Source organism: Eurosta solidaginis, chromosome X (genome assembly GCF_040869045.1).
Source record: "Eurosta solidaginis isolate ZX-2024a chromosome X, ASM4086904v1, whole genome shotgun sequence".
Taxonomy (NCBI): Eukaryota; Metazoa; Arthropoda; class Insecta; order Diptera; family Tephritidae; genus Eurosta; species Eurosta solidaginis.
In genome coordinates this window covers 83,300,770-83,372,858 of record NC_090324.1, presented here as the reverse complement: position 1 = coordinate 83,372,858, position 72,089 = coordinate 83,300,770, and the positions used below count along the sequence as shown (strand labels likewise).

Genomic DNA, 72,089 nt, shown 5'->3' with positions numbered 1-72,089 from the left:
TTTTAAAAGAAAGTAATTTAGAAGTTTTGCAAGCTGTAATTTGGCAGTCGTTGAAGATATCATGATGAAATTTGGCGGGAACGTTACTCCTATTACTATATGTATGCTTAATAAAAATTAGCAAAATCGGAGACCGACCACGCCTACTTTAAAAAAAAAATTTTTAAAGTCAAATTAAAAAAAAAAAAGGTAATGTCTTTACAGTATATAAGTAAATTATGTCAACATTCAACTCAAGTAATGATATGGTGCAACAAAATACAAAAATAAAAGAAAAATTCAAAATGGTAGTGACTCCGCCCTTTTTCATTTAATTGGTCTAGGACACTTTTAATGCCATAAGTCGAACAAAAATTTACCAATCCTTGTGAAATTTGATAGGAGCTTAGACTCTAGGACGATAACTGTTTTCTGTGAAAAAGGGCGAAATCGGTTGAAGCCACGCCCAGTTTTTATACACAGTCGGCCGTCTGTCCTTCCGCTCGGCCGTTAACACGATAACTTGAACAAAAATCGATATATCTTTACTAAACTCAGTTCACGTAATTATCTGAACTCACTTTGTATTGGTATATAAAATGGCCGAAATCCGACTATGACCATGCCCACTTTTTCAATATCGAAAATTACGAAAAATGAAAAAATGCCATAACACTATACCAAATACGAAAAAAGGGATGAAACATGGTAATTGGATAAGTTTATTGACGCAAAATATAACTTTAGAAAAAACTTTGTAAAATGGGTGTGACACCTACCATATTAAGTAGAAGAAAATGAAAAAGTTCTGCAGGGCGGAATCAAAAGCCCTTGGGATCTTGGCAGGAATACTGTTCGTGCTATTACATATAAAAATAAATTAGCGGTACCCGACAGATGATGCTCTGGGTCACCCTGGTCCACATTATAGAGTCACCCCTGGTCCACCTTTATGTTGATATCTCGAAAAGGCGTCCACCTATAGAACTAAGGCCCACTCCCTTTTAAAATACTCATTATCACCTTTTGTTTGATACCCATATTGTACAAACGCATTCTAGAGTCACCCCAGGTCCACCTTTATGGCGATATCTCGAAAAGGCATCCACCCATAGAACTAAGGCCACTCCCTTTTAGAATACTCATTCACACCTTTCGTTTGACACCTATATTGTACAAACGCATTCTAGAGTCACCCCAGGTCCACCTTTATGGCGATATCTCGAAAAGGCGTCCACCTATAGAACTAAGGCCCACGCCCTTTTAAAAAAAACTCATTAACACCTTTCATTTGATACCCATATCGTACAAACAAATTCTAGAGTCTTCCTGGTCCAACTTTATGGCGATATCTCGAAAAGGCGTCCACCTATAGAACTAATGCCCACGCCCTTTTAAAATATTCATTAACACCTTTCATTTGATACCCATATCGTACAAACAAATTCTAGAGTCTTCCTGGTCAACCATTATGGCGATATCTCGAAAAGGTGTCCACCTATAGAACTAATGCCCACGCCCTTTTAAAATACTCATTAACACCTTACATTTGATACCCATAACGTACAAACCAATTCTAGTCACCCCTGGTCCACCTTTATGGCGATATCTCGAAATGGCGTCCACCTATAGAACTAAGGCCCACTTCCTTTTAAAATACTCATTAACACCTTTCATTTGATACCCATATCGTACAAACAAATTCTAGAGTCAGCCTTGGTCCACCTTTATGGCGATATCCCTAAATGGCGTCCACCTATATAACTATGGCCCACTCCCTCTTAAAATACTCTTTAATACCTTCCATTTGATACATATGTCATACAAACACATTCCAGGGTTACCCTAGGTTCATTTTCCTACATGGTGATTTTCCCTTATTTTGTCTCCATAGCTCTCAGCTGAGTATGTAATGTTCGGTTACACCCGAACTTAGCCTTCCTTACTTGTCTCTAAAAATTTTGTAAGTCTGGGGTTTTTTGGCAAATACTAATTCTTATGGACAATAATTATGAACTGTAGATGGGGTAGTATTGTAACAATACGCAAAATATTTAAGATATTTATCCAATCGTTTTTGTCAATGGATATGTAGAAACGTACATATTCATTGAATGTTCTATGACTACGTTCAACTGTGCCTAAAGTTTGATAGTGGCAAGGTGTTGACGTTTTATGGTTTATTTTTAGTAGCTTGCATAATTCCTCAAATAAATTATTTTTATGTTCGCTTCCCATGTCTGTTATAATTGTCTTCATGGAACCATAAACTATGATAAAATTTTCGAATATCGCGTTGGCTATTATTGTTGCGTGTTTGCTGGGTATTGTTATTGCAACTAAATACGTAGTCAAGTCACATACTATAGTAACTGCATATTTATTTCCATTTTCCGACCTGGGAAGAGGCCAATCGTATCTATTTGTACTGTGTCGAACGCTTTTGTGGGCGTTTCGGTTATAATCATAGGTTCTTTTAAGTTTTTTATTATTTTATTTTTATTACAGTGAACGCATTTTTTGATTTATTTTCTGATATCGTTTTTCATTCCCTTCCAGTAATATTTTTGTTTTATTTTATTTGTCATGAGATCTATTCCTGGGTGGCCACCAAAAACAGGATCGTCATGAAATTTGTGAAGAATTTCTTTAATTTTTCCATTGTTTGTCACATGCATAACTTCTGGGGTTAATGCTATAATTAGATTTTTGAGAACTTTGGTACCAATTTATTTGAATGTGTACCCGAGTATAATTATTCTTAAACAATTTGTCTCCTAAGGACAACTGTATTTTTCTAATTCCTAAATTGTCGGCTTCTTTCATAAGCCTGGCAAAGAATTGATCTAAGTCAATCTCCGCCTCAACAATTAGATTTTTTATATTATTTTCGCTACAAACTTTCTTTCCTTTTTATAAGCTTTTATTTAGTTTCACTTTTGTTGTCTGTAATGGAATCTTGCAAGTTAAATTTGATACACTTCCCGGTGTCCGATTGAGCTGAAATTTTGCACACATGTATAACTCCGATGACAATGCAATATTACTTTGTTAGAATTCGATAAATTAATCGATAACACAGTTATCGGTAAAGATTTGTATTTACTTTGGAATAACAGCCTAAGTCCCATACAAACCCGCCGGTACCTATCCGTGGATTGTGATATTTGGACGTGGTGAATCACGAGTGTCACGCGTGGTGAATCTCAACGCTTGCGAAAAGCGGAGACACAACCCTCTGTTGTATTTCTGTGTATAACCAACATAGCTGAATTTTTAAGGCTGTTTAACTCTGTAATCTTTTCTGTAATTTATTTTGCTTTTGGAAAAATTACCTATTTGAAAAAAGCTGGCTGAAAAATATTGGCATAACAGCTTAAGTTAAATCAAGAATGGAAAAACTTGGAAAATTTTAGCAATTTCGCGTGTCCGTTGAACGAAATATTGACAATATATTGATCATCGCTAGGAAATTAGCGACATTCCTTCAACTTAGCAGCACTTTAGCAATACTACTGTTATTATTTGGCCGCTCAAACACACCCATATTAATTGTGCATTAAATTTAAAATATACAACTCAAAAATGACTCCGGTTGTTATGTCCGCAGCATTTATTTGGTGCAAATACAACATAATAATTTACACGGCCAAAGCCATAATAATTTGCACGGGTCATCAATTCTTTCTCTGATTCAAAAGCTGAACTACCAGCGCTACCGCCATCAGCTCAGTGTCATCATTGCCAGTAGCGCCAATAACACCAAACTCGTGCCTGACACACAAAAGTCGTTTCACTCAATAGCGCAAGTGAAATTTACTACGCACTCACTACTAAGTAGCGTCAAAAATTCGATTGGAGTCATTTCGTCAATGAGCTATCATTGAGCTGGCACCGCATTGGTGCTGGCGCCATGCAATTTACATCACTAAAATTGCACGAATGTCCAGTCTCATGACTTTGTTAATCCAGATGGTGAAAACGAAGACTCAAAGGAACCTTACAAACAACAGCCGTCATTTTCAAAGTGTAAAAATTCTGTGATACAACGAACGCTAACGCCGTTAGGCTGTTATCGGTAAGTGTTGCATACTTTTCTGCGCACTTGATTTTGTTTTACAGATTTTTGGCGATGGAATTTTAGCTAAGCGAAAGTAGGAATTTTATTTTAAAACGGATTTAACCCACAGATGAGAGATCTGCAATAAGTAGTTGTAAACTGATCGCGGCATAGGCAAAGTTAAGTTATTTAACACTGTTTGACACAATTTTATATGTGCTCTCTGTCAAAAATGCTCCAACTAACTTAGTCACATTTTATTTCGATTATGAATATGCCCCAATATATTCGGATTATGATATAATAAAATTAAAGAAAAAAATAAAATTAAAGAAAAAAAACTTTTTTAAAAATGAGCTTTTATTATTGGTTAATAAAATCAACTAAAAAGTAAGTTGATGCATTAGAGAAATGGATAGAATGAGAAACGTTACAAATAACTAAGTAAAGATTACTTAACTAATTTAAAATAATTCCTATTTAAATTAAATTTAAGAAAAAGGCTTTTCAAAGAACAAGCTTCTATAACTTGTTAATAAAACGAACTAAAAAGTAAAAAATAAAATTAAAGAAAAAAAAACTTTTTTAAAAATAAGCTTTTATTATTGGTTAATAAAATTAACTAAAAAGTAAACAATAAATTGACCCTAAAGAAATATAACACTTTATAAGTTCATTGTAAGCTTTAACGATAATTAGGCTTTTTCGTCTGCGACAAAAAAATTCTATATTGTACATAATTATATATTTTTAACATTAAAACTTTACACCTAAATTATTAAACCTTACAGTTTATATCACAGTCCTAATTGTTCTAATAAAAGCGTGTTACATTGCGATAGCAAGAAAAGGAGATCCTAAATGTTCTTAATTATACCATCAAAATTCAACACGTTTTTTATTAGAACAATTAGAACTGTGATATAAACTGTAAGGTTTAATAATTTAGGTGTACAGTTTTAATGTTAAATAAAATTAAAGAAAAAAAAACTTTTTTAAAAATAAGCTTTTATTATTGGTTAATAAAATTAACTAAAAAGTAAACAATAAATTGACTCTAAAGAAATATAACACTTTATAAGTTCATTGTAAGCTTTAACGATAATTAGGCTTTTTCGTCTGCGACAAAAGAATTCTATATTGTACATAATTATATATTTTTAACATTAAAACTGTACACCTAAATTATCAAACCTTACATTTTATATCACAGTTCTAATTGTTCTAATAAAAAACGTGTTGAATTTTGATGGTATAATTAAGAACATTTAGGATCTCCTTTTCTTGCTATCGCAATGTAACACGCTTTTATTAGAACAATTAGGACTGTGATATAAACTGTAAGGTTTAATAATTTAGGTGTAAAGTTTTAATGTTAAAAATATATAATTATGTACAATATAGAATTTTTTTGTCGCAGACGAAAAAGCCTAATTATCGTTAAAGCTTACAATGAACTTATAAAGTGTTATATTTCTTTAGAGTCAATTTATTGTTTACTTTTTAGTTAATTTTATTAACCAATAATAAAAGCTTATTTTTAAAAAAGTTTTTTTTTCTTTAATTTTATTTGAAACGTAATTTCGCAGGATCGAAAACGAGCTGGACTAGTCTCTTTACTTCACATTTTTTTTGCGCTTCAAATATTATTGGGTTCTCTATGTGACTTTTTATACTCAGTTGAGCAGAGCTCACAGAGTATATTAAGTTTGATTGGATAACGGTTGGTTGTACATATATAAAGGAATCGAGATAGATATAGACTTCCATATATCAAAATAATCAGGATCGAAAAAAAATTTGATTGAGCCATGTCCGTCCGTCCGTCCGTCCGTCCGTTAACACGATAACTTGAGTAAATTTTGAGGTATCTTGATGAAATTTGGTATGTAGGTTCCTGAGCACACATCTCAGATCGCTATTTAAAATGAACGATATCGGACATAACCACGCCCACTTTTTCGATATCGAAAATTTCGAAAAACCGAAAAAGTGCGATAATTCATTACAAAAGACCGATAAAGCGACGAAACTTGGTAGATGAGTTGAACTTATGATGCAAAATAGAAAATTAGTAAAATTTTGGACAATGGGCGTGGCACCGCCCACTTTTAAAAGAAGGTAATTTAAAATTTTGCAAGCTGTAATTTGGCAGTCGTTGAAGATATCATGATGAAATTTGGCAGGAACGTTACTCTTATTACTATATGTACGCTTAATAAAAAATTAGCAAAATCGGAGAAGGACCACGCCCACTTTTAAAAAATTTTTTTTTTTAAAGTAAAATTTTAACAAAAAATTTAATATCTTTACAGTATATAAGTAAATTATGTCAAGATTCAACTCCAGTAATGATATGGTGCAACAAAATACAAAAATAAAAGAAAATTTAAAAATGGGCGTGGCTCCGCCCTTTTTCATTTAATTTGGCTAGGATACTTTTAACGCCATAAGTCGAACAAAAATTAACCAATCCTTTTGAAATTTGGTAGGGGCATAGATTTTATGGCGTTAACTGTTTTCTGTGAAAATGGGCGAAATCGGTTTATCCCACGCCCAGTTTTTATACACAGTCTTCCGTCTGTCCTTCCGCATGGCCGTTAACACGATAACTTGAGCAAAAATCGATATATCTTTACTAAACTCAGTTCACGTACTTATCTGAACTCACTTTATCTTAGTATGAAAAATTAACGAAATCCGACAATGACCACGCCCACTTTTTCGATATCGAAAATTACGAAAATTGAAAAAAATGCCATAATTCTATACCAAATACGAAAAAAGGGATGAAACATGGTAAATTAATTGGATTGTTTTATTGACGCGAAATATAACTTTAGAAAAAACTTTATAAAATTGTTGTGACACCTACCATATTAAGTAGAAGAAAATGAAAAGTTCTGCAGGGCGAAATAAAAAACCCTTAAAATCTTGGCAGGTATTACATATATAAATAAATTAGCGGTATCCAACAGATGATGTTCTGGGTCACCCTGGTCCACATTTTGGTCGATATCTGGAAAACGCCTTCACATATACAACTACCACCACTCCCTTTTAAAACTCTCATTAATACCTTTAATTTGATACCCATATCGTACAAACTCATTCTAGAGTCACCCCTGGTTCACCTTTATGGCGATATTTCGAAAAGGCGAACACCTATAGAACGAAGGCCCACTCCCTTTTAAAAATAATCATTAACACCTTTCATTTGATACCCATATCGTACAAACAAAGTCTAGAGTCACCCCTGGTCCAGAAAGGCCCACTCCCTCTTAAAATACTCATTAACTCTTTTCGTTTGATACCCATATTGCACAAACGAATTCTAGAGTCACCCCTGGCCCACCTTTATGGCGATATCTCGAAATGGCGTCCACCTATGGAACTAAGGATTACTCCCTTTTAAAATACTCATTAACACCTTTCATTTGATACCTATATCGTACAAACGCATTCTAGAGTCACACCTGTTCCATCTTTATGGCGATATCTTGAAAAGGCGTCCACCTATAGAACTAAGGCCCACTCCCTCTTAAAATACCTTTCCTTTGATACCCATATCGTACAAACGCATTCTAGAGTCACACCCGGTCCACCTTTATGGCGATATCTCGAAAAGGGGTCCACCTATAGAACTAAGCCCCACGCGCTTTTAAAATAATCATTAACACCTTTCTTTTGATACCCATATCATACAAATAAATTCTAAAGTCACCCCTGGCCCACCTTTATGACGATATCTCGAAAAGGCGAACACCTATAGAACGAAGGCCCACTCCCTTTTAAAAATACTCATTAATACCTTTCATTTGATACCCATATCGTACAAACGCATTCTAGAGTCACACCTGTTCCATCTTTATGGCGATATCTTGAAAAGGCGTCCACCTATAGAACTAAGGCCCACTCCCTCTTAAAATACCTTTCCTTTGATACTCATATCGTACAAACGCATTCTAGAGTCACACCCGGTCCACCTTTATGGCGATATCTCGAAACGGCGTCCACCTATAGAACTAAGGCCCACTCCCTTTTAAAATGATCATTAACACCTTTCATTTGATACCCATATCGTACAAACGCATTCTAGAGTCACCCCTGGTCCATCTTTACGGCGATATCTCGAAAAGTCGTCCATCTATAGAAATTAGGTCCACGCCCTTTTAAAATACTCATTAATACCTTTCATTTGATACCCATATCGTACAAACGCATTCTAGAGTCAACCCTGATCCACCTTTATGGCTATATCCCTAAATGGCGTCCACCTATAGAACTATGGCCCACTCCCTCATAAAATACTCTTAAATGCCTTTCATTTGATACACATGTCATACAAACACATTCCAGGGTTTCCCTCGGTTCATTTTCCTATATGGTTATTTTCCCTTATGTTGTCACCATAGCTCTCAACTGAGTATGTAATGTTCGGTTACACCCGAACTTAACCTTCCTTACTGGTTATTTCTTCATTTTTACTACTGGAATCTTTATTGTTATAATTTTTCTTAGTTTCCAATCTAGTGGTAACTTTTAATATTTTACACGCTTCTACCGATATTTGTTTTAGGTCTTTAATATCTATGCGTGATAATGCGTCGGCTACATAGTTTTCTTTGCCTGCGATATACCCCACCTCGAAATCATATCCGTCCAGATCTAATCTGATTCGAGTTAACTTTGATGATGGATTTTTCATCGAAAATAGGAATTTTAAGGGTCTGTGGTCTGTTTTGACCAACAACTTTCTACCGTAAATGTGTGGTCTAAAGTATGTTATGGCCCAAGGAATAGCCGCTAATTCTTTCCCAATTGTTGCTTTATTAATTTCTCCTTTAGTAAATGATCTTGATGTATAGGCAATTGGCAATTGTTTTTTTATTTTATTTATTTATTTAAAATTATAGTCGACTCAAAAACAGAGCGGTCGACTGCTAAAAATTTAAAATATAATATATATATAGTTTTTGTAAGATTAATATAATTGTCCCCAGTGGCGTGTCATCGTGAGGAGCTCAGAAGGGTGCTTGCGCGAGGTGCTCAGAAAGGAGCTTGGTGCCCACAAGGGGGCTGACGCGACGTGCTCATAAAGGAGCCCGATGAAATAATAATTCCAGGTTTTTTTAATAAATTAGCTTGTATCTCTTAGTTTACATAGGCGAGTATAGCATTACGTATAGTGGCAAAAGTACATTCAAGACTAGGCGCGTTCTATTCTAAGCCAGCACGAAAAGAACACTCCCTTATTCATCGAATTACATTCAAAGCAATAACACTAACTCGCTTATTTTATCCAAACCTCGCGAAGTCGGCTAATCAATAACCGAGTTGAGAGGTAGTGTTGAAAATAGAAAAAATTGCTCCACTGTGAATGAAGTCTAAAATACACCAAGGAAATTTTTTGACATATAGAACTATCGCAGCCAACTTCACTCAAAAAGCGCAAAACAAAACAAAAGAAAATAAATCTTTTGTTAGGCGTTTTAACTTTTTGTAAAAAAGAATTACATTTCATTGCATATATATTTTATGCTGCATACGCAGCCTGGCTATCTGCCAACGCCACAACAGCCGGGCTATCCACAACAACCTGGTCCACCTGGTTATCCTCCACAACCTCAGCAGCCAGGTTGTCCTCTACAACAACCAGGTGCACCAGGTGGTTACATGGGTCAAATCATGCCACCAACACAACTTGGACAGGCGCCAATGCCCAGACAGCGACCCATGCCGGGTCAACCCCCAATACCCAGACGTCCTGGTTATAAGGTATGCTAATACAACTAATATATTTCAAATATTGCTATGATTATTTTTCTATTATTTTCTTTAGCAACCACCTGCATCTGGTACTGGTATATATCAACAGCCGCAACAGTACGGTGAAGCCCAACGCCATTTAGATCCCGATCAGATGCCAAATCCGATATGCGTTATCATTGAAAATCAAAATAGCGCTGGTTGTGCTTTTACTACTAATCAACAGGGTTTATTACCACCACTGGTGACCACAAAATATGTGTTAGAAGATCAGGGTAACTCCTCGCCACGTTACGTTAGGTATTGATATTCGAAATTAATGTTTTGTTTGGCAATTACATTGATCTTTCTCGTTTGCAGGTCCTCTTTGTATTGCATACTTGCAACAGCTGATTTATTAGAAACAACAGCTTTGTCCTTTACACTTACCATCTCACCAATGGCAAGCACCGTTGAGGGTGACATGAGCCACTCATGTCCAACATCAATGCCTCGCAATCAATTGTGGACGCTGTACGGACTACATTGGCTCCACGCAGTATGGACAAGCATATTGTTGATTGCAGTGGTAAAACCACAATTTCAAATGATGGTGCAAACATTATGAAACTATTGGATATCCAGCCGTAAAACTCTAGTCGACATCGCCAAATCTCAAGATGCTGAGGTAAGTTATGCCATATGCTGAGGAAGGCGTGCATGCACGTATTATCATTAAAGCTATACATAAAGCATTACAATTATGTATGACCAAAATATGACATGGAACAAAAACGTGCTTTAAAAAATGCGCTGCCACAGCAATGTCCCCCAAACTTATTCATCAACAAAAAGATTTTTTTCTAAAATGGTTGTGGACGCTATTGTTGTTGTTGTTGTAGCAGTTCTTCGCCCCATCCAATAGGTGCGACCAATGACAAATTGTCATCAATGTCCTCTAACGGGAGTCCAAGGAAATTTCAACTGGGGTGGACCACAATGAGAGGGGTGTTGGGGACGTTGGCTCCACATTACAATTAAAGAGATGGTGTCATGTGGGGACACATTGCAAGCGGGGCATACATTTTGTATGTCGGGGTTGATTCTGGATAGGTAAGAGTTTAACCTGTTACAGTATCCAGATCGAAGTTGAGCTAGAGTGACGCAAGTTTTGGGTACTTTTCCCCGTCCCCCCTCTCAACATTTGGGACGTCCATGTTGTAAATAAGGTCGCGGATGATTTAGTCGGTTATAATGCCAAGTTTCGCGAGGTGAAAAAACTTGATAGATCAGGGAGGTAGCCGTTTATTCTGTTGCAAAGTTCATCGATCTGTGGGCATGGCCTGTGGCCATTACTGTGCAGTTATCGGCGCAGGAAACGATAGTAACTCCTTCTGGTGGCGAATGTAGCTTTGATATGTAGAAGTTAAACAAAAGTGGGGATAGGACCCCACCCTGTAGCACCCCTTTTTTAATTATTCTTGGTTTAGATGTTTCGTTTCTAAATTGCACCTATGGCTGCCGACCATCCAGATAATTTGCGGTCCACCTTTTGAGACATGGGGGAAGGGTAGACCCTTCCAGGTATTGCAGTAGCGTGCCATGGTTGACCGTATAAAAAGCTCTTGATACGTCTAGCGCAACGATTACTGTTCTATGGTGGGGGTTGTGATTTAAACCGCAATTTATCTGGGTGCTAATGGCATTTAGCGCGGTGGTGGTGCTATAGAGTTTTCCGAAGCAATGCTGATGACAGACTAGCTAGCAGATAGCACTTTATCGCTAAAGGCAATGAAACCTTTGACATTGTGCCTAAACGTATTCGATAGGGACTTTACGGTGGACCAAAGTTTACCTACACCGGCAGAGAAGTTACAACCGCTTAGGTGCTCCTCCCATTTCTCCCGCTTGTGTTCATCCACAAGCATTCGGATGCGTTGGTTTATATCCCTTATTTGGGGGTCGCCGGTATCGAGCTATCTCATAAGGTCACGTTCTGTCGCTAAGTTTGCGGCATCCGCCGGGAAATGAGGCCGAATTTCGGGAATGAAGCGAACCGAGGCGGATTCAATGACCTTGCGGAAAGCACCCTCCCCTTGGCGGGCATCAGTCGCGATAGTGAGGGCAGCAAAGCGGTTGTCTGTAAAGGATTTATATTCTTCCCACTTTCCTTTTTTGAAGTTTATGAAAGTACGTTTTTCAGTGACGATGAAGTCGGTGGTACGCTCAAGCGAAATAAGTATGGGCAGGTGGTCGGACGCCAATGTTACCATCGGCTGCCAGTTGACGCAATTTACGAGTTCTGCGCTCACGATTGAAATATCCGGCAAACTGTGACAGCTTCGTACCATACGTGTGGGGGCGTCTCCGTTTATTGTGCAGAACGTCGCTTCTTTTATTTTATCCGCCAATATCTCACCCCTACTGTCCACCCGCAAGTTTGAATGCCATAGATCGTGATGGGCATTGAAATCACCTAAGATAATGCGATTGTTTCCAATGAGTACGGCGCTAATATTAGGGCGGTATCCACTGGGGCAACAGGTGGCAGGAGGGATGTAGATGTTGATGATTTCTAGGTTTGCATCGCCAGACCGGAATAAGACGTTTTTTTAATTTTCTGATACCATGTTTACACGACAATATCGACCGACGTATTAGAAAACGTTTTGAGTTAGGACCAATACAAAAAACATTTCGGGATGGTTTGAAAATTTGTGTATTAATGAGTTTATTCGAATTCAGGTGGTCATGTAAACATTTTCATTACTTCCACTACTTCAACAGTGTGCTACAGTCCAATTTAGATTACTTTAACTTACATATCTGTATATTTTACTTGCGAAACAAACTTATGTTTAATTATTAGAGTAATATCGATTAAGTTTTATGGACTTTATGGAATTAGTTGGACTGAATACCTTTTTCTTAAGCTTAGTTTTACTTTCAAAAAAGATGAATCGAATTTTTAATACTTGCGATAAACATGTGAAGAGAAAAATAGCAGTGTCAATTTTCATCAAATTTCGTCAATTATATACTTCTTTTTTTATTTCCGATATTTGAAGAAAAGCTTCTATGAACTTTGCAAACCCATCTCAAAAACGTTTTCAAAAATTTGAGAAAATTTTACCTAAATTTGAACTTTTTATTTGGGGTTCTTAGAACTTTTTTGAGTATACAGTCTTGTCAATTTTAGTAAACAAAGTACAAGTTTTATTTTTATTTTGCATTGATTTTTGAGTTTTTTTTTTACCGAAAAGTCTTTCAGATTTTCTTTCATAAAAAAACTGTTCCACAATTTGTATAGAAGAAAATCTCAAACACCCTTCAAAAAACCCCAAAAATCACGAGAATTTTTAGAGACCTATAGCATGCATGTCCTTTGTTATACTAAAATTGATTTTGCTACAAAATTGTATACTCCAAAAATGCATAGAACCATAAATAAGAAGTTCAAAATTTCGGTAAATTTTTGCGTTTTTCGAAAACGCTTTCGATATTGTTTGCTTCAGTTAAAAAAAAATCATGGAAGTTTTTTCGTGTAGTATCGGATATAAAAAAAATATTTAATTGACGAAATTTGTTAAGAATTGAGACTGCTATTTTTCTGTTCGCAGATGTAAGTTCATTATTAAAACGTTTGATGTTTATTAATCTTAAAAACGTGTGCATAAAACAGTGCCTTTCATTTTAAATTGCTTTATATGTTAGGAAATTGAAGTACAAATTAATTTTAATTTCTACTAGAAGTATGATATGTTTAAACGGTTGTTTTTTATGAAATTAAAAATATAAAAATAAATGTAAGGCGCGATAACCTCCGAAGAGATCTAAGGCCGAGCTTCTCTTCCAATTTGCGTCGTGCTCCTCTTGATTTTTCCCTACAAATTGGCCGGACGGGACCTACATGTTTTATGCCGACTCCGAACGGCATCTGCAAGGCAGATGAGTTTTCACTGAGAGCTTTTCATGGCAGAAATACAATCGGAGCGCTTGCCAGACACTGCCGAGGGGCGACCCCGCTTAGAAAAATTTTCTTCTAATTGAAAAATCTTATTTCTAAAATTTTGATGTTGCTTTGCCCGGGAGTTGAACCCAGGGCATACGGTGTGATAGGCGGAGCACGCTACCATCACACCACGGTGGCCGCCGGTGAAATTGGTGGTTTTAAAAAAATTTTAAAAAGATAGGATCTATAAATTGCCTTATATTTTATGAAATTGAAGAACGAATTAATTTAAAAAATTACTAAATGTATGAAATGTTTATGCTGTTATGTTATGTTGTTAAAAACGCATTTTATTTAGCATTTAGTATTTTTAATAATAGCGCATAAGTATATAGATGAACCGTTTCTTTGCATAGTGTCACAAGTACATTTTTCTATGTATCGAATTATTTAGATTGATTATAAACAACCGGTAGAGTTAGGTTACTCTATGTAGATTTCTGTCTGGGTTATAAACATGTTCTATTTTACGATTATTTTATTATCAACTGGACTCATGTCAGTGTTATTATTTACAAAAAAACTAAAAAAGAAATTTCATATTTTTATCAATGATTTAGTTAAATTTATTCGAATACGGTTTTAAGAATGCTTGCTTGAATGGAAATAACTGCAGCTTACCAAAATTGCAATAAGTTCAATGATTTCGAAAATGTACTTGTGCCAATTTCAATAAACGGTTCAAATATTGTATCCACATTAGAGATATACGCTGCCGATAAACTCCGCCGCAGTGGTGGACAGTCGAACTAGTATGAAAACTGAAGCTACGCAGTCATCCATAATGAGCTCTTATATCATAAGGCCGGAAAACAGCAGTTAACATCTTTCAACTTAAATCGGTCGACTTTCATTCTAAAATATCCTTTCGATTTAACGAAGACTATAGAAATCAATGTTGTGAACACAACCGTCTGCAAACTTTGGTCTATATTTTAAAATTTTATCATGGGTCCGTGTAAAATTTTAATTATGTAGATGCGTCGAGGATTATACGATTTTCAACCATTCCGCAATGACATCCACTTAAACGAGGGCGGCATCCTTGGCCGAATAGCCACTCCCTAGCGTTTCAAGGTGCTTCTCTGGTGTAGCTCGGAAGCATAGCTGGACAAAAGCATCCGTTGGAAAGTCTTCGGAGCTACACCAAGAGCTTCTAGGACAGTGACGTCGACAAAGGTATGAGTTCGAAGTCGCAGTCGCTTTTAAAAACAGCCGAAAAAACTGGAGGCGCCCTGTGCCACGAGTCATGAGTATTAATAGCAACCGTAAGTCGCCTTTGTGCGCGACCGCCAAGGAGCCACAAACTACGCCGAAATATACAGACAAAAGTGTGACCATTTTATGTATCTCTATTTCTTTTCAGCAGACGCAGTAATTCCAAAGACCGGGGTTAGGTTCGAAGCCTCTCTGGAGTAAGTGAACGATGGACAATCCCTCCGCAAGGAGCTACTCCTGAAAATGTTTGAACGATCTGCGATATTTTGAGGCAAACCCCCGGATCTTTCCGAAATGGCCAAACCGTTGATTTCCTTAAATACATAAAAAACAAAACCTTTCCTAAATATTATTTTTTTGAATAGAAAGATCAAGCTTTTTAAAGTAAAACTACCGGAGTACGCCGCCGCCGCCGATAAAAGGATCGGCGTAAACCCCTAATCCACATATACTTACGTAGTTGCTAACTAATTCTAATTTCTTATTTAAATAATTATATGGGACTGCATTTATTACAGTTTATATAATGTTATTTAATTTTATTTTCTGCTTATCATATTTGATTTATAACTCATTAGTTTAACAAGAGTTGACAAATTGTTATATTATTAAAAAAAAAAAATAATGTTTTATAAAATCATAATACCATACAATCACTGGAGTCAACATCCATGCCACGTATAGGGGCTTTCTTAATGGCAGTACCAACGTCACCATCATCATCGGTATCGTCGCTTGTGCTGCCACTGACATCGCCACCAGGTACAGCTTTATCACTTATAATCAGTCTTCCTTCCATCTTCTTGGGGTAAATCAGAATTTAAATCTGCTAGTATGTCAGCAATGCTGCAAGGAGACTCAGAATCTTCATCATCGTTCTCATCCTTCTTATTCAACTATTTTCTATTTTCACATTGCATTTGCTTCCGTATTTTCTTGAGACGTCGATGTGTTACTTTAACATCGCCTGGTACAAATTTAATTAATTCTTCAGCAGTGAAACGTTTGCAAAGTTTTTTCAACAAATAACCAATTTGTATTTGACGAAAGCGTTTGGTGTCTTTGGCCATAGATGACATTGATTTGATCTTAAATTTTAAAATATATATGATAGCAAAATGTATATATTTATTTTTTTCATGCTAACCACTTACGACATTAAATTATGTGATGCTGTATCAAATAGTTGAAAAGGTTTTGCCTCCTGTCAAGTGCTTCATCAATACCGGATTCATCTCCTTCATCCTCAGTAGTGAATAGGGTGTCTGTAATTTGTTCGTTCATGTCACACAAGTCGTCAAAAGAAATGCAAATGTTATGCAAAACGCATACGCTGACTACTATGTTAGTCATCATCTTAAGGTCAGTTTGCTCTGTAAACATTAAAAGCCTCCGAAATCTGCCTTTCAACAAACCAAATGCGTTTTCAACTACCATTCGTGTAGATGAAAGCATTTCGTTGAACTTTCTTTGCGCATCATTTAAATTTCCATAGTCTTTGAATGGTGATACTATCCACTTAATGCCAATGTGTGTGCAATCGATTGCCCCAATTACACCCGGAATACGTTTCTTTTCACGAAATTTTTCTAGATTTTCATGCAAATAAGCCCCTTCTTGTGGCCACTTTATGTGTTCATCGGCTATGAACACCAAAAAAGTAGCAACTCGCTGCACTACTGACCACGCTGCCGACTGAGACACCCCAAACAAATTACCTAGTTGTCTGAAGGTCACTGTGTTGCCCACGTACCAAATATACATATATACAGACTTTTTGGCGGTAACTGGTGGCCTTCCACCGCTAGATGGATCAGGGGCATAATTGGAATATCTCACTAAAAAGGAAAAATAATTTAAGTGATTTAGTATTTACAAACGTATATGAATAATTTATTGGATATTACTAATAAGGTATTCCACAGTTTCACGTTTCAGTCTCATGTACATCTTAAAATCTTTCTGATTCATCGCATCAAGATTCGCTTCGAAATTTTCGCACTTTACATGATCTTCGTTTTCGGTGTCAGAGTCCTCAGAGGAGCTGGAACTTGCGAGAACAGCATCCAAGATTTCGTTGACAACTTCTTCCTGCCTACGGGCACGCAATTCACTCAGGTCATCCAAGAGAAGAAATTCAATATGAAAGATTACTACACCTTATTTCTTTCTAGTGTCTTTAATTAATTAGTAATTTACCAAATAGTTTTTCGGAGCACTCATTTTGCTTTTCTTTTATCAGTATTTTACTTATTTATTGCCAGTAAGTTTTCAAAAACGTTGTATTGCAAATTCCACGAGTTTTACTATGGAAATATAAAAAAAGGCGCTAAGATAGGTGTTCAAAACACAACAAATATTAATAATTTACAAAAATGTTTTAATTTTCGTGCTTAAACAAAGAAAACGTCAATAATAAACAAACAGATGATTTTGACAGCTGAAATGTTACCAGTGTTGTTAAATACATGCAGGGAAATTTTAACCGAGTTTGGCGTTCTTTTGGTACTCGCTTAGAATAGAACGCGGCTACTGATACAGCTATACAAGTCATTGTAGTGCGAGCACCAGATAAGCAGAGGATTATTTTTAGCATAGTTTCGACGACAAAGGGGTAAATAAAAAGTTACGTAGTGTCTGGAAACCCCAGGAGGAACTGCAAAAAACAATCGGCTGAGAAGGCCAGTAGAATCAATTTCTCCAATAATGAGCTTATGGATGAACAATACCCCCAGTAATATTCTCCGGTTTTCCAGAGTGGGTAAGCTAATAAGAAGAAGTATATTTATGGTGGAAGGTGGAGACTTGAGTTCCAGTTAAGGCCACGTAATGCGAATATCAAAAATTGCTTTTGAACAGACGCTTTATATGATTTTGAGAACAGGGGACCAAACGCATGAGCAATACTCGAGTATTGGACGGACCAGCGATGTGTAAAGAATCTTAGTGAGATACGGATCATCGAACTCTTTAGCCCGTCTTTTAACGAACCCAAGTACTCCCATGCATGTTGAAGCTCAGTTTCGGATCAAAGAGGACACCTAGATCATTTACACTAGATATACTCTCCAAAGGGGTACCATATATTATATACGGTTTCAAAACTGGTTTCACTCGGTGAAATGTCATATGCTTACATTAGAGCAATTTAAAGATAGTAAATTTGTTGTGCACCAACAATGGAACGAATCTAAATCGGCTTGAAGATGATCCAAGGAACTCAAATCGGTAGGAAAGTAAGTGTAGCAAAGTTTTACATCATCCGCATACATTATAATATGGGAATGTAATATTATCTGTGTGAAGCGGTAAAGATGGGTTTGATGGTGAATGAGGACAAAACGAAGTACCAGCTGTCATCCAGCAAATAGTCAGCGAAAACGCGCCTTGGCAATCACGCTACTGTTGGCAGCCATAATTTCGAAATAGTAAAAGACTACGTTTATTTGGGAACCAGCATCAACACTAGCAACAACATCAGCACTGAAATCCAGCGAAGGATCAATCTTGCCAATAAATGCTACTTGGGACTAGGTAGGCAATTGAAAAGTAAAGCCCCTCTCGGCGAACGAAAATCATACTCTACAAGTCAGTTATCGTACCCTTCCTGCTATATCGGGCAGAAGCATGGACCATGACAACAGCAGATAAAGCGGCTTTGGGAGTGTTCGAGAGAAAAGTTCTTCGAAAGATTTATGGACCTCTACGCGTTGGCGATGGCGAGTACCGAAGAATATTTAATGATAAGCTGTACGAGCTATGCGCAGACATCAACATAGTCCAGCGAATTAAAACGCAGCGACTGCGCTGGCTAGGCCATGTTATGCGAATGAAAGATGATGCTCCGGCCAAGAAAGTGTTTCTATCGGAACCCGCCTATGGAAGCAGAGGTAGAGGGCGGCCCCCACTCCGTTGGAAGGACCAGGTGGAAAACGATTTAAACTCCCTTGGTGTGACCAATTGGCGCCGGTTGGCGGAGCGAAGGAGCGACTGGCGCGCCTTGTTGGATGGCCATAACCGTTTAGATGGTTAAGCGCCAATTAAGTAAGTAAGTAAGTAATATTATCCGTGGCAAGTCGTTTATGAATAGTGTAAAGAGCAAAGGCCCTAGATAACTTCCCAGAGGTACCCCGGAGGAAACTCCAAACGACTTCGAGAGATTACACTTGAAAAGAACTTTTTGGGTCCGGTTAGAAAGATAGCTTTTCAGCCACATTAATAGGTCAAACGGAAAGCCCAGTAAATCAAGCTTATGAATAAGTAACTCATAGTTGATGGTATCGAATGCTTTGCTGAAATCAGTATAGATGACACCCGTTTGCTTGTTCGCTACAAATCCTCCATAACTAAAGAGGTAAGTACTAGCAAGTTTGTAGTGGTTGACCTTTCACGAATGAAGCCGTGTTGGCATGATTATAAAAGGGAAGAGCACTGATATTGAAGTTGACTGGTAACAATCTGTTCAAAAACTTTAGGAATAGCCGAAAGTTTAGTTTGACATACTACCTTTTTATACTCAATTGAGCAGAGCTCACAGAGTATATTAACTTTGATTGGATAACGGTTGGTTGTACAGGTATAAAGGAGTCGAGATAGATATAGACCAACACATATCAAAATCATCAGTATCGAAAAAAAATTTGATTGAGCCATGTCCGTCCGTCCGTCCGTCCGTTAACACGATAACTTGAGTAACTTTTAAGGTAGCTTGATGAAATTTGGTATGTAGGTTCCTGGGTACTCATCTCAGATCGCTATTTAAAATGAACAATATCGGGCTATAACCACGCCCAATTTTTCGATATCGAATATTTCGAAAAACCGAAAAAGTGCGATAATTCCTTACCAAAGATCGATAAAGCGATGAAACTTGGTAGCTGGGTTGAACTTATGACGCAGAATAGGAAATTAGTAAAATTTTGGACAAGGGGAGTGGCACCGCCCACTTTTAAAAGAAGGTAATTTAAAAATTTTGCAAGCTGTAATTTGGCATTCGTTGAAGACATCATAATGAAATTTGACAGGAATGTTACTATAATATTACTATATGCATGCTTAATGAAAATTAGCAAAATCGGAGAACGACCACGCCCACTTTAAAAAAAAATTTTTTTTAAGTCAAATTTTAACAAAAAATTTAATATATTTACAGTATATAAGTAACTTATGTCAACATTCAACTCCAGTAATGATATGGTGCAACAAAATACAAAAATAAAAGAAAATTTAAAAGTGGGCGTGGCTCCGCCCTTTTTCATTTCATTTGTCTAGGATACTTTTAATGCCATAAGTCGAACAAAAATTTACCAATCCTTGTGAAATTTGGTAGGGGCTTGGATTCTAGGACGATAACTGTTTTCTGGGAAAAAGGGCGAAATCGGTTGAAGCCACGCCCAGTTTTTATACACAGTCGACCGTCTGTCCTTCCGCTCGGCCGTTAACATGATAACTTGAGCAAAAATCGATATATCTTTACTAAACTCAGTTCCCGTACTTATCTGAACTCACTTTGTATTGGTATAAAAAATGGCTGATATTCGACTGTGACCACGCCCACTTTTTCGGTATCTAAAATTACGAAAAATAAAAAAAAATATGACATAATTTTATACGAAATACGAAAAAAGGAATGAAACTGGATGAAATTGGCTTATTGACGTAAAATATAACTTTAGAAAAAAACTTTGTAAAATGGTTGTGCCACCTACCATATTAAGTAGAAGAAAATGAAAAATTTCTGCAGGGCGAAATCACGGCACGAATACTATTCGTGGTATTATATATATAAATAAATTAGAGATACCCGACCGATGATGTTCTGGGACACCCTGGTACACATTTTGGTCGATATCTCGAAAACGCCTTCACATATACAACTACCACAACTCCCTTTTAAAACCCTTTATTCCTTTAATTTGATACCCATATCATACAAACACATTCTAAAGTAACCCCTGCTCCACGTATTGAACTAAGGCTCACTCCCTTTTAAAATAGTCATTTACACCTTTCGTTTGATACCCATATTGTACAAATGCATTCTAGAGTCACCCCTGGTCCACCTTTATGGCGATATCTCGAAAAGGCTTCCACCTATAAAACTAAGGCCCACTCCTTTCTAAAATACTCATTAACACCTTTCATTTGATACCCATATCGTACAAACAAATTCTAGAGTCACCCCTGGTCGACCTTTATGGCGATATCTTGAAAAGGCGTCCACCTATAGAACTAAGGCCCACTCCCTTTTAAAATAATCATTAACACCTTTCATTTGATAGTCATATCGTACAAAAAAATTCTAGAGTCAGCCCTGGTCCACCTTTATGGCGATATCCCTAAATGGCGTCCACCTATAGAACTATGGCCCGCTCCCTCTTAAAATACTCTTTAATACCTTCCATTTGATACACATGCCATATAAACATATTCCAGGGTTACCCTAGGTTCATCTTAAGGTCAGTTTGCTCTGTAAACATTAAAAGCCTCCGAAATCTGCCTTTCAACAAACCAAATGCGTTTTCAACTACCATTCGTGTAGATGAAAGTATTTCGTTGAACTTCCTTTGCGCATCATTTAAATTTCCATAGTCTTTGAACGGTGATACTATCCACTTGTTCGAAGGATACGCGGAATCTCCTATGATGAAATGCGAATTGGGAAACATTTCCTCATAATTACTTTCTGCGTCTTCAAAGAGTTTGGATTGTCTTAGTACCCTATAATCGTGAAGCGATCCTGGTTCACCACAGGTAATATCAATAAATTTTTTGTTACAATCGACTACGGCTTGAACTGCTATGTTGTATGCTTTCTTCGTATTAAAGTACATTTCCTTACAATTCTTTGGTCCCTTAATGCCAATGTGTGTGCAATCGATTGCCCCAATTACACCCGGAATACGTTTCTTTTCACGAAATTTTTCTGCATTTTCATGCAAATAAGCCCCTTGTGGCCACTTTATGTGTTCATCGGCTATGGATACCAAAAAAGTCGCAACTCGCTGCACTACTGATCACGCTGCGGACTGAGCCACCCCAAACAAATTACCTAGTTGTCTGAAGGTCACTGTGTTGCTCACGTACCAAACATACATATATACAGACTTTTTGGCCGAAACTGGTGGCCTTCCACCGCTAGATGGATCAGGGGCATAATTGGAATATCTCACTAAAAGGAAAAATAATTTAAGTGATTTAGTATTTACAAACGTATATGAATAATTTATTGGATATTACTAATAAGGTATTCCACAGTTCCACGTTTCAGTCTCATGTGCATCTTAAAATCTTTCTGATTCATCGCATCAAGATTCGCTTCGAAATTTTCGCACTTTACATGATCTTCGTTTTCGGTGTCAGAGTCCTCAGAACAGCTGGAACATGCGAGAACAGCATCCAAGATTTCGTTGACAACTTCTTCCTGCCCATGGGCACGCAATTCACTCTGGTCATCCAAGAGAAGAAATTCAATCTGAAAGATTACTACACCTTATTTCTTCCTAATTTCTTTAATTAATTAGTAATTTACCAAATAGTTTTCCGGAGCACTCACTTTGCTTTTCTTTTATCAGTTTTTACTTATTTATTGCCAGTAAGTTTTCAAAAACGTTGTATTGCAAATTCCACGAGTTTTACAATGGAAATATAAAACAAGGCGCGAAGATAGGTGTTCAAAACAAAACAAATATTAATAATTTACAAAAACGTTTTAATATTTGTGCTTAAACAAAGAAAACGTCAATAATAAACAACAGATGATTTTGACAGCTGAAATGTTACCAGTGTTGTTAAATACATGCAGGGAAATTTTACCGAGTTTGGCGTCCTTTTCGTACTCGCTTAGAATAGAACAAGGCTACTGATACAGCTATACAAGTCATTGTAGTGCGAGCACCAGATAAGCAGAGGATAATTTTTAGCAAAATTTCGACGACAAAGGGGTAAATAAAAAGGAACGTAGTGTCTGGAAACCCTAGGAGGAACTGCAAAAAACAATCGGCTGAGAAGGCCAGCAGAATCAATTTCTCCAATAATGAGCTTATGGATGAACAATACCCCCAGTAATATTCTCCGGTTTCCCAGAGTGGGTAAGCTAATAAGAAGAAGTATATTTCTGTATGGTGGAAGGTGGAGACTTGAGTTCCAGTTAATGCCACGTAATGCGAATATCAAAAATTGCTTTTGAACAGACTCAAGACGCTTTATATGATTTTGAGAAACAGGGGACCAAACGCATGAGCAATACTCGAGTATTGGACAGACGAGCGATGTGTAAAGAATCTTAGTGAGATACGGATCATCGAAATCTTTAGCCCATCTTTCAACGAACCCAAGTACTCCCATTGCTTTGTTGGCAATAGATGAAATATGCATGTTGAAGCTCAGTTTCGAATCAAAAAGAACACCTAGATCATTATACTAGATATACGCTAAACTAGTTTCACTCGGTGAAATGTCATATGCTTACATTAGAGCAATTTAAAGATAGTAAAATTGTTGTGCACCAATAATGGAACGAATCTAAATCGACTTGAAGATGATCCAAGGAAGTCAAATCGGTAGGACAGTAAGTGTAGCAAAGTTTTACATCATCCGCATACATTAAATTATGGGAATGTAATATTATCTGTGTGAAGCGGTAAAGATGGGTTTGATGGTGACTGAGGACAAAACGAAGTACCTGCTGTCATCCAGCAAAGAGTCAGCGCATACGCGCCTTGGCAACCACGCTACTGTTAGCAGCCATAATTTCGAAATAGTAAAAGACTACGTTTATTTGGGAACCAGCATCAACACTAGCAACAACATCAGCACTGAAATCCAGCGAAGAATCAATCTTGCCAATAAATGCTACTTTGGACTAGGTAGGTAATTGAAAAGTAAAGTCGCCTCTCGGCGAACGAAAATAATACTCTACAAGTCACTTATCGTACCCGTCCTGCTATATGGGGCAGAAGCATGGACCATGACAACAGCAGATGAAGCGGCTTTGGGAGTGTTCGAGAGAAAAGTTCTTCGAAAGACGTTGGCGATGGCGAGTACCGAAGAAGATTTAATGATGAGCTGTACGAGCTATGCGCAGACATCAACATAATCCAGCGAATAAAAACACAGCGACTGCGTTGGCTAGGCCATGTTATGCGAATGAAAGATGATGCTCCGGCCAAGAAAGTGTTTCTATCGGAACCCGCCTATGGAAGCAGAGGTAGATGGCGGCCCCCAATCCGTTGGAAGGACCAGGTGGAAAACGATTTAAACTCCCTTGGTGTGATCAATTGGCGCCGGTTGGCGGTGCGAAGGAGCGACTGGCGCGCCTTGTTGGACGGCCATAACCGTTTAGACGGTTAAGCGCCAATTAAGTAAGTAAGTAATATTATCTGTGGCAAGTCGTTTATTAATAGGGTAAAGAGCAAAGGCCCTAGATAACTTCCCTGAGGTACCCCGGAGGAAACTCCAAACGATTCCGAGAGATTACACTTGAAAAGAACTTTTTGGGTCCGGTTAGAAAGATAGCTTTTCAGCCACATTAATAGGTCAAACGGAAAGCCCAGTAAATCAAGCTTATGAATAAGTAACTCATAGTTGATGGTATCGAATGCTTTGCTGAAATCAGTATAGATGACACCCGTTTGCTTGTTCGCTACAAATCCTTCCATAACTAAAGAGGTAAGTACTAGCAAGTTTGTAGTGGTTGACCATTCACGAATGAAGCCGTGTTGGCATGGATATAAAAGGGAAGAGCACTGATATTGAAGTTGAATGGTAACAATCTGTTCAAAAACTTTAGGAATAGCCGAAAGTTTAGTTCTCAACTTTTGACATACTACCTGTCAGGAACACACCTATCATCGGTTCAGGAACACACATACAATCGATTCACAATACACATTCCTATATATACATATTACTGCACAACCACTTTTATTGTACACACTTGAATATACATATTATTAAAGATTGTTCTAGACACGAACTATAATAAAACACGTGCCTTCTCAATCGTTCTATTTTATTTAACAAAAGTAATTTGTACCAAAGTTAAGGTACATTACATGGTGCCGAAACCCGAATTAAAGCGAAAAAATGCCAGAATCAGCAACTAATAGTGTAAACCCGGACCACAATATTAGACCACCAAAAAGTTCTGTCATCAACAATTACCAAAATGTGGAAAACGAGTGGAAATTGTGGCTTCAACAATTCGAGTGGTACGCGAACGCGACAGAACTGGATACTACGAAACCAGAAGTGCAAGTCGCAGTATTCATGTCGTCGGTAGGAAATAACGCAGCAGTAATTTACAACACTTTCAATTTAACAGAAAGTGATAAAAAAAAAGCGTCAGCACAAGCAAAAGGCGATTTATGTCACTCTGCAGAGCAAGTTAAGATGCAGGTAACAACAATGAAGCAAGCGGCCACAATTGACGCCGTTACGTGGAACAAAAAGCAAAATAAAAGAGACATCAAAGAAACTAACAAAAAAGATGAACCCTTTCACTGCAATAGGTGTGATACCACGCACGGTCGCCGTAACTGTTCGGCCTTTAAAAAGGTTTGCCAAAAATGCAAAAGAAAGGGCCACCTTACCAAATGTTGCAAAAGCAAAACGGTCAACGAACTGGTCCAAGACCGAGAAAGCAACGATTACAGTTTTTTAGTGTCTACGGTAGGTGCGGATTTAGACAATGTGGACGTCGAAGACTGGTATGAAAAAGCTACGCTGGCTAAAAACGTAATGGTAAAGTTTAAGCTTGACACAGATAGCCAGCGCAACGTTTTAAACTACGAAATAATAAAGAAAATAGACGTTCACATCAGTCCATCGCCAACAAAGCAATTAACATCGTTTTCGGGTGAAGTGGTCATAGACACGCTTATTAAAAAACAAGAGGTACCCATAAAATACTTAGTTGTCAAAGCGGATGTTACAGCAGTGCTTGGTAAGTCAACATGTGAGAAATTGAAATTAGTGAAGTGTATTGAAACTTTAACTGTTGATGAAAACTTGTTTGAAGGAATTGGTTGCCTTAATCAATACAAATACGACAAAGATTTAATAGAAAATCCGAAACTAGGCATATGTCCTGCGCGAAAAATTCCGCATACTATTAGACAGCAGGTTAAAGATGAGCTTGATAGTATGGTAGCGCAAAAAATAATTAAACCCATAACCAAGACGACACCGGCTGTGTCACCCATGGTCGTAGTAAAAAAAAAAATAATAAAATTAGACTCTACTTAGATCCATCGGAGATAAATAAAAATCTCAAAATACGTTTTTATCCACGTACTACGTTAGAAGAAATTACAGCCCGCATCCACGGCTCTAAGTGGTTCACGTTACTCGATTGTAAAAAAGGCTTTTGGCAACTGCAAGTAACAGCCCATACTTCAGAATATCTGACATTCAGTACCCCATTCGGAAGATACTCTTGCTTAAGAATGCTATTTGGCTTAGCATCGGCTCCGGAAGTTTTCCAACAAGTAATGAGTTCATTGATAGCGGACGTAAAGAACGCGGAGGTGTCTATGGATGATGTTCTCTTGCATGCCACCAGCAAACTAGAACTAGAGAGGATCACTCAAGAGGTACTTGACAAATTCAGAAAAGCAGGTCTTAAGCTTAATAAAGAAAAATGCGTTTTTAATACACAAAAAGTAAAGTTTCTGGGACATATAGTCTCCGCTGAAGGGGTAAAACCTGATCCCGAAAAAATAGAAATTATAACGAAAATTAAGCAACCGGAAAAAGTGAAAGAGTTGCAAAGATTCTTGGGTATGGTAACATACGTGTCGAAATTTATAAAAAATTTGGCAGATATCACCCAACCACTAAGACAATTATTGCGAAAAGATGTTGAGTGGGTATGGGATACGCAACACAATGAAGCATTCAATAAATTAAAAAATCTGTTGAAGAATCCACCAGTACTAAGGTATTATGACACGAAAGCGCCAATTTTGCTGTCAGTAGATGCCAGTAGTTATGCATGTGGCGGAGTACTAATACAAAAACAGAAGCCGATCGCTTACTGTGCGAAATCGTTCACAAAAACTGAACAGGGCTATAGCCAATTAGAAAAAGAAGCAAACGCCATTCTAGTTGCATGTACATTTGGGGTTGCAAAGATTTAACGATTGAATCTGACCATAAGCCTCTTGAGACAATATTTAAAAAGCCAATTACAAATGCACCACCGAAATTGCAAAGAATCATGTATCAAATCCTGCCTTATAATCCAAAAGTCACTTATAAAAAAGGTACGGAATTGTATGTAGCAGATTTACTGAGTAGAGACTGCGAAAATTTAGATAGTGAAGATTTAAATACAGAAAATTTACAAATATATGCTATTGTAACATTCACGAAAACGCGAAAAGACGAACTTAAAGCAGAGACCTCAAAAAGTAAAGAACTTAATGATTTAAAGTCAACCATATTAAAAGGATGGCCAGAGACCATCAATAAAGCGCCGGTAAATCTCAAAAAATATTGGTACTACAGAGAGGCTCTCAGCGTTTACGAGGATATAATTTTTAAAGATCACAGAGTATTGGTTCCAAATTCAATGGTGCCATTAGTAATGAAACATTGCCATCTTAGTCATAAAGGACTACAAGGGACGCTAAAACTGGCCCATGACAATGTATTCTGGCCAACAATGAACAAAGATTTAACTGAGTACATAAAAACTTGCAGTTCATGCAGCAAAATACAAAAAGATAATCAGATGGAACAAATAAATTTAAAAGCAGCACCCAAACGGTCATGGAGTATTGTCGCTTCGGACATATTCCACTTAAGAGGAAAGGATTACATCCTCATTGCAGATAGCTACTCAGGATACTTTGACTTTAAACAACTAAACAATATCACCAGCTTCAACGTTATTAAAGAACTTAATACATGGTTTGCTACCTTCGGCATCCCGGAAGTACTATTATCAGATGGTGGTAAACAATTTGATTGCAGCGATTTCAGGGCTTTTCAGAAAGAATGGAACTTTGAACATAGAATTTCGAGCCCTCATTTTCCACGTTCAAATGGTCTAGCCGAACGCTATGTACAAGAGGCAAAAAACATGATGAACAAATGCCTCGAAGACAACACGGACATACAGCTAGCGCTACTACATAATCGGAATACTCAACGCATGGACCTAGGGTCTCCAGTTCAACGGTTAATGAACAGAAGAACCAGAACGCTGTTACCTACCAATGAGAAGCTACTCAATCCAAAAATAACAAAAAACATAAGCAAAAAACTAACAAAACTCAAGGAAGGTGAGAAAGAAACAGCAGATAGAAATAAAAAACAGAGTAGAGAATACACAACGCAAGAGAAAGTACTGCTTAGACAAAGCCATAATAACTGGGTTCCAGCTTATATAGTGAGACCAGAAGGACACCGCTCGTACAGAGTACAAACCGAGGATGGCGCCATATACAGAAGAAATACATGGCATCTGAAGCTAGCTACTTCATTCCTCGACGTCGATCCTAACTCGTCCACAGATCGTCCTACTGTTGCACCAAAAAACCAAAGTTCTTCAAGTCCAACATAGCCACCGACAGAAACCACAACACAACAGTGTTCGCCAGATGATGTGCCTCGTGAAGCTGAACCTTCCACGCCCGCTACACCACAGGATGCAGCTAGCCTCAATCATCCACCACGCACTCGCTCTGGACGTGTAAAAAAAACTTTGTAAAATGATTGTGACACCTACCATATTAAGTAGAAGAAAATGAAAAATTTCTGCAGGGCGAAATCGAAAGCCCTTGGAATCTTGACAGGAATACTATTCGTGGTATTATATATATAAATAAATTAGAGGTACCCGACCGAGGATGTTCTGGGACCGCCTGGTCCACATTTTGGTCGATATCTCGAAAACGCCTTCACATATACAACTACCGCAACTCCCTTTTAAAACCATTTATTCCTTTAATTTGATACCCATATCGTACAAACACATTCTAGAGTCACCCCTGGTCCACGTATAGAACTAAGGCCCACTCCCTTTTAAAATAGCCATTTACACCTTTTGTTTGATACCCATATTGTACAAACGCATTCTAGAGTCACCCCTGGTCCACCTTTATGGCGATATCTCGAAAAGGCTTCCACCTATAAAACTAAGGCCCACTCCTTTTTAAAATACTCATTAACACCTTTCATTTGATACCCATATCGTACAAACAAATTCTAGAGTCACCCCTGGTCCCTTTGTTGCGATATCTTGAAAATATATCTATAGAACTAAGGCCCACTCCCTTTTAAAATACTCATTAACACCTTTCATTTGATACTCGTATCGTACAAAAAATTCTAGAGTCAGCCCTGGTCCACATTTATGGCGATATCCCTAAATGGCGTCCACCTATAGAACTATGGCCCACTCCCTCTTAAAATACTCTTTAATACCTTCCTTTTGATACACATGCCATACAAACACATTCCAGGGTTACCCTAGGTTCATTTTCCTACATGGTGATTTTCCCTTATTTTGTCTCCATAGCTCTCAACTGAGTATGTAATGTTCGGTTACACCCGAACTTAGCATTCCTTACTTGTTTATATAGGGGTATAATAAAAGACTGTTTCCAAAGTGACGGGAATGACGGAGATCCCAGTGAAAGCTCAAATAATTTTAAAATAGGCTCATATATGTTTTCAGCGCAGTACTTAAGCACACAACTAGGAACACCATCTGGTCCCGGAGAAAAGTTGGACTTAAAAGATTGAAGACTCTGGAGAACAATATTACCATCAATAGCAGGATTCCTAATGGAATTCGAGCTATCTAAGCGATAGGGGTATTGACCGGAATGAAAACCACTGGATGAATACGTGGACTTAAAGAAATCAGAAAATAGTTCAGCAACGTCGTCATCAGTGCAAACTTTTTTACAACCAAAGGGTGAATAAGGAAGGATACCCAGAAGTTTTCCGTTTTGAATTTACGAAACTGTGAGAATTTTTTGGATTTTGGAAAGATACAGTTGTTCTTAGGGACAATTTGTTTAAATATAATTATACTCGAGTAGGCAAATTTATAGAAGTAGGTACCAAGGTTCTTAAAAAGTTAACAATAGCATTAACTCCAGAGGTTATATATGTGACAAATCCCGGGAAAATTTAAGAAATTTTGCATAAATATAATAGCGACCCCATCTGGGGTGGCCACCCAGGAATAAATCGCATAACAGATAAAATCAAGCAGAAATATAGCTGGCTGAACATGAAAAATGACGTAAGAAAATACGTAAAAAACTGCATCCACTGCAAGAAAAATAAAACTAATAAGCATACAAAGGAACCAATGACAATCACAGAGACACCTCCGAAGGCTTTTGATATTGTACCAATCGATACGGTCGGACCATTACGGAAATCGCTAAATGGAAAGAAATACTTGGTAGCAATCCCAGTCCCAAGCAAACACGGAATAACAGTCGCTAAAGCCGTGTTCGAACATTTAATTCTGATTTATGGTTGCATTAAAACAATCAGAACGGATATGGGCACAGAACTCAAATATAGCATATTTGAAGAACTGTGTAAACTGCTAAAAATTGAGCATAAAACTTCAACACCGTACCACCAAACTTTGGGTACCATAGAACGTAGTCATAGAACATTTAATTAATATATACGTTCCTGCATATCCAATGACAAAGTTGTTTGGGATGAATACCTCAGTTATTTCGCGTACTGTTACAATAAAACGCCATCGACCGTACATGGATATTGTCCTTTTGAGCTTATATTCGCGAAAAACCCTCGACTTAGGAATTCCTAGAAGAAAATAAAATAAGCTCAGTGTATAATCACGAGGCATACGATAAAGAAATAAAGTACAGACTACAAATAGCGCAGCAACTAGCTAGGAAATTAGTGCAAGAGACTAAAGAAAAACCAAAAACAAATTATGATAAGAGTAGCTACAGTAAGGAAATAAATATTGGAGATTTAGTGTTAGTTAGAGAAGAGGCCTCCCATAAGTTAGATAATAAATATAAAGGATATTATAGAGTTAAAAGAATTGATAAAAATAAAAACTTTACATTAGTACCACATAAAATAGGAAATAGTGATAGGACCAATAAAGATAAGGAAATAATAATTCATAAGAATAGGCTTAAACCAATATAAACCTTAATAATAACCAAAATACGTTAATCGAAAATCCTATAATTATACAAATGAGCATTCCACTTTATTCATAATTATCACTAAACACAAAAGAAAAACAAAACAAGAAAAAAAATGGGCGTGTTCGTCATCCGATTTTGCTAATTTCAGCACACATATAGGAATAGGAGTAACGCTTTTGCCAAATTTCATCATGATATCTTCAACGACTGCCAAATTACGGCTTGCAAAACTTTCAAATTACCTTCTTTCAAAAGTGGGCGGTGCCACGCCCATTGTCTAAAAATTTACTAATTTTCCATTCTACGTCATAAGGTCAACCCACCTACCAAGTGTCATCGCTTTATCCGTCTTTGGTAATGAATTATCGCACTTTTTGGGTTTTTCGAAAAAGTGGGCGTTGTTATAGTCCGATTTCATTCATTTTAAATAGCGATCTGGGATGAGTGCGCAAGAACCTACATACCAAATTTCATCAAGATACCTCAAAATTTACTGAAGTTATCGTGTTTACGTACGGACGGACGGACATGGCTAAATAAATTTCTTTTTTCGCCCAGATCATCTATATATATAACAAGTAAGGAAGGCTAAGTTCGGGTGTAACCGAACATTACATACTCAGTTGAGTCAGAGAGATATGGAGACAAAATAAGGGAAAATCACCATGAAGGAAAATGAACCTAGGGTAACCCTGGAATGTGTTTGTATGACATGTGTATCGAATGGAAGGTATTAAAGAGTATTTTAAGAGGGAGTGGTCCATAGTTCTATAGGTGGACGCCATTTAGGGATATCGCCATAAAGGTGGACCAGGGCTGACACTAGAATTTGTTTGTACGATATGGGTATCAAATGAAAGCTGTTAATGAGTATTTTAAAAGGGAGTGGGCCTTAGTTCTATAGGTGGACGCCTTTTCGAGATCTCTGCATAAAAGTGGACCAGGGGTGACTCTAGAATGCGTTTGTACAATATTGGTATCAAACGAAAGGTGTTAATGAGTATTTTAAAGGGGAGTGGGCCTTAGTTCTATGGGTGGACGCCGTTTCGAGATATCGCCATAAAGGTGGACCACGGGTGACTCTAGAACTTGTTTGTCAGATATGGGTATCAATTGAAAGGTGTTAATGAGTATTTTAAAAGGGAGTGGGCCTTAATTCTATAGGTGGACGCCTTTTCGAGATATCGCCATAAATGTGGACCAGGGGTGACTCTATAATGTGTTTGTACGATATGGGTATCAAATTAAAGGTTAATGAGGGTTTTAAAAGGGGGTGGTGGTAGTTGTATATGTGAAGGCTTTCTCGAGATATCGACCAAAATAAGGACCAGGGTGGCCCAGAAAGTCATCTGTCGGGTGCCGCTAATTTATTTATATAAATACCACGAACAGTATTCCTGCCAAGATTCCAAGGGCGTTTTCATTTCTTCTACTTAATATTGGTAGGTGTCCATTTTACAAAGTTTTTTCTAAAGCTATATTTTGCTTCAATAAACCAATCCAATTACCATGTTTCATCCCTTTGTTCGTATTTGGTATAGAATTATGGCATTTTTTCATTTTTCGTAATTTTCGATATTGAAAAAGGGGGCGTGGTCATAGTCGGATTTCGGCCATTTTTAACACCCTTTTATTAGCTTGGCCTGTATCTATGTATGTAACGGAACCTTTGAGCTTAATTTTCACCGGTTTCTAGAAGTCTGATTAATTTGAAACTTTGCATACGTATCAAAGACCGATGACAATGCATTAATGTGATGGTGTGGTGATATAAGGTCAACGGCCATAAGGGCAATTGGCCTTATTACCACTTTGAAAGGCCACAAGTTTGATTGAAACTTTGCACACGTATCAAGGCTTGATGGCAATACATTAATGTTATTGTGTAGTGACATAAGGTCAACGGCCATAAGGTCAATTGGCTTTATTACCACTTTGAATGGCCATAAGTTTGATTGAAACATTGCACACGTATCAAGGCTCGATGACAATGCATTAACGTGATGGTGTGGTGACATAAGGTCAACGGCCATAAGGTCAATTGGCCTTATTACCACTTTGAATGGCCATAAGTTTGATTGAAACTATGCACACGTATCAAGGCTCGATGGTAATGCATTAATGTGATTGTTTGCTGACATAAGCTCAACGGTCATAAGGTCAATTGGCCTTATTACCACTTTGAATGGCCCTAAGTTTGATTGAAACTTTGCACACGTATCAAGGCTCGATGACAATGCATTAATGTAATGGTGTGGTAATATAAGGTCAACGGCCATAAGGTCAGTTGGCCTTATTACCACTTTGAATGGACATAAGTTTGATTGAAACTTTTCACACGTATCAAGGCTCTATGACAATGCATTAATGTGATCGTGTGGTGACATAAGGTCAACGGCCATAAGGTTAATTGGCCTTATTACCACTTTGAATGGCCATAAGTTTGAGTGAAACTTTGCACACGTATTCAGGCTCGATGACAATGCAATAATGTGATGATGGGGTGACATAAGGTTAACGGACATAAGGTCAATTGAACTTATGACCACCCCAAATGGCCATAGACTTGAAACCTTGCACATAATGCGTAAACCGCATTCCTTTATTAATGATAGAAAAGGATGCATGGCACATCTACGAAAGAGCATACTGGAGCCCTTTTTAACACGCTTTTATTAGCTTGACCTGTGTCTATCTATGTATCTATATATCCATGTGTGTATGTAACGGAATCTGGAGTGGATCCGAGAGCCCCGGTAATGCAGAGCTCCGAACTCCATTGCACCTTTTCAAGCATTTTAAGGTAGGTACTTTTAGCTAGTGCAGGCCACCAGACCAAGGCAGTATATGGTCACTCCATAATATCTTCCTATCCAGAATGACTCCCAAATACTTGACTTCACCGCTAAACGCTAAGAACGTACCCCCAATTCCTGGCGGTGTAAGATTTGGTACTTTGTACCTCCTCGTGAAGAGGACAAGATCGGTTTTATCCGGGTTGACTTCCAAACCTATGGCGGGTTGTACTCCTGGAGCAGCTCCAGGATGTCAGCTGGGTCCGTTGGCGTCAATGGAACCCAGGATCTAGCCCTTGGTCGTGAGGGGATATCACGCGCCTCCACTACCTTGAGGCGCGCGCTCGGATATACCACCCCTATCAGCGTGAAGGCGGCCCTTTAGAGGTTTAGCGACCTGGCGTCGTCACAGGCAATTAGCTTGACATTGCCCTGGAATCACCCTGCATCGGTGTAAGATGGCGGTGGACCAGGATTGTCTTTCTTAACCTTTACGGCCACCGTAGCGAGCGCGGCCTCGATCCACTTCCTCTGTTGTTTCGGGATCCTGCCATCTTTGCTGCTCTCGTCTATAATGCCAATGATCTGCCGACCCTTGGCAATTTCGGCGAAAGACCGCTTCAAGCCTCCCTGCGTCTTGGCCCTTTTCGGTGCCGTGGGGTTGGATTCATCCATGGACCGCTGGCGTTTCGAGGTTTCTTCACTCTCGACTAAAACTTTTAAAATCACTTGAACTAAAAATTAAAAATAAATAATAGTTTAAAAAAACTGAAAAACACGCTTTTATAGCTATTCAGATTAATAAACGTGGGGTGCATTTGACTACATTTCATATCTTTCCTCTCAGATAGTTGCCAATAGAATGATTGTAACATTCAATATCAAGCACCCAACCCTTTTATTGTGAATTAAATTATTCTGTTAATAACTTAAATTTTATTATAATGTTATTTGGAGGTGATTAAATATAAATGATTGTTTGACCTTCTACTACTGTTATATAAACTGTTTTTAATTGAAAATTATTTTCTATTTATACTCAGTTGAGCAGAGCTCACAGAGTATATTAACTTTGATTGCATAACGGTTGGTTGTACAGGTATAAAGGAATCGAGATAGATATAGACTTCCATATATCAAAATCATCAGTATCGAAAAAAAATTCGATTGAGCCATGTCCGTCCGTCTGTCCGTTAACACGATAACTTGAGTAAATTTTGAGGTATCGTGATGAAATTTGGTACGTAGGTTTCTGGGCACTCATCTCAGATCGCTATTTAAAATGAACGATATCGGACAATAACCACGCCCACTTTTTCGATATCGAAAATTTCGAAAAATCGAAAAAGTGCGATAATTCATTACCAAATACGCACTAAGCGATGAAACTTGGTAGGTGAGTTGAGCTTATGACGCAGAATAGAAAACTAGTAAAATTTTGGACAATGGGCGTGGCACCGCCCACTTTTAAATGAAGGTAATTTAGAAGTTTTGCAAGCTGTAATTTGGCAGTCGTTGAAGATATCATGATGAAATTTGGCAGGAACGTTACTCTTATTACTTTATGTCTGCTTAATAAAAATTAGCAAAATCGGAGAACGACCATGCCCACTTTTTAAAAAAAAATTTTTTTAAATTCAAATTTTAAAAGAAAAGTTAATATCTTTTCAGCATATAAGTAAATTATGCCAACATTCAACTTCAGTAATAATATGGTGCAAAAAAATACAAAAATAAAAGAAAATTTCAAAATGGGCGTGGCTTCGCCCTTTTTCATTTAATTTGTCTAGGATGCTTGTAATGCCATAAGTCGAACAAAAATTAACCAATCCTTGTGAAATTTGGTAGAGGCTTAGCTTCTAGGACGATAACTGTTTTTTGTGAAAAGGGCGAAATTGGTTGAAGCCACGCCCAGTTTTTATACACAGTCGACGGTCTGTCCTTCCGCTCGGCCTTTAACACGATAACTTGAGCAAAAATCGATATATCTTTACTAAACTCAGTTCACGTACTTATCTGAACTCACTTTGTATTGGTATAAAAAATGGCCGAAATCCGACTATGACCACGCCCACTTTTTCGATATAGAAAATTACGAAAAATGAAAAAATGGATGAAACATGGTAATTGTATTGGTCTATTGACGCAAAATATAACTTGAGAAAAAAACTTGGTAAAATGGGTGTGACACCTACCATATTAAGTAGAAGAAAATGAAAAAGTTTTGCAGGGCGAAATCAAAAGCCCTTGGAATCTTGGAAGGAATACTGTACGTGGTATTACATATATAAATAAACTAGCGGTACCCGACAGATGATGTTCTGGATCACCCTGGTCCACATTTTGGTAGATATCTCGAAAACGCCTTCACATATACAACTAAGGGCCACTCCCTTTTAAAACCCCCATTAATACCTTTAATTTGATACCCATATCGTACAAACACATTCTAGAGTCACCCCTGGTCCACCTTTATGTCGATATCTCGAAAAGGCATCCACCTATAGAACTAAGGCCCACGCCCTTTTAAAATACTCATTAACACCTTTCATTTGATACCCATATCGTACAAACAAATTCTAGAGTCACCCCTGGCCCACCTTTATAGCGATATCTCGAAAAGGCGTCCACCTATAGAACTAAGGCCCACACCCTTTTAAAATACTCATTAACACCTTTCATTTGATACCCATACCGTACAAACAAATTCTAGAGTCACCCCTGGTCTACCTTTATGGAGATATCTCGAAAAGGCGTCCACCTATAGAACTAAGACCCACGCTCTTTTAAAATAGTCATTAACACCTTTCATTTGATACCCATATCGTACAAACAAATTCTAGAGTCACCCCTGGTCCACCTTTATGGCGATATCTCGAAAACGCGTCCACCTATAGAACTAAGGCCCACACCCTTTTAAAATACTCATTATCACCTTTCATTTGATACCCATATTGTACAAACGCATTCTAGAGTCACCCCTGGTCCACGTTTATGGCGATATCCCGAAAAGGCTTCCACCCATAGAACAAAGGCCCACTCCCTTTTAAAAAACCTATTATACTTTTCGTTTGACACCCATATTGTACAAACGCATTCTAGAGTCAACGCAGGTCCACTTTTATAACGATATTCCGAAAAGGCGTCCACCTATAGAACTAAGGCCCACTTCCTTTTTAAATACTCATTAACACCTTTCATTTGATACCCATATAAAAAAAAAAAAAAAATTAATGTAAGGCGCGATAACCTCCGAAGAGATCTAAGGCCGAGCTTCTCTTCCAATTTGCGTCGTGCTCCTCTTGATTTTTCCCTACAAATTGGCCGGACGGGACCTACATGTTTTATGCCGACTCCGAACGGCATCTGCAAGGCAGATGAGTTTTCACTGAGAGCTTTTCATGGCAGAAATACAATCGGAGCGCTTCCAGACACTGCCGAGGGGCGACCCCGCTTAGAAAAATTTTCTTCTAATTGAAAAATCTTATTTCTAAAATTTTTATGTTGCTTTGCCCGGGAGTTGAACCCACGGCATACGGTGTGATAGGCGGAGCACGCTACCATCACACCACGGTGGCCGTACCCATATAGTACAAACAAATTCTAGAGTCACCCCTGGTCCACGTTTATGGCGATATCTCGAAAAGGCGTCCACATATAGAACTAAGGCCCACGCCCTCTTAAAATACCTATTAACACCTTTCATTTGATACTCATATCGTACAAACAAATTCTAGAGTCACCCCTGGTCCATCTTTATGGCGATATCTCGAAAAGGCGCCCATCTATAGAACTTAGGCCCACGCTCTTTTAAAATACTCATTAATACCTTTTATTTGAAACCCATATCGTACAAAATAAATTCTAGAGTCACCCCTGGTCCACCTTTATGGCGATATCTCGAAAAGACGTCCACCTATAGAACTTAGGCCCACTCCCTTTTAAAATTATCATTAACACATTTCATTTGATACCCATATCGTACATACAAATTCTCGAGTCAGGCCTGGTCCACCTTTATGGCGATATCCCTAAATGGCGTCCATCTATAGATCTGTGGCCCACTTCCTCTTAAAATACTCTTTAATACCTTCCATTTGATACACATGTCATACAAACACATTCCAGGGTTACCCTAGGTTCCTTTTACAAAATGGTGATTTCCCTTACTTTGTCTCCACAGTTCTCAACTGAGTATGTGATGTTCGGTTACACCCGAACTTAGCCTTCCTTACTTGTTTTTAGTTCGGTTAGCAATAAAAGCGTGTTTTTTTAGTTTTTTTAAACTATTATTTATTATACCAATACAAAGTGAGTTCAGATAAGTACGTGAACTGAGTTTAGTAAAGATATATCGATTTTTGCTAAAGTTATCCTGTTAACGGCCGAGCGGAAGGACAGACGGTCGACCGTGTATAAAAACTGGGCGTGGCTTCAACCGATTTCGCCCTTTTTCACAGAAAAAAGTTATCGTCCTAGAATCTAAGCCCCTACCAAATTTCACGAGGATTGGTAAATTTTTGTTCGACTTATGGCATTAAAAGTATCCTAGACAAATTAAATGAAAATGGGCGGAGCCACGCCCATTTTGAAATTTTCTTTTATTTTTGTATTTTGTTGCACCATATAATTACTGGAGTTGAATGTTGACATAATTTACTGATATACTGTAAAGATATTAACTTGTTTTTTTAATTTGACTTAAAATTTTTTATTTTTTTTTTTTAAGTGGGCGTACTCGTTCTCCAAGTTTGCTAATTTTTATTAGGCATACATATAGTAATAGCCAAATACTGCCAAATTACAGCATGTAAAACTTCTAAATTACTTTCTTTTTAAAGTGGGCTGTGCCACGCCCATTGTCCAAAATTTTACTAATTTTCTATTCTGCGTCATATGTTCAACTAAACTACCAAGTTTCATCGCTTTATCCGTCTTTGGTAATGAATTATCGCACTTTTTCTATTTTTGGAAATTTTCGATATCGAAAAAGTGGGCGTGGTTATAGTCCGATATCGTTCATTTTAAATAGCGATCTAAGATGAGTGCCCAGGAACCTGCATTCCAAATTTCATCGAGATACCTAAAAATTTACTCAAGTTATCGTGTTAACGGACGGACGGACGGACGGACATGGCTCAATCAAATTTTTTTCCATACTGATGATTTTGATATATGGAAGTCTATATCTATCTCTATTCCTTTACACCTGTACAACCAACCGTTATCCAATCAAAGTTAATATACTCTGTGAGCTCTGCTCAAAAAAAAAAAAAAAACTGTAAGGCGCGATAACCTCCGAAGAGATCTAAGGCCGAGCTTCTCTTCCAACTTGCGTCGTGCTCCTATTGATTTTCCTAACAAATCGGCCGGACGGGACCTACATGATTTATGCCGACTCCGAACGGCATCTGCAAGCAGATGAGTTTTCACTGAGAGCTTTTCATGGCAGAAATACACCCGGAGCGCTTGCCAAACACTGCCGAGGGGCGAGCCCGCTTAGACAAATTTTCTTCTAATTGAAAAACCTTATTTCTAAAATTTTGATGTTGCTTTGCAGGGGTGTGAACCCAGGGCATACGGTGTGGTAGGCGGAGCACGCTACCATCGCACCACGGTGGCCGCCTCTGCTCAACTGAGTATAAAAATGAATGTTTGTATGTATGTCATCGATTAATTAAAAAACTGCTGGACCGATTGTTATGAAAATTGGTATATATTTGTATTTTCCACGGGGAAGGTTTGTATAATGAATACTTTGATACCACGTAACTAGGGTCTCGAGATATAGGCCAAAACGTGGACCAGTGTACCCCTAGAATATGTTTATAGAATATGGATAACAAATGAAAGCTGTTGATGAGTACTTTAGTAGAGGGTAATTTTCATACCTATGCGTGACTAGGGTCTCGAGATATGGGCCAAAACGTTGGCCCATGAAAGCCTCGATAGTGGTTTTACATTATGGGTACCAATTGAAGCTGTTAATGAGTGCTTTAGTACAGGGTAGTATTCATACCTATTGGTGACTAGGGTATCGCGACATAGGCCAAAACGTGGATCAGGGTAATAATAGGATGTGTTTTTAAAGTATGGATATCAAATTGAAGCTTTTGATGTGTGCTTTAGTACAGAGTAAGTTTTATGCCGCTGGGTGACTAGGGTCTCGATATATATGCCAAAACGTGGACCCGGAAACACCTAGATTGTGTTTTTACATTATGGGCATCAAATTGAAGCTGTTGATGTGTGCTTTAGTACAGAGTATGTTTTACACCGCTGGGTGACTAGGGTCTCGGGATTTGGGCCAAAACATGGACCCGGATATCCCTAGAATGGGTGTGTATTATGGATATCAAATGAAAGCTGTTGCTGAGAGCTTTAAAGTAATTTTCATTGTGATATTCGATTTAGTTGCATCAACCTGGCAAAACTGATAAATAAAAATAAAGACATGAATTAATAATACCCACATACCTATTCGATTTGCCTGAAATTTGGTACATAAATTTCCCTATATTAGTATTTACGATGCTTTTTTCCGGGAAGCAGACCAGAGACGGACTGGGAATGTGATTAGGACTAGGACTGGGACGGAGACTGAGACTGAGACTCGGAGTGTGACTGGGACTGAGACTCGGAATGGGACTGGAACAAAATACATACCACCCTCTGGGACTGGCAATAAGATCTGAAGAAGGATGAGAAAAACTTGAGAGAAGAGAATAGAGAGAAGGAGACTGAGAAAGAGATAGAATGGAACGAAGATGGAGATAGATGAAGCGAAAAATGCGGAGGGAGGAGTGAATACCAATATTAGGAAAAAGTGTAGAGGGCGAGGGCAGAATTAGACGGAAAAAGCTTATTAAAATGTATGCAGATAGACCAAATTTAGGGCAGAACGACGTCTGCCGGGTCTGCTAATTTTGATACATAGAAGTCTATATTTATTTCGATTAGTTTATGGCGTTACGTATTACCGTTATGCGAACAAAGTTAATATACTCTGTGAGCTCTGCTCAGCTGAGTATAAAAATGGAGTAGCGAGGCGCCAGGTCTTGGTTGTGCGGGAGGTAAAGTTATTATTTCTAATCTTCAGGAGCCACCGGATCCGCATTATCAAAGCATTTTCTAAATAATACAAGAAAGTACAATAGCCTATTTCAAATGACGTCTTTTGGTACACATGAGATAAGAGAAGGCAGTTTTATGCCGACGTACAAAATTCAAGGGCAAGTATACCACCTCATTGGATCATTATTGCCATAACCGGATGTACTTGCTAACTACTTGCAAATTTATTTTATTTCTGAAGCTGACCAAACATATATTCGCTCAAATATGAATCCTTCATTAAATGTGGAAGTTATTGAAATGCTTCAAAATTTATTGCACATGTATAATTCATTAATTTCAAACATTAAGTGCAATATAGGACGTATGTCCACGACCAAGTCTGTGAATGATTTTCGGTTAGTTATACACGCGGACAAGTTACCGGTTAATGATCACAGAGGACGATATAATGCACCTTTAGTAAATGAAGTAGCCGTCCTTTTGATAGACGAAGACAAGGAGCCTTGAGATATTGTATTGCACTGTCGCACAGGGCAACTCCAACGAGTCTCTGAGCTACATCGAGCGTATGATCCTCTTCAATATCCGACCAATGTTTGTAAGAGGAGAAGACGGATACTGTTTGAACATGCCAAATTGTGATCAAACAAAATATATATCTTGCATGCAGTTCTATGCTCACCGCTTCAAGATCAGAGATAACTATTTAAATCACCTTCATTATTTTAAAAATTTATTGAATCAATACTCCGTGAACATGATGACAAAGATGATTTCCGAAAGATTGAATTTCATACGCAAAAATCAGCAAAAACTACGTGCTGTAGAATATATACACTTACGTGATGCTATCAATTAAGATTCTAATATTAATATTTCTATTGTAACGGTTTTACTGCAAATCCTATTATTTGCAATCCTCTGCTAACGTTCGTATCGCTAAATGGTTGAATAAATAACTTCAATATTGAATAATGGAAAATGGCCTTTATTAAAGTACTTCACAATAACACTTATACTTTGCAACTAGCTTGCTTAACAACCAAACTTATTGATAGCTTAAATGAAACTAACTTTCAAAATAATACTGCTATGGCTCGCTAGATAGCGTCTTAATCGAAACTGCTTGATAGCTCAACTCAAACTGAATTCCAGCGCCTCTACATTTGCTGCCTTTTATACTTTCTGATTTCAACGTTCGCTTCTTCTAGGCGCTTCCATTTCCAGAATCTACTATTTGCCATCAGCTCTCAAACTTCTCAGCTGTAAATACAATTGCACGATTTTATATCTTCTCTCATTGTATACTTTCAGGAGTATCTCAGATATATGCATGTGTTTGTGCATTGATTCTCCGCTGTTCGTATACGTACATGGTACATATGTAGACGCAATTATTGTTTCGTTTATGTAGATACATAATGATTGAATTATTGTGTGAATTCACGTCACTGCTTAGCATCGGCTTAGAGATAGCAGCACCCTTAGTTTTGCTAATATTCGTAACACTATTATAGGCCAAAACGTTATACTTCTATCGTCATTTAGATATCATCGCGTTATATGCAGGAAAAAATACAAAACGCGATGACATATGTACGTCATTATGGACACCCTGATTTATTTATTACATTCAAATGTAATCCTGAATAGCGAGAAATAACTCAAAAGGTTTTTGATTCACAAAAGTCATATGATCGACATGATATTGTAGCTAGAGTTTTTCATTGTACGAAATTGTGTTCAAAAATATGATACATGGACCATATGCATAATATATCTTCCCCATGCATGGCACATGGAAAGTGTGTGAAGTGACTTCCCCGCAATTATAGCGCTGATACGCAGTCTGGCGAAGATGGCTACCCAACATAGCGTAGGCGGTGTCCTGAAAACCGAGGTAATACTGCCCACCTTGATGTACGTGGAACTATGGCCAGGGAAGACAATAGATGGGTTGTTCCTTATTGCCCTGTACTCCTGCGATGTTTTTCGGCACATATTAACGTTGAATACTGTCATTCCGTTAAAGCTTTTAAATACATTTGCAAATATGTTAATAAGGGCACAGATCAAGCTACATTTTCTTTTCAAAATACTTCGGATGAGATTTAAAAATATCTCAACGTTCGGTATATAAGCACTTCAGAGTATTGCTGGCATTTTTTTTTTTTATTTTCCCATCCATGAGCGATATCCAACTGATGTACACTTAGCAGTGCATTTAGAGAATGGGCAACGACTGTACTTCTCGGAAGATAATGTACACCGAGTTCTGGAAAACCTCCATCAAACTACGTTGATGGCATTTTTTGAACTATGCGCTACCGATTCTTTTGCGAAAACACTTCTTTATCATGAAGTTCCGTCTTATTATACGTTGAGTAATAATAAATTTTCCAGAAGGAAGCGCGGAATATCTTTTTAAAGTAATTCAGGGATTAAAAAGGATTCGGCGCTTGGTACAGTTTACAATGTACACCCCAATGAAATGGAGTTTTTATATACGTTTATTGCTTCACAATATTCGAGGTCGTACCTCTTTTGAAAGCTTGAGGACTGTGAATGGTTAAGTTTTCCCAACTTTTCAAGCCGCTTGCAGAGAACTACAACTTTTGGAAAACGATGACCATTTGAAAAATGCCATAGCTGAGGCAGCTCTTTTGCATTCGCCGCCAAGGTAAAGAGAGTTGTTTTCCATTTTAATAGTTTTTGTCAGCCCTCAAAAGCTAAGTTATTATGGAACACGTTCAAGGATGACTTCTGTGCAGACTTCCTTTTCAATGAACGCAGAAGGCGTAACGATCCCGATCTACAAATTTCTGAAGATTTAATAAATCAAGTTTTGAAAAAATTTTATGAATATGTTGATAGTGATTGAATGAGTAGTTAACATTTCTTTTACGATTTGATTGACATCGAGGACAAAGTAATAGGCCTTTGCGAAAAATAATTATCCAGTTTTTGGTTGCCTTCTCCAAATCGTGATATTCAGTGACCGGAATGCACTTCTGAGACAATCCTGAGGAGCCCATGCGACTTAAATTATTTAAATGACTACCTCAAGCTAATATATCGAAAATGGTTTCAGATCAGCATCTGACATATGATAAAGCCGTTGACAGCATTGAAAACAAAAGAGGTCAGGCCTTTTTCTTAGATGCTCCTGGTGGTTGTGGAAAAACCTTTTTACTTAATCTTCTTCTCGCATATGCCAGATGTTAAGGTCACGTAGGGCTGGCTGTAGTATCATCGGGAATTGCAGCGACTCTTTTATCTGGTGGTAGAACAGCCCCTCTACTTTTATATTAGCCTTAAACGTGTCCCTCCAAGAAGAAAAGGTTTGTTCCATTCAAAAGAATGAGTCACTGGCTAAAATAATACAAGAGGCAATTCTTATAGTGTGGGGTGGGTGTACAATGGCTAACCGAGCACGTATTGGAGCTGTAGATCCTACATTAAAAGACCTTAGATCAAACGACAAGCCCTTTGCTGGGATAACAATCCTTTTTGCAGGAGATTTTCGTCAGACTGTAGTGGCGAAAGGAACTCGAGCTGATATTGTTAAATCGTGCTTCAAATCATCGTTATTATGGATTCACCTCGAAAAATTGTGTCTGCGAATAAACACGAGAGCGCATCTTAACGGAACTATAAGTACATTTCCCCAGGATTTATTAGATATTGGAGATGGGAAATTTTTCACTGAGAACGGCTACTTTATACTAGATTCAAAGCTTGGGAATGTGGTACATAACGTGAGCGAATTAATATCAGAAGTTTAACCAAATATTGAAGAGTTATCCAGCAAGCCATATACTTGGGTATGCGAACGGGATATCATTTCACTATGTTTAGGCCACCAGCCTAAATATTCGCTACCACCCTAATGTACACTTTTGGCAATTTTAGTATTTACCGGTAACGGCCCACCCCTGCCGAGCGCTAACTTTAAAGGGGAAAACTCGACGAAAGTTAGCTATCGGCAGGTGGTGCGGACCTTTTTCGTTTTTTAAACTTTCTTTCTATTTTGGAACGTCAACGAGCCAGCAGCTAGCCCCAGGTGAGTTATCATATTACGTATCTTTTCATAGGTTGTGCATATAATTACGCTATAATCGCACCTTGCTATTGTGATTCTTCTTAATAATTGCGATTTTTTAACATTAGAATTTGCACTTGGCAATTGTCTGGTAATCAGCCACCAATATTTCTATTTTTGAATTGTAATCTATCCAACAATTTGCGGTCGTCATATTACTAACATTTGCCGTGCACGAATGTGTAATTAACAATTTAAGAACTTTGAATTCGAATTAGTTTGTGAAGCAATTCCCTTTTTGATGATAAATAAAGCTGAGAATTTATATTGTTTATAACGTGAATACATTTGTTATTACTCGCCCTAATTCTTTTCTTTGCTTTCTTTTTATTTGCGACGCACACGCCCGACTTCCCCGGGTCCACACTGCCCCGCAAAACATTGGTCCTTACGCGCCGAGGAAATTAATATTCAGACGCATACTACAGAGAAAACAGCACTTTTTTTAAAAAATTTTTGCTAAAGTCGAAAGAGGTTATTTATATTTATTATATCCAACAACATAAAAACCAGCGAAAACACAAAACAAGCGAGCACACATACAGCCACAAATCATCACACACAGTCTATTGACGTCGAGATCACATCATCATACAGTCCATTATCACTCATACAGTCCACTAATATCATCGTCACGACATCACATACAATCTTATCATCATCATACTCATCAGTCAAAGTCCATCATCAAACACATACATTAGCATCACATCTTACAGTCATACACATCATATCATCATCACAATTTGTCATCACTCTACAGTCCATCACATCAACACATCGCTGCCCATCGATCAACTAAAAACACAAGGTACGTGGTTGCTTGGTTGCACAAAACATTTTTTTTAGTTGCGTGATTTACGCACGGAAAGTGCATTCCGTGTTAGACAAAAAAGGCAAAGCAAGTGAAATTGTTAGAATTCGTGGTTATAAACACACCAATCGCCTTTTGACGATCGGGTAATTCCCCCCACCAGTGGTAAGGGTTACTCGACACCGCTCAAGGCAGACAGTCAGTGAATTTTTTTAGTTTTTTTTCACACTCATCACTGCACTGTGTTGTACCCCCTCATCGCCAAATACATTGACAAACTTCCTAGTCAGGAACCATAATTACACTTGGTTGATAGCCGTAGCTTGTCTATCACGGAATTCACTTTAGTAATCAGTTTGCAAGCTGAAATATTACCAAAAGCCAAAAAAGTATCACTAAGTTGGGTGGCTAGTGGCTTGATCACACAATTTATACTGAGTTTTATATTATATAGCTGTATCTTTATCACTTTTTTTTCTTAATAAATACTTTAAATCGTAATTTTCCACAGTAAGTTGGATAAACAAATTTATTTTTTATATTGGGAAAGATCCCTGGTTGGCTACTCCGGAATACTCAGCGTTCACTTTCACTTTGTATACACATTTAAGCCTCGTCAGGATTTCTATCTGTGTTTCACATTAAATCCTCATTGGGATTTTCTATCTGTGTTTCACATTAAATCCTCATTGGGATTTTTTTATCTGTGGTTCACATTTTACACTATATCCACATTGGGATTACCATCTGCGTTTTTAATTTTTTTTAAACACGCTAAGTTTTCAAAATATTTCTATCTGTGTCCAACACACCTGTTAAGACACATTAAATATTTGCAGACGATTCTCTTCTCTGCATTGCATATCACTGTAGACACATTAAATCCTTTCAGGACTTCTATCCGTGCTTAATATCACTTCGCACCGACTAGAACCTTTCAGGATTTCTATCTGTGCTGCATATCACTACATTTATATCACTTTATACACACTAAATCCTCGTCAGGATTTCTATCTGTGTTTATTTCCATATCACTGCATACACATTAAATCCTCGTCAGGATTTCTATCTGTGCTGCATATCACTACATTTATATCATTTTATACACACTAAATCCTCGTCAGGATTTCTATTTGTGTTTATTTCGATATCACTGCATACACATTAAATCCTCGTCAGGATTTCTATCTGTGGCTTGCACAATCCTCGTGAGGATTTCTATAAGTGGTTCATATCACCGGCCACATTACATACACGGCATAATTTACATTTGATTAAATTTTTGCTTAGCACTATTCACATAAGATTGCTATCTGTGTTAACACATTCAATCAGAATTCTTGTGTTCCTAAAGCTTTTACTTATATAGCGCAATCACAGCAAAAACGAAAACACTCTTATAATTTTTTGTTGTGGTTGCATTTACACCAAAGCCACTAAGTCGTTTACCTCCGAGCTCGACACCTTCAAAGAGACAAAATATTCAAATTAATAAAATCAATGGAGACTTATATTAGATTGGCTGATTGCATAGTGGAGTTTGAACAAGAGTTCAGCTCCACCCTGGCCGAATCCCGGAACAAGCACACCCTTGCACTACGGCAAGAGGAGCTAAGGGCACTATGGAAGAAGACCAAGTCCACATATGAAAGTCTTCTCGGCAATTCTGAACTGTCTAAAGACGAGCTCAGCTCATTAAGAAAGAAAAATAAAAGTTGCTTTGCATGCTACCTGCAATGCATGTCTGCTGTGGCGGCTGAAGCCGAAGCTATCACCCCACAGCCGGCGAAAGATGAAGCAAAGGAGGAAGACTCCTCGCGCCGTGGACATAAAATGCGGCTGCCGCCTTGTGACACCGATGTATTTAAAGGCGACTACCTCTCCTGGCCAGCTTTTCGAGATATGTTCACGGCGATATACATCCACAATACCGATCTGAAAGATGTCGAGAAATTATACTATTTGAAGCAAAAAACGCAAGGGGAGGCAAAAGAAATAGTGGGCAGGTGCTCATTAACAAACGAGGGTTTTGCAACCGCCTGGAAGAATCTAAGCGACAGGTACGAAAATAAACGTATCCTCGTCAACACACAATTAAAGCTTTTATTTAATCTGACGGCAGTCGAGCAGGAGTGTGGAACATCAATTAAAAAATTGCAATGTGAGATCAACAATTGCATTTCTGCGCTACAATGTCATAATATTGACATCACAAATTGGGACGCAATCATAACTTACTTATGCTCCACAAAACTCCCTGAATCTACACTGGCTCTTTGGGAACAGACCGTAGAACGGAAGACAGATATCCCGAAATGGGAGGATATGGACAGATTCCTGTCCAATCGCTTCCAGACATTGGAGACGGTTTCCGATCTGAGGGGTAATAAAACAACAAAAACACCCAAAAGTCAGAGTTCGAATTCTAGGGAAAATTCTACGAAACTTGGGGTTTACCAAGCAAGCGTACCAAAGTCGGCATGTAAGATGTGCAACAGTACGGAACACAAATTACGAAATTGTCAAAAATTCCGTAGGTTGTCCACGTCAGGAAAAATAGAATTTATCAAAAACAATAGTTATTGTCTGAATTGTCTGTCGGGTGGACACACCGTGACACGATGCACTAGCCAATTTAATTGCAGCACGTGCCATGCAAGGCACAACACCTTGCTCCATCTTCCGACAGCACAACCAAAGATAACTCCTCAAAGGTGGACTCAAACCACCACCGACAATACACCTTCAACCTCACAACAGGCTAGGGCAAGGATGGAGTCTGAAAAAAGACAAGATAATGCTACTAACGTCTCTTCGTGTCATGCTAACACCACTAAAGGGGTGTTATTAGGAACAGCACGTGTCAATATACACTATAATGGAGTGAAGTTTTCTGCCAGAGCGCTGATAGACTCTGGGTCCGAATGCTCTTTCATAACAGAAAGACTAAAAAAGCGAATAAACCTTCCATCCAAACGTCTGCACGTGCAAGTGTCAGGAATAAATAATACGCCATCTGCACAGGTAAAGGAATCATGTGCGATTACATTAGGTTCGCTTACAGACCCCTTAGTAAGTATCAATACGGTGGCCCTAGTCCTGCCTCAACTGACAGGGGACCTTCCGACTTGCCAAGTTAGCGCAACGACTCGGCAAGCGTTCCCTGATCTGATTCTGGCGGATAAGAGGTTCTTCGTTAATGAACCAGTCGACCTCATACTTGGAGGCGACATTTATCCCCAGATAATACTGAACGGTATAAGGAAGAACGTTCTAAATACGCTTCTCGCCCAAGAAACCGTCTTCGGTTGGATCCTAACTGGTCGTGCAGAAGTACCTCACCCAACCAATACACGAGTATCATTTTTTAACGAAATTAGCCTAGACAAGCAACTAACCGCTTTCTGGGAAATTGAAAACATACCAACAAAAAAGGCCCTGACTGAAGACAATGCCTATTGCGAGGCACTATATAAGAACACGACGGAAAGGAATTCAGATGGAAGATACACCGTCGCCCTTCCATTCAAACAAGACTTCCCAAAAACCGTCTGTTTGGGCCCATCTCTCAAGAGCGTCTGCTCTCAGTTCTATCGGAACGAGACGCGCCTAGCCAAGACCCCGGCCCTACAGATGGAATACAATAGGGTACTGACAGAATATGTCACGTTAGGGCACATGACTAAGGTGCACACCGTAGTACCACCACAATCAACTGATTGCTATTTCTTACCGCATCATGCGGTGATCAAAGAAGAAAGCACAACGACTAAAGTAAGGGTCGTATTCAACGCGTCGTGCCCGACATCCAATGGCATAAGCCTGAACGATGTTCTACACACCGGCCCAGTACTTCAATCCGACTTAACAATACTGCTCCTCCGATGGAGATTCTACAAGTACGTCTTCAATAGCGACATTGAGAAGATGTACAGGCAAATTTGGGTAAAGGAAAATCAAACCCAATACCAAAGAATAGTTTTTCGACTCAAAGTAGAGGACCCTGTCAGCGTGTTTGAGCTCAACACGGTAACCTTTGGGGTGAACTGTGCCCCCTATCTAGCGATCAGAACCCTACATCAACTTGCAGATGACGTCGAGGCATCCCTGCCAACCGCAGCGCACATTTTGCGAAACAGCATGTACGTCGACGACGTTCTGGCAGGGGGGCATAGCATCGAGGCAGCAGTCACTGCTCGCGATGAAATCACAGCCGCATTAAAGTCAGCAGGATTCCCTCTGCGAAAATGGACCTCTAATTGCAGTAGGATACAACAGGGCATACCCAAACCTCACAGGCTTACGGAAGACTTTCTGGAGTTCGAGGACGCGAGCATGGTAAAAACCCTAGGGATCCGTTGGAACGCGCATTCCGACTACTTTTATTTCACAGCGAAACCAATCGAAAACCAGGACATCTTAACAAAAAGGGCGATCCTATCGGCCATCGCCAAACTCTTCGACCCGTTAGGCTGGCTTGCTCCAGTTATCATCGTAGCTAAGATAATAATGCAGAACATTTGGCTGGAGGGGACGGATTGGGATGAACCGGTATCCACAATCACTTTAGATCGGTGGCAAACCTTTATGCAGGAGTACCCCGCCATTAACCGGATTCGGATACCTCGGTGGGTGCACTTCACCCCAACCAACGATATAGAAATTCACGGCTTCTGTGACGCGTCCGAAAAAGCCTACGCGGCTACGGTTTACGTACGAGCTAAGATCAACGATAGGGCATACGTTAGTCTACTCATGGCGAAAACGAGGGTGGCACCAGTAAAAACAATTTCATTACCACGATTGGAGTTATGCGGTGCCGTCTTGCTGGCAGAAACTTTGGAAACTGTGATGGAGAACCTGAACTTAGGTACATTTAACATGCACCTATGGACAGATTCGACCATCGTCCTCGCATGGATTCGAAAACCACCGTGTTCCTGGTCAACATTTGTAGCTCACAGGGTAACGAAAATCGTCGAGAAGGTAGGGACTAAAGCATGGCATCATGTCGAGTCCGCATCAAATCCAGCGGACTTAGCCAGCAGAGGACTTCCAGCCACGGACCTAGTCGACAACTCTTTGTGGTGGCAGGGACCTTCTTGGCTGCAAGAAGGCAAATCGAAATGGCCATCTCAGGGCGAACAGGAGTACCACACAAACATCGAAGAAAAACGAGTGCAAGTGCATGTAGCAACGAACATCAACAATAGCGAGGATGTTCCTGATCGGTTTTCCGATCTATCAAGGGCATTGCGGGTAATCTCCTACGTTATAAGATTCGCCAATAGAACCCATCCAAAAACTAAAATGTCCTTTAAAGCAGAGTCTCACCAGATCTCGCCCGACGAAATCAAGGCTACGACTAGCCGCCTCATAAGGATATCCGAAATCAACCACTATGCCGAAGAAATAAGCTCTCTGAGAACTAGGAAACCCATCGCGACCAAAAGCGAGATCCTCTCTCTAAACCCCTTTATCGACGAAGATAATGTCCTTCGAGTGGGGGGTCGTCTCAACGCATCCAGAGACGTTCCCGTCGACGAGCGTCACCCGATAATCCTCCCGTACGCCTGCCGACTCACCCGTCTCCTAGTCCAGTTTGTCCACACCATTTCCATACATGGTGGAAACCAACTAATGCTGCGGCTCCTACGCACGCAGTATTGGATACCTCGGGTCAAAAACATGATCCGATCCATCATCCACAACTGCAAGGCCTGTACGCTATTCCGCAAACGTTCCCCGACGCAACTCATGGGAACCCTCCCTGCGGAACGCACTACCTTTAGCCGGGCATTTACCAACACCGGGGTGGATTTCGCAGGACCGTTTGACATCAAGTCTTACAGCGGAAGAGGATGCCGCATGTCCAAGGGTTACGTCTGCCTATTCGTCTGCTTTGCGACTAAGGCGATCCACTTAGAGGCGACTAGCGACCTCAGCACCGCCGCGTTTCTAGCAGCATTTAGTCGGTTTGTCTCCAGACGAGGATGCCCGAAAAACCTCTATTCCGACAACGGAACGAACTTTGTCGGTGCGTCGAGGGCTCTCCGCTCAGAGGACAAGGCATTCCTCGTTGATGCGCGCAACCAAACCCTCTCTAAATATGCCCACCAAACCCTTACATGGCATTTCATACCAGCAGCTGCTCCTCATATGGGCGGACTGTCGGAAGCAGGAGTCAAGAGTTTCAAAACCCATTTCAAAAAGATCGCATTGGATCATAAATTTACTCTAGAGGAGTTCAGCACCCTCCTGTGTAGGATTGAATCCTGTCTCAACTCCCGACCCCTAAGCCCATCTTCCAATGACCCGTCCAACCTGGAGCCACTGACCCCCGGGCACTTCCTAGTCGGGGGCCACCTACTAGCGCCACCCGAGATTGACGTCAGCGAGAATCGCGCCTCACTCGTCAATCGATGGGAAAAACTTAAGGCGCTGCATCAAACCTTCTGCAAGCGGTGGAAAACGGAGTACCTCACCGAACTGCAGAAGCGCGTTAAGTGGAAGCATCCACAATCGAATCTCAAACCGGGGGACTTAGTCGTTATTAAAGAGGACAATCTGCCCCCCAACGAATGGAGACTAGGTCGGATAGCCAACCTCCATTATGGCCCCGATAACCGAGTTCGAGTCGTCGAACTTGATACGGCAAGAGGACAAACCACCCGACCAATAACGAAATTGGTCCTACTACCACCCTCCAGTGAGGGTGACTTGTAACTCCCAACCGTTATAACCAACAACCCGTATAACCCAGCTCTCGTTCACCCTGAACGAGGCCAACAAACCCGTATAACCCAGCTCTCGTTCACCCTGAACGAGGCCAACAAACCCGTATAACCCAGCTCTCGTTCACCCTGAACGAGGCCAACAAATCCCATAACCCAGCTCTCGTTCACCACGAACGAGGCCAACAGAGCCCTACCGCAGATCCGCTATCTGCCACAGCATACCAGTGAATCAATAATCATGATTTTGTCTTAAAACATCTACATACCAATTCTAAATATTCCCGCGGAAAAATTCCTCCAATTCTTTTCTCCTAGGGAGAAGAAAAATTGGGGAATAGGAATTTCGAATTTTCGAAGTCAGCTGTTTTGTCAATTGAAATCTCATTGCGTATTTCTTATTTTGTTTAAAAAAAAAAAAATGTTGTAAGGTCTAATGATTGTTGCTAATTTGTTTGAAATTAAGAAATAAGGTGTAAACCACGCACATTATTGCATTTCATGTGAAATGAGTAATGAACTGGTGCCACAGCAACATCCACTGAGGAGCATAAGAAGAAGACGGCGGGATAACACAAATCCGCCGGAGAGGCCTGCTCTCATTCTGCAAAGCAAATTTTGGCGGCCATGTCGAGTTGAGTTCGCCCTTCGCCATATACAAAAATCTAATTAAGCCTTCTTAAAATCCTTGCGCAATTCTGGATGGCTGCATCAAGTATACAAAGAGCTCTTCCGTTGCTTATGATACTTTTCGACTTAAAATAAAGAATATTGTGGTTGTTGATGCGGTTGCATTAACAGTGAGAATATTGTGGTACAATGCAAATACATATTTTTGCACACATTTGTACAATTAAGTGTTCTTTCTTAAAAGAACCAATTTCCTTTAACCATTTTGATGCATTCCCTTTAACTAGTGAAAAAACTCCTATGAAATGGCAAAGAAATCTCCCTCTCCCTCACATTCATAATACCTACTTTTCTCCCATAACCGGTTTCCTCTCTTTCGAACATTGTTCAGAATAGGAGGGAAGGGAGAAGTAGAAAAACTCACAAGGAATTTTTATTTAAAATACGAGGAATGGGAGAAGGGAAAAAACTCGCACGGAATTTTCGTTTAGAATTAAGCTGCTAATATTTTATTACCGTAAGGGAATATAGTTTAACATACCTTTTAAATCCGTTTTCGTATCAATCTCCGTTATGTTGTGCGCAGGTTCTGCATGTTCCTGTGGTTTGGCTGTAGTAGCATGTGAGGCAGTTGTTTTGTTCAACGTTGTTCCATCTTTTAAATTAACTGATTTGAAATTAAGGTGATTTTAGCTATCGCCACTACCTACTTACCAGCTAAGGAATTCAGTAACACGCCTGTGATAGTTCATCTCATCGTGACAACAAATATTTACAGATTTACCACATCTCTTCATTTGGTACGTCAGTAAACGCAATATGTCCTCAGCTTTGAAATTGTTTAACCCTAAGAGTAATTTAATTCAATTGCTCAAATTCATTGCGATCTATTTGCATTTTCCCTTAAGTTGCTTCTTCTCCACCAACTCACGTCAGTCTCATTTTCCGCTTCTGTCAGGTCTTCATCTTCCCTAGCTTGCCCTGCGTAGCTGTGAAGATGGTCCAAGGCTTCTTGACAAGTTTCAGGTCTAATAAATGTAATATTTGTTATAGAATCCAAACATTCATTACCGTGCGCAATTGTGCGGTTGAATACTTCAGCGAACCATGCTTTCCCAATATGCGGTGGAGGATTTCTCGTCCAAATCGCGCACAATGTCACTTAATGTAGCACGTTCGATTGTCCCTTCCAAGGTTTTCGTTTTAATTGCTAGCATATCCGATTGCGCAGCCACATCGGCTGTGGATTTGAGTGCACATGTCCACCTCTACCCAATACATAAATACATAGAATTTAACTTATAAATTTTTAATTACTGAAGGCTTTGCGTCAGCGGCATTCGGCACTGGTGCACATTCTTCAGCACCCACCAATTCCCTGGCGATTAGTGACTGCTGCAGCCGTCGTACAAGCTCAGTGGAGAATAAGTCATTACCCTACCGGAAATGCACTTTAGCAAACGGCTGGACATGCCTGTGGCAATATACTAACACCGGCTCGATTTCATCGGGTGGATATTCCAGCCACTTCAGGAATATATAATCAGAATCAAAAGATATTTGTACTGTACTTAGAGCAGGTATTCCGAAAACCAATTCTAAATGATATGGACAGACACGTTGAATACCTGGTATGTAATGTATTATATTTGGTTTTAAACTGTATTCCGCACCATTTTTAGTTTGCACACTCAATTTCAACGGATGCATATAGGAAGATACAAACCACGGTATATTTTCTTGCAGAATGATAGGCAATGTCGAATACTGGGTATTTGTAATTTGTGTTACTATTTGACCTCGTTCCTGTCCATGCCCAAGTATGTAACGATGCGCATAAAGTGGACGAGGGTGTGCTAATAATACTGTTGACTTGATTTGCTCTCGGCTTATCCAAGCGATATTAAATAGTATATCAGTATCAACTAAATTTTGTATATCGTATACGTTGTGAATTGATTTACTACCACCACGCAAAGAGGAATATTATATGCTGGTGCTGGTGTTAAATCCTAAGGTTGATCATCGAGATGATCCAAAATGCAATACCCATTCAAACCTTGTCCAAACAGACGTCGTAGCGAAAAATCACCATTTGAGCCAAGTCGTTTTCGACCATAGACTAAATTTGCCGTTTCAGTAAACTCTAAAATGCAATCGCTATTATAACTTTTACACATTGTACGTATTTTTATACCCAACGCGTGGTAATTTGTATTGTGAACATAGCCTGAATTCAGTAAAGACGCGAATCCTAGTTTGCTATTGCATGGCAACATTTTTTTCCATGGTGTTAAATTTTCTGTGCAAACGATTTCTCGAGGCAAGCTGGCATAACGTTATAAATTGTGGTATTTTTTCTTTACTACCAGTTACAAATTGTGGGCGAAACTAAATTTGGGCTCCACACTATTTGTTTTGTCAATAAAATTTAAGGAGGCGCATAGTAGTCCGGAGAAGGTGCTTGCAAGTTTCATCCACTGATCATCGACTATGGTTGATGTCAGTTTTTTCCCGCAAACCATGCTCTTACCGCTGCGCCCGGTGCTGCCTCCACGATTGGATATACTAAAGTTTCATATCGCCAAAGTACGTGAGTCAAGCCGATATGTAACTATTTAACCTCGCATAAGAGCAAGGTTTCTGCAATGGGACGTGGTATTGTTTGTGTGTATAACTTTTACACATTGTACGTATTTTTATACCCAACGAGTGGTAATTTGTATTGTGAACATAGCCTGAATTCAGTAAGGACGCGAATCCTAGTTTGCTATTGCATGGCAACATTTTTTTCCATGGTGTTAAATTTTCTGTGCAAACGATTTCTCGAGGCAAGCTGGCATAACGTTATAAATTGTGGTATTTTTTCTTTACTACCAGTTACAAATTGTGGGCGAAACTAAATTTGGGCTCCACACTATTTGTTTTGTCAATAAAATTTAAGGAGGCGCATAGTAGTCCGGAGAAGGTGCTTGCAAGTTTCAGCCACTGATCATCGACTATGGTTGATGTCAGTTTTTTCCCGCAAACCATGCTCTTACCGCTGCGCCCGGTGCTGCCTCCACGATTGGATATACTAAAGTTTCATATCGCCAAAGTACGTGAGTCAAGCCGATATGTAACTATTTAACCTCGCATAAGAGCAAGGTTTCTACAATGGGACGTGGTATGATTTGTGTGTAATGAAAATTATCTTTATCGCCATAATGCCAATGGGTTGTAAACGGAAAATACATATTAACATGTCCATTTGGCAGGGGCAGAATACAAAGTTCTTCATGAACCTGCACAGCTTCAATAGACCAGACCAAAAGGATGATCAGATGAATATTTTAGAATATATGTAGCCTTCAAAGTCGTCCTTAGAAATTGACACAGACGAATTAATGCCAATAAAACAAATCCGTATCAGAAAACGGAAGCTGTTCCGCTTAATACGCTTTAAGAAGCTATTACCAGCTGATGTCTAGAGGTGAGGTTGTGCTGATAATGCTGTACGCTTAATCCAAATTTATGCCGAACACCTTCTCCAATCCGGCGATCCCAATGGTAACAATCTGAAACGAAAAGAAAAAAAATTATATTAGTCGAGCTAGCCAGCAACTTGGCAAAAATCCACGTTTCTTGGAAATTCATTCTAAAATGTGTGTATACTCACTGCCATGAATGAATGACATTGTGAATGAACAAAACAAGGTTGCCACTCGATGAAATTTTCTTTGGTCTTTTCTTACGCCGTAAACACATTGCGCGCGATCCAAAGAGTATCACAACTCGGATCCGCGGGATCCAACAAACTCGAGTGTTAGTAACCGAACAAAAAGCAACTAACGAAAACCCTGAAGATACAGCCTGGTTTCACTGAAAACACACGCGCCAGGTTGTATTTCGATAGTTTTTTGTGACATTCGGCCGTCCCTTTTTCTTCTTTCTTTTTTTTGAGAAAAGTTTGTAGTTTGCATAAAAACACAGTCAAAATCAGCCTGCTTGAAAAAAAAAAAAGGGGGGTGAACCACTCGAGACCGAAATAATTTTCGCGGCTTATCTGTGCAAAATTAAAATGTAAAACATAAACAAAAACATGGCACACTCCATGGTGGTCTCGCTTTCATGACCGAAATTGTTTTTTTTGTGTATTGAAGTTCCGACAAACTTTCGTCAGTCCCTTTTAGCTTGAAATCCCAGCAGGAATCAAGTAGTGTCATCTATGCTTTCAACACTACAAACAAGGGAGAAATTAAACTTTTTAGAACAAAATATAAATTTAATGTCGCGTCAGGACTCAGTCGCGAGCTGTCCCTAAATATTTTTACGACATGACCATTAGGTATCATTACATTGCAATGGGCAGCACCGCACAGCGGTCTCATTCCAACGATTGGAAGAGTGAACCGCTGACAGCTCTACAAATTGCCACACTCGTTAGCGTAGGCTACTCCCGCCAGGGTTGTGTTGGAATCAACAAACACACCACAATTTGTGATTCTCACACAACATGGCCCAAATCAACACAAAGAGTGTTCCCAGACAGCGAGTAAAGGCCTCTTTACATTTGTCGCACATTTGTATGCACGACGTCATTTGACTAGTCATTTTACCGGGATTCATAGGTTATATTCACAGCCACATTTGTATCAGCGTGGGTGAGTTTTGTGACCAAATTTTTGTAGGGCAACTACAAGGAGCCGTGAAAATACACGGGTAACTCGTGATACCATCTGCTACACAAATGTAGCGTATATTACCGCATATTGCCTGTATTAGGCAAACACCAAAAAGGACTGCTTTCAATATCAGAATTTCGTTATGATGAGGATATTTACCAAAATTAAAGATACCTCTAGGCGTATCTCAATAAAATTATATTAAATATAACAGTGGTTTCAACCACTACAAACCCATCATTACATCGACAGAATAACTTAATAAGATTATTCGTTCCACACAACCCTTTATCCCGAGTACGCCAACCACAAGCTCGATCAATTAAGCCTCTACTCTCCGCCCATACGCCACCCAACCCCCCTTAAAATGCAAACCAAATAATAACAAGTTCCCGTTCCAGAATGACGGGTTTCTCGGTCAAACGCAACAAGACGGAGCAACGCGTTGACTCCTTCACCGTCTCCTGCCGGTTGTGCCAGAAGAACCACGGCATGCGACTATGCCCGCTGTACCGGGGAATGTCGGCAGAAGAACGCCTCCCGGCCGTCCTTATACACCGGCACTGCCCCAATTGCCTATCGCCGTTCCATCGGTTAGAGATATGCCCTAGCAACGACCGTTGCCACCGCTGCCGTGAACCACACCACACTACGCTTCACATGGAGGACGAGCAAGCACGGCCACGCCCGATCCATTGCGGGGAGCGCGACGACGACGAAAGCGACGAGGTGCTATCGATCAACATCACCGAGGACACACGATCGTGGGCCCAACAGGTAGAAGAGGAGGAGAAGGAGATGGAAGAGTTCACGCGAAGTGCAGCCGCCTTAGCCATCGCCCCAACGACCAGTGGAGAAGCACGATCCTTCCGACCGCTGCTTCAGCATGAGAAGCAAAAAAATAATCAGCGACACATGGAACACGGGGATGGCGCGGAGACGCGTCCTTTCCGCCCATCGCACCGCAATGCCAGTGGGCGCCGGGGCGGCGCGGAGCCGCGTCCGTTCCGCTCGACCCGACTCTCTACTGGCAGAGCGGCCCCGTATCAACCATACAAGAAGGGTACCACCACCACTATCGTTCCACATCAGGCGCACCCCGCCGGCTTCAGGACAGGGCGCTTACGGGAAACCCATGACGCGATGACGATCACCCGAGCATTTATTGCTATTGCTCCTACCGCGATCATACGGATAGAGGCAGGGGGGCGCCTCCATCTGGTGCGCGCACTCATTGATCCCTGCGCGCTGACGTCCGTGATAGACGCGCACCTGGCCAACGACCTCCAACTCGAACGGCTTAATACGGCCAGAACTACGAAGTGCACACTAGTGTTGCGCGGGAAATACGGGGTAATGAATCGAGTCACGACTCAGGCAACTACCACGGCATACGCGTCTCAACCCAACCGCGACGATTGACTCCTCGGTCACGGCACCCTTCCAATTTATGAGACTCGCAGACCCGACTTTCTATCGATCTGCGCCGGTCCTCTTAACACTCGGGGCCGACGTGTACGCCACCATTATGGTTAGTGGCACAGCCCCAGTAACGGTCAATGGGCTCCTCACGCAGCCGACGATCTTCGGACTGGTCGTTTCAGGAGCGTTCCAGCCATAACGGTCTGGCAGCGTTCTTACGCGTCTACAGCGACATCCAGCCTTCATATAATACATAATACATATTACATCCAATTAACCAGGTGCATCAAAACCAAGCAACCCCACGTACATGCATACTAACTTTTCCCTTTTTATTCACAGCTCCGCCAAGAGAGGCTGCATTAGTGATGACTGGGAGTTCACAGGAGATCACATTGGAATTTTAATTTATTTTAAGTTATTTAATTTATCTAAGTTATCACGCCTCGGGTCGGTTGCTGGCGTACTCATCAGTTTCCTTTTTTGCTCTTTCGAGTTGCTCGCCGCAAGGGGGCCGGCATGTTTAAGCCACCAGCCTAAATATTCGCTACCACCCTAATGTACACTTTTGGCAATTTTAGTATTTACCGGTAACGGCCCACCCCTGCCGAGCGCTAACTTTAAAGGGGAAAACTCGACGAAAGTTAGCTATCGGCAGGTGGTGCGGACCTTTTTCGTTTTTTAAACTTTCTTTCTATTTTGGAACGTCAACGAGCCAGCAGCTAGCCCCAGGTGAGTTATCATATTACGTATCTTTTCATAGGTTGTGCATATAATTACGCTATAATCGCACCTTGCTATTGTGATTCTTCTTAATAATTGCGATTTTTTAACATTAGAATTTGCACTTAACAATTGTCTGGCAATCAGCCACCAATATTTCTATTTTTGAATTGTAATCTATCCAACAATTTGCCGTCGTCATATTACTAACATTTGCCGTGCACGAATGTGTAATTAACAATTTAAGAACTTTGAATTCGAATTAGTTTGTGAAGCAATTCCCTTTTTGATGATAAATAAAGCTGAGAATTTATATTGTTTATAACGTGAATACATTTGTTATTACTCGCCCTAATTCTTTTCTTTGCTTTCTTTTTATTTGCGACGCACACACCCGACTTCCCCGGGTCCACACTGCCCCGCAAAACACACTAAGGAATAAGACTGTAGACAAAATAAATAACATAATTCTTGATAGAGTTCCTGGCGAAGTTAAAGAGTATATATCAAATGACACTGTTCTTAATAATGAAGATGCTGTACACTATCCAATTGAATTTTTAAATTCGCTTAATCTCTCTGGAATGCCGCCCCATAATTTGAAGTTAAACAAGTAAGGACGGGACTGTCTTCGGCTGTGCCGAAGACTTCATACCTTTCATGAATGGGGCTGAACAATAATCTTATCCCGTTCGTAATCTCCAAATAATCGGATGTATAAGATAAGAAATATATAGTGAACAGATGTACATACCTAAACGATTTTTAAGATAAATATAAAATAAAAAATGGCAAAAAACCCCTTATCTGAACGATCGGTTGTGTGGGATATATATTATATATAGCTCCGATCGAAATGATTTTTTCATGAAATCTTCTATGATATATTGGAATAAATATCACCAAGTTTAACGTTTTTATATTGAAAATTAAGGGAAAAATTGCCAAAAATCTTTCTATCTGAACGATCGGTTGTATGGGATATATACTAAGTGATTTTTTCAGAAAATCGTCTATGATATATTAAAATATATATCACCAAGTTTCACGTTTATTCTTTCTAAATTAAGGGAGAAATGGCCAAAAAACTTTCTATCTCAACGATCGGTTGTATGGGATATAACTATATATAGCTCCGATCAAAGTGATTTTTTCAGGATAACTTCTATGATATATTAGAATGAATATCACCAAGTTTAACGTTTTTATATTGGAAATTAAGGGAGAAATTACCAAAAATCTTTCTATCTGAACGATCAGTTGTATGGGATATATACTATATATAGCTCCGATCAAAGTGATTTTTTCAGGATATCTTTCAAGATATATTAGAATATATATCACCGAGTTTCACGTATAGACTTTCTAAATTGCCGCAGGAATGACCAAAATCGTCTTATCTGAACGATCGGTTGTATAGGAGATATATGTTATAGTGGTCCGATCCTAGCGGATCCGTCAAATGTTTAATATAATACAAAAATACATCCTTGTGCCAAATTTCATTGAGATATCTCAAAACTTGAGGGACTAGTTAGCGTTCAAACAGACAGACGGACGGACAGACGGACATGGCTTTATCAACTCAGTTCGTCGCCCTGATCAATTCGGTATACTTAATGTTGCGTCTATCTTCTATATTTCTAAACGTTACAAACATCGGGCCAAAGTTAATATACCACTTCATGTTCATGAAAGGTATAAAATCGATATTCCAATTATATTGCTGCGTAAACTCAAGCCACCAACTCTATGCAATGGAACGAGATTAACAATAAAACGAATGCATAATAATATCCTCTATGCAACGATCCTCACGGGTTCTGCGGTCGGAGAGATATCGTTCGTATCCCGCATACCTATAATTCCAACGGATATGCCTTTCCAATATAAATGGTTCCAATTTCCTCTTGAGGTTTCCTTTGCAGTCACAATCAACAAATCACAAGGCCAAACTTTCCACAATGTTGCTATTGACTTGCGTGCAAATTGTTTCACCCATGGGCAGTTGTATGTTGCAATATCGAGAACTGGGAACTGTCAGAATCAAATTATACTGCTACCTTCAGATAATAAAACTAAAAATGAAGTGTATTCGGAAGAACTTAAATTATAGAATTAAATAAATACCACATATCGTCGCTGCGCTCACAAAAACAGTTATGTGGTTTTCAGTAACTTTTCACGAGAACAAACAAACTTATTTCTGGTGTCCATTTGCAAAATTTTGCAAATGTCATATTTTTGAAATATTTTATGGAAAGTATGTTGTTGATGCGTGAAGAAAAAATCATGTTTTTAACCCATTACGACGTGATAAATATTTGCGCCGTTTTGTAGCACATAGCTGCTTTCAAAAATGACTAAAATTTGCTTTTGGCGATAAGGAAATGCATGCAATTTTTGACGTTATTCCTCATAATTGTTACGGGGATTACCCCTTTAGCCCCTGAGAGATGTAGCTTCATCAATCAGATGTCTGTTGGGATGCCCAGGTTTCTGGGTATTTAACAGAAACTGTTTGTTTAGTATTTTATTTCTCTCCCTAATAGGGAGTACTCTCGCCTCATTGTGTACGTGGTGTTTTGTGGACGTAAGAAAATAGCCCGTCCGTAGCTGTTCTGAGGGCAGTATTTTGGCAGGCCTGTATTTACTTCCAGTGAGTAACCTTTAGGCTTGGCGACCATATCGGTTTATTACGGCTCTGGATTTTCGGTACAATCCGAAATGCAGATCCTGATCGAACGCCACACCCAAGATTTTAGGGTGTAAGAAAGTCGGTAGCGAAATGCCGATGTCGGGAGCAAATAGAATATAATGCACTGCGAGGTGGGTGATGAACGCGAGACCGCCTGCATTTCCGATCTCGCGATCTTTTCCGTGGACATTATGTCCAGAGCAGGTCTGCAGAGCAGATATTGCTGTGTGTTTGGTCTATTGGATCGCTGCAATGTGGATGTTATGCCGCTTCATGAAATCAACTATCTCCGTGATCTTCCCAGTTAGCCCATAACAGTTTAACTGCAGTATTCTGAAGTGCAACTGGGAGACGTCCTCACCCTGGGGGTAAGTGATAGGTGACTACGTCTGAGTTGAGGGAGGACTTGCAATTGCTGTTGTGGCCCTGTGACTAGACGTCCCTGGGTAAGCATTTGGGTGGCCGGTGTAGTTCGGTTTGCGGCCTGGCAGTATGGCGCGATGAAACCCGTAAGGGGGGTTGACGTTGCTGAGACCAGAACATCTAAGAAAGTGGCATCGTGCAAGGCAGGAGCTGCATTGTTGCGAACATACTATATATTCAGATGTTGCAAACATACTACGGGACGCCCATGGTCGTAAACAGCAAGGAGCCAAACTAAATGTATGAAACTTACGAGGACTTCGGGGTTTGGGCTCTAGCCCAGAACATCCTGTACGATGCAACCATCTCTTGCACCTGACACACTGACAAGTATGTGGCCGTCCTAAAAAGATTATTTTCCGGCAAACGCAGCAAAACCATTTCTCTGGACCGGTATTAGGTACAGGTCCTGGATTGGGTTCGATACCCTCCCGGAGCAGGAGAATATTGCGCAGTCACGCTGCAAGGATCTGCTGGGAGGATGGCAATTTGTGCGAGGGACGCAACAAATTAAATGGGGTTACACTGAAATGGCAGCCTTTGGTCGGGAAAAATCCCGAGGCGCTCCGGTTCATAGAACCGGCTGCCTTGGGAAGCGAGATGGTTTGTAATTATTTTTTACATTGAAATCAAAGCACTTTCACCAGCGATTAAAAAAAATTATAAGCTAGTCAGAAAGTACATTACCGTTTTTCAGAGTACTTCCAGTACTGTGAGCACATAGCTGTTTTCGATCACTTCTAAACCAAAAGAGATATAAAAAAACGGCATATGCAGAAATGTGGACTCTATATAGTGATAATAAAATACGCAATAAAAAAAATTTGAAGAAAAACACATAACTGTTTTCGTTAGCGCAGCGACGATATGTACATATATTTAGAGTAATTCTCTTTTCTAATATCAATAACATATCTCACGTATAATTTTTTATTATTTTGTACAACTATAAACATCCGTTTTTCAAGCAACGTCGCACACGGGCTGCTAGTATTATATACAACAACTAGAAGACCCGGCAGAAGTTGTCCTGCCCTAAATTTGGCCTATCTGCATGCATTTTAATAAGCTTTTTACGTCTGCCTCTGCCCTCCCCCCTCTTCAATTTTTCCTAATCCTTTTATTCACTCCTCCCTCAGTCTTCTTCGCTTCATCTATCTCCATCTTGTTTCATTCTATCTCTTTCTCAATCTCCTTCTCTCTTTTCTCTTCTCTCAATTCCTTCTCATTCTTCTGCATCACTTATTGCCTGTTCCAGAGGGTGGTATGTATTTTATTCCAGTCCCAGTCCCAGTCCCACTCCGAGTCTCAGGCCCAGTCCCACTCTGAGTTTCAGTCCCAGTCCTAGTTCTTATCCCAGTCCCAGTCCGTATCTGGATAAAATATTACTCTGTACCAAAGCACTCATCAACAGCTTTCATTTGATATCCATATTGTATAAATACTGTCTAGGCATTCACTGGCCCACGTTTTGGCCTATATCTCGAGACCCTGTACCTGTAGTAACCACCGCGTGAAGTTTGGGCAAAATGTGTGAAAGTTTGAACAAAATCGACCAACGCATCTCTTCAAACACCGGCGACCAACTAACACACATTTTAGCCTTTCTTTTTATATATATAGATTTTTATTTTTCACACTTCACTATAATATTAAAACGAAATGCAGATTTTCGTTGCTTTTGAAATTCGGCTTAAAAATTTCACATGGAACAACTAAAGACTCTCCTGTATTAAAAAAAATATCATAGTACCTCTAAATCGCGGGCCCCTCATAATATTGCGACTATAAACTGAGATATAACCTATACCATATTTCAAGTTAGATCAAACTACACACGGGGTGCGAAACAAATTCAAAATTGGTTCAGTAGTTTAGGAGTCCATTGGCCACAAACTTGTGACACGTGTTTTTTATATATTAAGATAACCTATTTAGGTACATATATATGTATACATATCATATGTACATAGATTGTATGTACTCAGTTTTTCGGTCACCGCAACTATTTGAAAAAACGTAAAAAATATGAATGATAAATGCAAGTATGCACAAATACATATTGAACTCAAGTGGATTGCACTTTTTATTTTGGGCAATGGTATTTGGCTACATGTAAGTAGGTATATATAAGGCCATTGGATCTAGTGAAAGGAGAATGCATTTCTAGTCATACTACACCTCACTAGTACGCGGATACGGACCCATAAAATCTATAAACAAACATTGGAAAGGTCGCTCTGTAACCTTTTGTTTCCCCATTAATTCTGAAAGTTTCGCAGTCTTTTACGTGAGCGCATACATCGGGGACCATTCCTGACCAGGTGCATTTTTGACGTAGTCTGATAGTGTTATGGATACCAACATGTCCAGCCGACGGTGAGCTGTGAGACTCGTCTACCAGCCCGGTCGCAAATTATATGGGTCTCAGAGCTTCCAGGTCTAGTCCGATACAAGATCGTCCGCCCTGTCGAATTGCGCCCGTTTGTACGCGTAACTGTCCGGTAAACATAAGCCAGGTACTTTGTCCTTGTTCTCGGTCACCGTCTTTTTTAACTCCGCCCACCCCTCTAACTCGAAGGACGGTAAATTCGGGAAAATGTTGATGGCTCTATTGTACGTCAGTATTTCGTCCAGGTGCATTCGTGATAGTGTGTCGGGAACTACGTTTCGTGCACCTTTTCGATGTTGAATAGCGAAGTCATAACCGTGGAGTTTCAGGCTCTATTTTACATTTCCAACCTCCCAGAAAGATGTTTCTGAGACATTTGAGGCTGGCTTGTTCAGTTATGATGGTGAACGCGGTTCCTTCCACATAAGGTCGGAATCTCTTCACACTCACGACGGCGGCGTAGCACTCCAGTTCGGTAATGCTATAGTTCTTCTGCGCCTTATTGAGTTTTGACGATATGTAGGAATTGAAATAAAGCCCCTCTCACTCTGTCAATCGATGCGTCGCATTCAATATAAAATATACTTTTAAAATCTGGATGCACTGGTGCAGAAATCAAACTTTGCTTTAAAATTTCGAATGATCTCATGGCTTCATCCGTCCTGATAAATTTCTTAATTTTGCCTTTCTTGAGGCAGTCGTGCAGAGGGACTGCAATGGTCTCATAATCCTGTATGAGACGTCGGTAAAAGCCCAACATACCAGAAATCGCCATAGTTTCTTCGGGGTTTTTGGTACGGGAATGTCCCTCACAGCCATCTTTTTGCTGACGTTCGTTCTAATATACAAGCATCTCCGACTTCGTACTCTAAATATTGAAACTCCTTCAATCAAAACTTGCTCTTTTCGACATTGATTGTTGACTTAGCCTCGCGAAGACACCGAGCGACCTATTCCAAAATACACATATGAGACACGAAATCTTCTGAACAATATAACAAGTCGTCAAGATAATCAAAAACACATTCACGTAAAGCAGCCGGAATAACATTGTCCATAAGACGACACATTCGTTGCGCTGCATTGCAGAACCCGAAAGGCATAGCGGTAAATTTATATAGGGGTCGGCAAGGGACAGTAAAAGTAGTATTCTCTCTTGATTCCTTCTACAGAGGAATCTGCCGGAACGCGTCCTTTAAATCGATGGCGGAGATAAATCATGTATTCTGCAATTTGCAAGTACTCCGTCGATGTGGTATAAGGGGTATGCATCCTTTATCGTCCTTTCCTTTTACTTTGCGAGCGTCGAGGCACAGACGGTTGTTTAGTCCATTTGATTACCACCGAAACTCGTGAGTTCCAACTACTGTGGGACTCTTCGACGACACCCATGCTCAGCATCCTATCCAGCTCCGCAAATATAAGATTTTGGATAGCAGGGGAAATGGGGCAGTGTCGCTGTTTTACTGGCAGATCCTCGTCAACCACCTCGATGACGTGTTCCTCCATATCTGTTTGACCTAACCCCAATACCGCGAAGGACGGCAATTGGGCTTTTACACGCTCCAACATAATTTTGCTCCGTCATTAAAACATGTTGTACAGCGTCGAAATACAAGTCTCCCTCAGCAGGCACGAGCTACACTACACTGGCAACATTCAAAGTCACACCTTTGCTCACCACACTCATACCTTCCAAAAATGCCGATGCCGAGATAAACCTCTTGCTGCAAACCTGGTACTATCAGAAATTCCCAATGTCTTTTTGGCTTTATCCCAAACCACAGGTAACTTTATCACCCCTACCACGGCGGTTTCTTCCCCATTCGCTGTTGGTATATTCTGACCCTTGATTGGCATAATCAAGGTTTTCTTTCCCCGAAGGAGTGTAGCTGAGTTCTTTCCTAAGCAGCTGGCACTAGCTCCTGAGTCCAAGAGAGCCAGGACCTCGTGACCTCCTATAGTAGTTTTCGCAAAAAAGCGGTTATCTCCTTTAACCGTAACCATAATAGCAATGATTTTATTTTTCTGCCGCTTAAAACACCTTCTCTTCTCACGCATTTTCTCTATTTTCTAACAATTTCTCTTCTTCCTATTATTATTAGTTTTAGTTTCACAAAAAATCCATCTCCTAGCTTCTTCATATTCAATCATCCTCTGATGTGAACTCTTAGTTTCCAGCGTTAACCTCTTTTCCTCTATTTTCCCTAGTTCCCTATCCACCACTTCTCTTTGAAAAATCTTTACTGTTGTGCTGCCGGGTTTCCTGTCTTCTGCCTGGAACCCCCGGTCAGCTCAGCAAGTCTCGAAGTTCCCTGCTTGGTTTTATGCCGGGTTTTTCACGAAGTGATCCACCGGCATGCCGCACGAAAAGCACACCATCAAATGAAAGGGAGAAGCACAAAAGGAATTGAGAGTGGACTTGGGGATTCAAGGGATTTTGTAGCGCAATATATAGCTTCTCCAACCCAATTGTCAACCTCACCTTCGAGCGGCGAATCCCGATTCACTAACAGACGATGCTCTGGCGACCACAAGCACCTCATGGAACTTGGGGTTGGGGAGGGAGGAATGGCCTGAAAGTTTAATGTACCCATATCCTTCCCGAGATGGTCGGGCTAAAACCTTAATGGTGCTGTGTTACGGGAGCGTACCCGATTTGTATCTGGCAAAGGACCATCACATCGATAACACTCCCTAAAGCCTTCGGGGAATAATCTTATCTCTGGAACAACAACAACAATAACAGTTTGGACTTGGACGTGGACGAACACTATTGGGATTGGCTGTGTTTGGGTGTTAAAGTTGAAGTTGCGATTGGTGTTGGGGTTGTGGTTAAAGTTTCCTATTAAACGCTTCTATCTTTGGTTCCCCTAACTGCTCTGGATGCTCGAAGCCTACCTCGCTGACTATCTTGGACCGGCTCGTGTTTGCTTTGATAAGTGTTTCGGCTCTCTTGCATTCCGTCTTGAGCTCTGCCAACGAGTCCATTTTTATGGCGAAGGTCAAGATGACAACGTACGGTTTAAAATTCCCTCCGATAATGCCAGCAACTCCTTTTCAGAAATCCTCTTCCGCAAACGGAATGCCGTATTGTGAACTTCGACATAGAAGTCGTCGAAAGCTTCCACAGGCAGCTGTTTCCTCTCCATTACTTCGCGGGTTTTTCATTGTCGGACTTGGAAGACTTGGCAGTAAGACCTTCAGCTCATGATAGCCGAAGTCGTGCTCATCCGCGTGGTCCTCAAGGACCGGCCAATTCCACTTCAAAGCACCGCCGGAAACCAGATAATGAAGACCCGTGAAAAGATGGAAGAAAGAAATATTATGCTGCTCGCACATCCATTCCACCAGAAAGATGAAGCTTTCGGCGCTTATACCTTTACCGGTCCCATCGAACTTGATGTGCCAATTTTCAGGGTCGAGCTTCATCTTCTGGGAAGATCGCTGGCATCCTGCCCGGTCCTGTTACTGGCCGTTGGCTCACTGATGCGCTCTGGTGCCGACATTCGTTGATGATGCGTTCTGTACCGGAACATCACCCCCTTGGGCACCTACGTCTTCCGTATCGGCCATTTGGCACAACAAATCGATTTTTTGGGAGAAATTCAGACTATTATCTCCCCTCGTTCGCGACAGAGAACCTCAGCAAGCGATCAGTGCCAAGAGATCCGAGGATCCGCGACGCGCACCTATTAAAATAGTCTGTAGGGACAAAGTCAACGGGCCTCGGTATACCCGTGTCAATCTGGTTAACACCCGAACCAGCAATTTGGTTCTGTAGGGCCCTGATACGTCTTCTGGTTTGACGCCTATTGGAGTCGAGGATACCCAATCCCCCAACAACTCTGTTCTCGATTGTTTTCCCATTGCCCGACATTCACTGTCGATATACAAAAAAACTAAACCGAGAAAAAATCTTTGTTTTGAACACCCTACTGTACCCCGAGCTCCTATCTCAGAAAACAGATACCACCGACGCAAACCCCCGAAGGTTATAAAAACCAACAAATCAAATAAAAAGGAAAATTCACTAAGAAAACAAGTATGTATATATTTAGTGCTGGATGTAGGACACAAAACTGGTGACAGACAACTCCGACGACCGACAACACTGATGACAGATGATATTGAAAATGAACCAACTTAACGAATCTTGACATAAAACGACCTACATACATTTGAATAATGACGAATACGAACGGTCAGTTGAAGTTCGGAGTTCAAGAGCGTAGGACTATCGGAAGAAGACGCCACTGAGCGCAATTACTTATTAATTGTGATTATTTTTCTTTTGGTGAGCGGGTTTTGTACCCAACTCGACTCGAAGTCCTACAAAAAGTGGGGGCTCAAACGGTAATATCAACCAGCGAAAAGAAGAGTGCAAATATGATTAAAATAATAAGTAAAATAGGACAGTGAAAATTTCAGTTGATGGTGAAATACACACCTGTACCCTTCAATCTAACAAGACACCGAAAGAAGTAAAGTCGCTATCAAAGGACAATGCAGTGAAGAGACGCCAGAAAACAGCGAAGTAGGCGTAAGCAGCAAAGCCTAAGATTTGCGGCGTTGTTACAACATTTGCGGCGTTCGTCATAATCCGCACATTTTAAATCAAAGTCAGTACAGCTGTATTAGTCAAACTTCAACTAAACAACAAACTAAAAATAGCGATAACTAGGCCTAAAAGTGGGAGACGACGACTTACTGTTATCTTCTGATGTTGTCTCGCTCTTCACAAATATACCGACAATGCTAGCTACTAAAATGATCGCCAAAAAGTGGGATGAAATTGAAAAAATATCCAATACACCTAAACCCAAATTCAAGCAAATATTAGAATTTTGCCTGAGAGATAATAATTACTTTATGTTCAATGAAAAACTGTATTCACAAACGTTTGGTAATCCCCTCTCCCCAACCATAGCCGACATAGTCATAGATGACTTACTCAAAAGCAAGCAAAAATATAACATTAACATACAATTTTTAGTCAAATACGTGGATGACATCATTTCAATAATTAAAACAAAAGATTTGTACATTATATTAGACACATTAAATAAATACCATAACAAACTAAAATTCACATCTGAAATAGAGCAGAACGGCAACATTCCTTTTCTAGACACATGAATCCACAGAATGGAAAAGGAATTAGTACTAGATTCGTATACAAAACCAACATCATGGGAGCGCCTCATAAACTTTCTGTCAGCCCAACCTTTTAAGTACAAAGTCAACACGGCATCCAACTTAATCGAAAAAGTGTTAAATATTAGCCACAAACAATTTTGGAATACCAACATAAATAAAATCCGTGAGATTTTAAAAACCAACAAGTAAGGAAGGCTAAGTTCGGGTGTAACCGAATATTACATACTCAGCTGAGAGCTTTGTAGACAAAATAAGGGAAAATCACCATGTAGGCCTTCTCGAGATATCGCCATAAAGGTGGACCAGGGTGACTCTAGCATGTGTTTGTGCGATATGGGTATCAAATGAAAGTGTTAATGAGTATTTTAAAAATGTAAGCAAGAGTGATAATGATACTGCTGATGCCAGCTCTGCCCATGTCAGCATAAAGCTAAATAGGGAGAAAAGCGCAAAAAATAATGCAAAGGGTCGTAGAGTTGTTGCTGGAAGCAATTTAAGCGAAGACCTTGCTGTTGCTTCTCCCATAAAATGGTTACACTTGGCTTCGTTTAAACCGTCAGTCACTGCTAATGATATAGTGGAATACGTCTCCAAGCATACCTCAATTAAATCATCAAACTTATATTGAAATGCGGTTATTAAAAGAGTAAATTTTGAACTTGGAAACTCTCCTATACCTTACGATAAGCTCTTAAGCTCTAACATTTGGCCAGCCAATGTAACAGTGCAGCCGTTTAAATTTTTTCAAAAGCGGGTAGAGGCCGCAATATATTAACGTATCAATTAGCTCAAAATACTCTTTATACTATCAGAACGTTGGTGGAATGCGCAACAAAGCGGGCCAAACTCGTCGCGATACATCATTGCATGAATATGACTTCGTGGCTGTTACTGAAAATTTGGCTAAACTGTGCCATATCTTCAAACGGGTGCTTCGATTATCACTATAATGTGTACCGAAAGGATCGGGATGTTCAAGCTACTGGATACGAAAAGGGTGGTGGTGTTTTACTGGCTGTAAGAGCTAATTTGTGCAGTAACATAATCAGTCTTGATTTATCCGATGGGTTGTTAGATCAAATCTACGCTAGAGTTAAATTTACTAGCAACAAATCATTAATACTTTTAGTTTCTTATATTCCTCCTGGTAGTGATATAGAAATGTATGTAAAACATTTAGAAAATTTGATTGCAATCCCAAATTCCCTAAAGTCTGGTGATGAAATTATTTTCTTAGGCGACTTTAATCTACCCAACATCTCTTGGGAAAAT

The 72,089-nt window shown here is 39.5% G+C and overlaps 1 pseudogene; it reads right to left on the bottom strand.

The window, feature by feature from the left end:
• Window positions 1-15,554: 15,554 nt before the first annotated feature.
• On the bottom strand, window positions 15,555-56,452 carry LOC137234467 (GPI transamidase component PIG-T-like; annotated as a pseudogene).
• Between the last annotated feature and the right edge of the window lie 15,637 nt (window positions 56,453-72,089).